The sequence below is a fragment of the Bacillus rossius genome, chromosome 5 (assembly GCF_032445375.1).
Source record: "Bacillus rossius redtenbacheri isolate Brsri chromosome 5, Brsri_v3, whole genome shotgun sequence".
Taxonomy (NCBI): domain Eukaryota; kingdom Metazoa; phylum Arthropoda; class Insecta; order Phasmatodea; family Bacillidae; genus Bacillus; species Bacillus rossius.
This window is the reverse complement of record NC_086333.1, coordinates 6,951,760-7,023,848: the sequence shown is the minus strand read 5'-3', so window position 1 is coordinate 7,023,848 and position 72,089 is coordinate 6,951,760. Positions and strand designations below refer to the sequence as shown.

General features: G+C 43.2%; 1 long non-coding RNA gene across 1 annotated transcript; it reads left to right on the top strand.

The window, feature by feature from the left end:
- Positions 1 to 41,365: 41,365 nt before the first annotated feature.
- Positions 41,366 to 70,367, top strand: LOC134531568 (uncharacterized). The gene is made up of 2 exons (XR_010075034.1): positions 41,366 to 41,529; positions 48,208 to 70,367. It is a non-coding gene; the product is annotated as an uncharacterized LOC134531568 (long non-coding RNA).
- The last annotated feature ends 1,722 nt before the right edge of the window (positions 70,368 to 72,089 follow it).

Genomic DNA, 72,089 nt, shown 5'->3' with positions numbered 1-72,089 from the left:
TATTGTGGTAGTCATGCATTTTGTTTATCCTATACTTTTCCAAATATTTATTTGAAAATTAAATATATATTTTTTTCAATACTGGTATGCTTCCAATTTTGTTGTTTGAGATTGGTGTAGTGGGTTTAAAATAAGAGTGGTGAAAATTAAGTAGTTAAGATACCTTAAAGTTGACAGAGAGAAATTGGAGGTGTGCTACATTTAAAATGAAACACAAAAAAATGACTTGCATGAACATGGAAGTGTTAATAGTTCATATATAAAAAAAAAAATTAAAAGTTGTTCTACTCAGGGCCGGTTTTATGACCTCCGGCTAAAGTTCCGGCTAAAATTTAACCGCAGGCTAGCTCCTATTTCGGTTTTATGACTCCCTGTTAACGTCTACCTTCCAGCTAAAGTTCCGGCTAACCTAGCGGGTGGATGAACCGACCGCTAGCTGCTTAACCGGAGGCTAAGCAACAGAAAATAAAATGGCGATGTATCAGGCGAGGTTAGTTGTTGATAGTGATGATGACTATTTGAGGAATTCTATTGAATATTTACAGGATGCAATGGAATAATTTATTACTAAATGTAAAATGCTTCGCCGTATTCGTCAAAGTTTTATTAAAAATTACATGGCATGAAAGTGTTGTCACGCTTTTCTATTTTCGTCGAGTCGTGTATTATTATTTGACTTTAATTGATCACGAAGTACATAAATGTATGCTATGTATATAAACTTAAATGTTCCTGCTTAAGAATATGTGTAAATAAGTGAATTTTATAATTGCAAAACGAGGGTTATTATTACCTATAAAATGCGTGTTTTCGTGGAAGTTGTATCTGTGAATTTTTATTCGTAATACAGTGGACATATGCCGGGAATGAAATGCACTTCATACGACTTCAGACGTGGTTCTAATTCAATGAATACAATTGAATGTGAAAATAAATGTTACCCAATTATCCCTTCCCTATCTTACAAACCATTAGGTACTTATTATCTACCTGCCACGCAAGTGCAAAACGAAAACAGCACTGGAATTATTCTGTTTACCGTATCCAAGTTTATCCCTTCATCCTATCGGCATGACCCTTTATATGTTGGTCTTGTTTTACATTATACTTGCTGTTTTAATTTAGAATGTTGAAAAATCCTGTACATAACACAAAATACCTAACATATCACGATGCAAACAAATTATGTCAGGTCTTGTAAAAATATATTTAATTTGTATACATTTTACAATCATAATTATTTCCCCAGTGAATATATCTAGGATCTCAAAAACAGCAAGCATCCTATACCACAAACTAATTCCATCAGAATCGGATTAATTTGGATATGTGATACGAAACTATTAGTACAAAAATGAAACCTACACCAGTGAAATGAAAATCGACAAGTATTTTCCCGAAACGGGGTCTATATTATTTGATTATGAAATAAATTTATGAAAGAAATAAGTGTTCTCTAGCAAAAATGTCATCCCTATTTATTTGTTGGTATAGAATTACTTCGTTAGTTTTGGCTTAATATATAACCTAACAAAATCATGTGTTTCAATACAAGAGTAAAGTTGAAAACACACGGTTTTGAATCGTAAATTGTAATTTTATGGTTTAATACAAAGCAGGTTTGACGTCAAAGTAATTTTTTGTTAATTTAATTATATCTGTTGCAAGATAAAGTTCGCGGCATATTTCTTTACTGCAGCTGTAAACATTCCGAATCACAATACAAACAAACAGCTGACTAACATTCTACCAGAAAAAATAACTATCTTGTAACAAAAGTTACCAAATTCTGTTTTATTTCATTACCAACACAACCATTATTACACCACACGCTTCGTCAGGTTCCGGTTAGCCAACCGCAGGCTAAGTATGGGTCATAATACACCCCTCGTTCGTTAACCGGAGGCTAGCCTTACCTTGAGGCTAGCTAACCTGAGGATTTAGCCGGAGGTCATAATATCGGCCCTCAGAAGTGTATGCAGAATTTTGTTATGAGGGAGGAAGGGGGATGGGGAGGAGGAAAGTGGTATAGAAGCACTTAGGGCCGGTTTTATGACCTCCGGCTAAAGTTCCGGCTAAAATTTAACCGCAGGCTAGCTCTTATTTCGGTTTTATGACTACCTGTTAACGTCTACCTTCAGTTAAAGTTCCGGCTAACCTAGTGGGTGGATGAACCGGCCGCTAGCTGCTTAACCGGAGGCTAAGCAACAGAAAATAAAATGGCGATGTATCAGGCGAGGTTAGTTGTTGTTAGTGATGATGACTATTTGAGGAATTCTATTGAATATTTGCAGGATGCGATGGAATAATTTATTACTAAATGTAAAATGCTTCGCTTTCGTCAAAGTTTAATTAAAACTTACATGGCATGAAAGTGTTGTCACGCTTTTCTATTCTCGTCGATTCGTGTATTATTATTTGAATTTAATTGATCACGAAGTACATAAACGTATGCTATGTATATAAACTTAAATGTTCCTGCTTAAGAATATGTGTAAATAAGTGAATTTTAAAATTGCAAAACGAGGGTTATTATTACCGGTAGGTACCTATAAATTGCGTGTTTTCGTGGAAGTTGTATCTGTGAATTTTTATTCGTAATACAGTGGACATGTGCCGGGAATGAAATGCACTTCATACGACTTCAGACGTGGTTCTAATTCAATGAATACAATTGAATGTGAAAATAAATGTTACCCAATTATCCCTTCCCTATCTTACAAACCATTAGGTACTTATTATCTACCTGCCACGCAAGTGCAAAACAAAAACAGCACTGGAATTATTCTGTTTACCGTATCCAAGTTTATCCCTTGATCCTATCGACATGACCCTTTATATGTTGGTCTTGTTTTACATTATACTTGCTGTTTTAATTTAGAATGTTGAAAAATCCTGTACACAACACAAAATACCTAACATATCACGATGCAAACAAATTATGTCAGGTCTTGTAAAAATATATTTAATTTGTATACATTTTACAATCATAATTATTTCCCCAGTGAATATATCTAGGATCTCAAAAACAGCAAGCATCCTATACCACAAACTAATTCCATCAGAATCGGATTAATTTGGATATGTGATACGAAACTATTAGTACAAAAATGAAACCTACACCAGTGAAATGAAAATCGACAAGTATTTTCCCGAAACGGGGTCTATATTATTTGATTATGAAATAAATTTATGAAAGAAATAAGTGTTCTCTAGCAAAAATGTCATCCCTATTTATTTGTTGGTATAGAATTACTTCGTTAGTTTTGGCTTAATATATAACCTAACAAAATCATGTGTTTCAATACAAGAGTAAAGTTGAAAACACACGGTTTTGAATCGTAAATTGTAATTTTATGGTTTAATACAAAGCAGGTTTGACGTCAAAGTAATTTTTTGTTAATTTAATTATATCTGTTGCAAGATAAAGTTCGCGGCATATTTCTTTACTGCAGCTGTAAACATTCCGAATCACAATACAAACAAACAGCTGACTAACATTCTACCAGAAAAAATAACTATCTTGTAACAAAAGTTACCAAATTCTGTTTTATTTCATTACCAACACAACCATTATTACACCACACGCTTCGTCAGGTTCCGGTTAGCCAACCGCAGGCTAAGTATGGGTCATAATACACCCCTCGTTCGTTAACCGGAGGCTAGCCTTACCTTGAGGCTAGCTAACCTGAGGATTTAGCCGGAGGTCATAATATCGGCCCTCAGAAGTGTATGCAGAATTTTGTTATGAGGGAGGAAGGGGGATGGGGAGGAGGAAAGTGGTATAGAAGCACTTAGGGCCGGTTTTATGACCTCCGGCTAAAGTTCCGGCTAAAATTTAACCGCAGGCTAGCTCTTATTTCGGTTTTATGACTACCTGTTAACGTCTACCTTCAGTTAAAGTTCCGGCTAACCTAGTGGGTGGATGAACCGGCCGCTAGCTGCTTAACCGGAGGCTAAGCAACAGAAAATAAAATGGCGATGTATCAGGCGAGGTTAGTTGTTGTTAGTGATGATGACTATTTGAGGAATTCTATTGAATATTTGCAGGATGCGATGGAATAATTTATTACTAAATGTAAAATGCTTCGCTTTCGTCACAGTTTAATTAAAACTTACATGGCATGAAAGTGTTGTCACGCTTTTCTATTCTCGTCGATTCGTGTATTATTATTTGAATTTAATTGATCACGAAGTACATAAACGTATGCTATGTATATAAACTTAAATGTTCCTGCTTAAGAATATGTGTAAATAAGTGAATTTTAAAATTGCAAAACGAGGGTTATTATTACCGGTAGGTACCTATAAATTGCGTGTTTTCGTGGAAGTTGTATCTGTGAATTTTTATTCGTAATACAGTGGACATGTGCCGGGAATGAAATGCACTTCATACGACTTCAGACGTGGTTCAAATTCAATGAATACAATTGAATGTGAAAATAAATGTTACCCAATTATCCCTTCCCTATCTTACAAACCATTAGGTACTTATTATCTACCTGCCACGCAAGTGCAAAACAAAAACAGCACTGGAATTATTCTGTTTACCGTATCCAAGTTTATCCCTTGATCCTATCGACATGACCCTTTATATGTTGGTCTTGTTTTACATTATACTTGCTGTTTTAATTTAGAATGTTGAAAAATCCTGTACACAACACAAAATACCTAACATATCACGATGCAAACAAATTATGTCAGGTCTTGTAAAAATATATTTCTTTCGTATACATTTTACAATCATAATTATTTCCCCAGTGAATATATCTAGGATTTCTCGACCTACTAAATTAAAACAGCAAGCATCCTATACCACTAACTAATTCCATCAGAATCGGATTAATTTGGATACGTGATACGAAACTATTAGTACAAAAATGAAACCTACACCAGTGAAATGAAAATCAACAAGTATTTTCCTGAAACGGGGTCTATATTATTTGATTATGAAATAAATTTATGAAAGAAATAAGTGTTCTCTAGCCAAAATGTCATCCCTATTTATTTGTTGGTATAGAATTACTTCGTTAGTTTTGGCTTAATATATAACCTAACAAAATCATGAGTTCCAATACAAGAGTAAAGTTGAAAACACACGGTTTTGAATCGTAAATTGTAATTTTATGGTTTAATACAAAGCAGGTTTGACGTCAAAGTAGTTTTTGGTTAATTAAATTATATCTGTTGCAAGATAAAGTTCGCGGCATATTTCTTTACTGCAGCTGTAAACATTCCGAATCACAATACAAACAAACAGCTGACTAACATTCTACCAGAAAAAATAACAGTCTTGCAACAAAAGTTACCAAATTCTGTTTTATTTCATTACCAACACACCCATTATTACACCACACGCTGCGTCAGGTTACGGTTAGCCAAACGCAGGCTAAGTATGGGTTGACGTCGTCTGGCCGACGACCACCCCAGAGCCCGACCTGCACCCGCCAGTATACGCTCCCGCTAACGGAACACACCCCTGGCCATGGCCCACCCGAGTCAGGCGAGCCGAACAGCAATTAAAGGCAAAACCGTGGAAACCTGAGTAGACAAGAGAAGAACCGTACCCATTCCTCCTGAAACATTAAATTAGGATTTTAGCGACAATAAAATCTCTTCCAGACATACCCGTTTGGAGTCTAGCGTAATGAGGTCTAGCCTGGCGCGAGAGAGGCCGAGCCTCCCTCGGACGCCATGCCAGTTCGGCAGTTCAGCGCAGCTCACGGACCGGGGCGGACCTACGTCCCACGGAGAGGCAACATCCTTTGTCTACATTGAAAGTAACGTCCGGTAAATATAGTCACTAATTAACAAAACCCCTTTTATTACTTAACCTCTCCGTGAGTACCCGGTCCCTTTTTTCGGTCCAGGACCTAATCCGGCCGCATCAACTTAAGGACACCCCGCACCACACTTGGTCAGCGGGGCTGCTCTTCAGCATACGGCATGGGCCGTCTCCCGCAACGTACAGAACTTTATTTAAGGTCACGCGCACGGCGCTGACCACAAACCCGCAAGGGAACTTGGACAAACTTAATTGCGGTGCGTGTTTCACCACAGTGGGCACAACACCCGCGCCGAGACATTTGCATACGGGATTGGCCGTCTCCAATCGCCCGCCCCCTTAATTCAGTGTATTTTGTATCCCGTATTTTGTACTGCTAACTTACGTTACCCGAGTAACGAGTGCCACGTAACGTGTGCGCGCACCTTAATCCAGTGTATTTTTGTATTCTGTGTTTTGTATTGCTAACTTACGTTACCCGAGTAACGAGTGCCACGTAACTTGTGCGCACACCCTTAATTCAGTGTATTTTTGTATCCCGTATTTTGTATTGCTAACTTACGTTACCCGAGTAACGAGTGCCACGTAACCTGTACGCGCCCCCTTAATTCAGTGTATTTTGTGTCCCGCCTTTGTGTTACGAAATTACGTTACCTGCGTACCCAGTGAGACGTCTGAGACATAACAGCATCCGAGGCCACGTAACGCGGAACACAAACAATACGGCGCCACGGAATAACAAGTAAACCCCCCCCCCCCCCCCCCCGGGGACCTCTGAAGAGTGTTGTATTGTGTACGACTCGCTCCTCTGAATAAAAGGTACGACACCGCCACCTCAACTCCACGTCTCTTATTTAAAATCATCTCACGCAACACCGCCGCCGGCCCTAGTGGGCCACGCAGGGGCACATACATCCACGACCCCAAATTCACGACTAGAAACGAGCTAGTCTGGCGCCCACCCGGACAACACAGATCAAGAACCGCCTTTTCCCACTAGGAGCCACACCGGGACTCGAGCCCGAGACCCCGGACGACGGCATTTGGCGCCCGCTGCGTGGGGCAGAAAATAACGTGAAAAAAAATTTTTTTTTCCCCCTTCTGGAAATTTTCGAAATAAATTCACCAACAGGCGACAGCGGAGACACGAAACGGCCATTTTGGACACAGGAAGGTTCGAAGGCCAGACAGACCGGCGCGACGAGGCGAGCGGACAAAGGACACTCCAACCACCCCCACCCCCGCACATCATCACGGCGAGGCGAGCAACGGAGCGACGTCACCACCCCCACTCCGCGCGGACCGTTTTCGCCTCCTCTTTGTGCGGCTGTCCGGGCCCCTACCCCCACCTCGTCACCCCGCTTCACGCTCTCCGCTTCGGGCAACCATCCTGATACCCCCACTCCGCGCGGACCGTTTTCGCCTCCTCTTTGTGCGGCTGTCCGGGCACCTGCCCGCCGCCGATCTCAAACCCGCGCGCTACAACACGCGCCCAGACTACAAACAGCCCGTCACAGACGGCGAACTTGAACGTACAACATACAGCTCAACATGCAGGCACCACCTACAGACCTCGTGTGCACGCGTTGCCTATTACCAAGGGAAATAGACCTATTGACGGGATCACTGCCGTGGTACAGGACATGCCAATGCGCGAACACCCGGGACAACGTCACCGAGCAGACCTGGGGCAAGCCCTGGAGCGAGACGTTACTCGGCGAGCCGCACACCCAATTACCGTGGTCATGGGCACCGCTCAAGACGGAGGCACAAGCTAACGTCACACTGGGAGGCATACTACCGACTATGGGCCTCACGAGTGCCCGGACCAATCTGGCACCCAAATACATCCCACCACCAAGCGCAATCACCGGACCAAACACAGGGATGCATACACGCAACCCGTGCTACACAGGGAAGTTAGCACTACCCGAGTTCAGCGGAATAGGGCACGAAGTACCCAGAGACTTCCTAACACACTAAGAGGTCAGACTGGCACGGTCCGGAATACCGACCGATGAATGGTCGGGGCGAGCGAGCGAACAGCTGAAGGGGACCGCCCGCCAATGGTGGAACATCTGGGGACGCTTCGGCATGCCCTGGGAGGAGTTTGCCACGTCTTTCAACCGCCGATTTGACACGGAACACGCACTGGTCCAATGCACGACACAGTTCTATGGCGAACGCCAACGCGACGGCGAACCCGTCGAGCAGTTTCTGGCCAAGAAAATGCAGCTGTTCAATCGAGTAGCACCTGGCGCCGCGCCAGCCACCGCGCTCGCAACCATTACCACCATCCTACACAATGAACTGCAACCGTTCATGCGGTGTTACCGCGCAGAGGAAGTCGAGGACTACGTCCGACAAGCCATAGACACGGAACGGAACATCCGGGGACTGCGGCACTACGACCCCCCGAACACCGACCGGGACCTGGCCAGACGCCCAATGGGTCAGAGAATAGCCAGCGTCCAGAACCGGGAAGCAGGGGGCTACACACCCGACCGGCCGCGACGAGCCATCGAGGACGCACCACCACCTGGTAGGCCCGATGGGACATCGACGCAACAGGAACCCCCACTACCGCGATGCCAGTTGGGCTGCCCCGCAGGTACCCGCCACTGGCATGTCGACTGCCCACGCCGGCAAACACCACCCGTCACTAACACGTCGGGAAATGCCCACCCGGGGGCACGGCGGTAAAACCCGCGCCTCCGAGCAACCCGAGCCAACCCACACCCGCCGCGGAAACAGCCACACCGCAGCTAAACCAGCTAGTCCGTCCCCGCGACGGCCTACTCCACATCCCCGTGGAAGTCAACGGGCGACCCACGGCGGCCCTGGTAGACACGGGCGCGAGCCACGTGTTCGTGGCCCCCCACCTGGTACCCCCCGGCGCGCTGCAGCCCCACCAAGCCGAGTTACGGTTAGCAACCAGCACGCAACCGGGAAGGACAGTGGGGCAAGCCGAACTCGAGGTACGCATTCGGTACGACATCACCACGGTAACCGCCCTAGTGGTAGAGGACTTACACGAAGGGATAGTACTAGGCCAACCATGGTTAGCGAGACAAGATGCGGTGATCGAAATGAAACCCAGACGAGTTTACATTGGCACCCGCGAGCGGCTCACGGTGTACGCCATAGGCACTACCCCCGAGAGTCAGGGGGAGAAAGTAACCTTAGACCAGTTCCGCCACAACGTCCCCCACGAGTACCGAGCAGCAGTGGAACGCGTGTTGGCAGAAAGGCAGGACGTCTTCGCGGTAGCCGACCCACTGAAGCGCACCACCATCACCGAACACCACATCCCGACCACCCACGTCAACCCAGTACACGAGGCCCCGAGAAGCTACGGGTTCCGGGAGCAGAGGGCCATCCGGGAGCAAGTGGCGGACATGCTTCGCGACGGGGTAGTCGAACCTTCCAACAGTCATTACAATGCTTGCGTCGTATTAGCCCCAAAGAAAGACGGTTCGCTACGCTTCTGCGTCGACTTTCGGCCGCTAAACGCGATCACGATTAGCTCACCCCCACCTCAAATCAGCGTCGACGCCGCCGTAGCCGGACTCGGCCGCGCGAAAGTCTTCAGTACGCTCGACCTGAAGGCTGGGTATTGGCAAGTGCCCATACGGGCGGAAGACAGGGGGAAAACCGCGTTCACGATACCAGACGGGCGGAAGTTTCAATTTCGCGCCATGCCTTTTGGGCTAAAGTGCGCACCGGCCACGTTCCAGGGAATGATGACCCGAGTGTTGGAGGGGTACCTGGGCCGGTTTGCGATCGCGTACCTCGACGACGTGATCGTCTTCTCCGAGACGTGGGAGGACCATGCCAGACACCTGGCGCTGGTCCTAGAACGCTTGGCCACACACCATCTCACGGCCGCACACCACAAGTGTCATATCGGGACCCAGGAGATTGAATTCCTGGGCCACCTAGTAAGCGCGGCTGGCAACCGACCCCAACCCGTTCACTTGCGCAAGATCGCTGAAGCGGCACCACCGCGGACGAGGAAGCAACTCCAACGGTTTATCGGCCTGGTGAACTGGCTCAGAGGGTACATCCCCGACTTCTCCCGTACCATCGCACCACTGACCGACCTCCTGTCACCACGGGCACGGTACCATTGGGGCGAACCCGCGCAATGCGCCTTTGAAGAAATAAAAGCCGCCTTCACTCGCTGTCACACCCTCACACGAGTAGACCCCAAACGCCGCCTCTACCTTCAGACCGACGCCAGCGCACTCGGTGTGGGCGCGGTGCTTTTCCACACGGACCCGAACGGGGTCCGCGAGGTCATCGACTACGCTAGCGCAAAGCTCGGACCGGCCGAACGCCGGTATCACAGCAACGAGCAAGAGTGCCTAGCCGTAGTCTGGGCCATGAAAAAGTACCGGCCCCACCTGGAGGGGAAGTGCTTCACACTGAGGACGGACAACAGCTGCCTCACCTGGCTGCGTACGATGCAGGGACGGAAAGGCAAACTCATACGATGGGCGCTATTCCTCCAGTCGTTCGACTTCGACGTCGAGCACGTTCCTGGCATGGAGAACCAGCTCCCCGACTTACTGTCGCGGGAACCCGTCGACCGAACAGAGCTGATGGACGAGGACGACTGGGAGGAGATCCTACCCCCGGACACACCACACGGACACGCATCGCACGACTCGGCATGCGCGCGCATCACGGCCGACACGGACGGGGACGAAGACCCACCCAACACCGTGGCCGACGTCCAAGACCGGGTACGTCGAGCACAGGAAACGTCAATAGACGTGGCAAGACGCCGCCAGCAAGCGACCGCCGGACACGAGACGTGGCGCGTGCAAGACGGCCTGATTCAGACTCACACACCCGGACACCAGGAAGACTGGAGGACCTACGTCCCGACGGAAGCCCGAGAAGCGGTCCTTCGGTTCTTCCACGACCACGACCTCGCTGGACACCCGGGGACCGATCAGACACGACGAGAAGTCACCCGGCACTACCACTGGCCCCGCGTCACATACGACGTACGTACGTACGTGCGCGAATGCGAGGTCTTTCAGGCGAGGAAAGCGAGGCGGCGTGACGGCGAGGAGCAACAACGACCCAGGGAACCCACCACCGCCTTCCAAACGATAGCCTTAGACGTAATGGGCCCCTACCCCCGCACGCCGCGCGGCAAACGCTTCCTCCTCGTCGTGACGGAGCTCTTCACGCGGTGGATGGAGGCGTATCCATGCGGGAACGTGCGCACACCTACCATCATCAGCCTGCTGACCAGGGAGTTCCTGTCACGTTGGGGATACCCCTAGTCGGTGTTGACGGACAACGCCAGTCAGTTCCTGGGGCGACATTGGAAGGGCTGGTGCGACGAACACCAGATCAAGCACCACACGACGCCCGCCTACCACCCGAGAGCGAACCCGACAGAGCGCCGGAACCAGGAACTGAAGGCACAGCTCCGGATCCGGCTGGGGGCGGACCACACGCAGTGGGACCTGCACGTGGCTGACGCCCTCTTCTGTGTACGACGCCGCACCAACGCCGCAACCGGCCGCACACCGGCCGAAATGATACAGGGCCACAACCTGCCCTTACCGGGAGAATGGGCCACACACGGCACTCCACACCCCGACGAGACAACGGAGGAACATGACCAACGACGGGTGACTCTGCACGACGAGGCAAGACGTAGGCAGGAGAGGTACGCCAACCAGATCACCCCAACCACAGATCATCCTCCACCCGCCGTGCAGGTCGGCGATCAGGTGTTCGCGCGACTACACCCACTTTCAGCCGCACCCAGCAACTATTGCGCGGGACTGGCCCCGCACTGGGGCGGGCCATACACGGTACGGCGACGACTAGGCAGGACGACGTACTTAGTCCGCACGGAGGGACGGCGCCTGAAGAAGGTGCACAGGGACGACATCCGGCTCACCGCCCTACCTGGGGAGAGGAACCCAGACGGAGACGCAGGACCCCCCACTCCGGACGAGAACGGACGCCGTACGCCGGAGAGCGACGTAGTCTAGGAAGAGGACGACTCGCCAGAAGCGACCCCCGCTAGGAGCCGACCCGAACCGCGCCCATACCGCACCCTGGTGTTCACGAACACCACGTCCAACAGGCCCCGCGACGAACCCGCGGACACGCCCGGGACATCACCCGCAGAGGCCGCGTCAGACGACGAGGCGAGGCCACAACCACGGCGGTGGCGGCGCCCGCCCACGTACCTCGACGATTATGCACTTAGCACGGCCACGGGGGACACCGGGGGCGACCCCGCCCACGACTTGCCAGACGAATCCGGAAGAGGTCCACGAGGACGCACCGGAGACGGCAGTGGTACCCTGGGAGGGGAGCGTGGTGTACGAGAGCCCCCCACCGCAATACTACCCACGGGGCGAGGACGAAGAGGCCGTGGAGATCGCCGAGCTGTCGCACAGCATAGGTCAATCCGATGCATGCAACGACGACGGGCCAACGCCGATCGTCACGCAACCCGGAGAGACCGACTCGGAGATCGCCGCCTCAGAATCAGCCGCCATACCCGAACGGGAACGGACTCCATACCAGGCCACGAACTGTCAACCGCCGCCGAAGGAGGACCTCCGCGGACCGGGACATCGACTGGGGACAAGCGAACCCGCCAGCGAGCCCGCGGAACGACCCCGACGGGTCCACAGACCTCCAGTTCGCCTGGCCGACTACGACCTGGGAACAGGGCGCAGAGCCTGTCAGCCGCAAGGCCACCTTGACGAGTCGACCCCCGGATGTTCGGCGTGGGACGACCCGGGACAGGTGCTCGGGCCCTACCAACTGCGGCCACCGCGAGCGCCACCCGGGTGGAGCTGTTGCCGGAGCTAGGAGGCGCCACGACGACGCCCCCGGCACGCCTGCCACGACGGACACCCGGGGCGGCGCGCACGCTGGCCCAGTCGGCCACGATCACCAGGTCCAGTGCGCTGACCCTATCAGCCGCTGACCCTATCAGCCGCTGACCCCGCCCAGGAGCCACGACGCCGCCCCCGGCACGCCTGCCACGACGGCAACCGGGGCGGCGCGCACGTTGGCCCAGTCGGCCACGTTCACCAGGTCCAGTGCGCTGACCCTATCAGCCGCTGACCCCACCCAGGAGCCACGATGCCGCCCCCGGCACGCCTGCCACGACGGCAACCAGGGCGGCGCGCACGTTGGCCCAGTCGGCCACGTTCACCAGGTCCAATGCGCTGACCCTATCAGCCGCTGACCCCGCACAGCCGCCACGACGCCGCCCCCGGCACGCCTGCCACGACGGCAACCGGGGCGGCGCGCATGTTGGCCCAGTCGGCCACGTTCACCAGGTCCAGTGCGCTGACCCTATCAGCCGCTGACCCCGCACAGACGCCGCGACGCCGCCCCCGGCACACCTGCCACGACGGCAACCGGGGCGGCGCGCACGCTGGCCCAGTCGGCTACGATCACCAGGTCCAGTACGCGGAGCCAACCAGCTGCTGAGCCGCGAACCATGCCGGGATGGAGCGGCCGGAGCTAGGGGTGGCCCCATGTTAGCGGGACCATAAGCGGTGCAAGGTCGGGCTTCACAGGGGGGGGGGGGGCGTTTGACGTCGTCTGGCCGACGACCACCCCAGAGCCCGACCTGCACCCGCCAGTATACGCTCCCGCTAACGGAACACACCCCTGGCCATGGCCCACCCGAGTCAGGCGAGCCGAACAGCAATTAAAGGCAAAACCGTGGAAACCTGAGTAGACAAGAGAAGAACTGTACCCATTCCTCCTGAAACATTAAATTAGGATTTTAGCGACAATAAAATCTCTTCCAGACACACCCGTTTGGAGTCTAGCGTAATGACGTCACGCCTGGCGCGAGAGAGGCCGAGCCTCCCTCGGACGCCATGCCAGTTCGGCAGTTCAGCGCAGCTCACGGACCGGGGCGGACCTACGTCCCACGGAGAGGCAACATCCTTTGTCTACATTGAAAGTAACGTCCGGTAAATATAGTCACTAATTAACAAAACCCCTTTTATTACTTAACCTCTCCGTGAGTACCCGGTCCCTTTTTTCGGTCCAGGACCTAATCCGGCCGCATCAACTTAAAGACACCCCGCACCACACTTGGTCAGCGGGGCTGCTCTTCAGCATACGGCACGGGCCGTCTCCCGCAACGTACAGAACTTTATTTAAGGTCACGCGCACGGCGCTGACCACAAACCTGCAAGGGAACTTGGACAAACTTAATTGCGGTGCGTGTTTCACCACAGTGGGCACAACACCCGTGCCGAGACATTTGCATACGGGATTGGCCGTCTCCAATCGCCCGCCCCCTTAATTCAGTGTATTTTGTATCCCGTATTTTGTACTGCTAACTTACGTTACCCGAGTAACGAGTGCCACGTAACGTGTGCGCGCCCCCTTAATCCAGTGTATTTTTGTATCCTGCTTTTTGTATTGCTAACTTACATTACCCGAGTAACGAGTGCCACGTAACTTGTGCGCACCCCCTTAATTCAGTGTATTTTTGTATCCCGTATTTTGTATTGCTAACTTACGTTACCCGAGTAACGAGTGCCACGTAACCTGTACGCACCCCCTTAATTCAGTGAATTTTGTGTCCCGCCTTTGTGTTACGAAATTACGTTACCTGCGTACCCAGTGAGACGTCTGAGACATAACAGCATCCGAGGCCACGTAACGCGGAACACAAACAATACGGCGCCACGGAATAACAAGTAAGCCCCCCCCCCCCCCGGGGACCTCTGTAGAGTGTTGTATTGTGTACGACTCGCTCCTCTGAATAAAAGGTACGACACCGCCACCTCAATTCCACGTCTCTTATTTAAAATCATCTCACGCAACACCGCCGCCGGCCCTAGTGGGCCACCCAGGGGCACATACATCCACGACCCCAAATTCACGACTAGAAACGAGCTAGTCTGGCACCCACCCGGACAACACAGATCAAGAACCGCCTTTTCCCACTAGGAGCCACACCGGGACTCGAGCCCGAGACCCCGGACGACGGCATTGTCATAACACACCCCTCGTTCGTTAACCGGAGGCTAGCCTTACCTGGAGGCTAGCTAACCTGAGGATTTAGCCGGAGGTCATAATATCGGCCCTTAGCCTGCTGTTGGCTTTATTTTTTTTTGGGTTGGCGGGGGGGGGGGGGGATATAGATTTTTCTTTTAGGATTTTGGGGGAGGCATATATTCCTCTTGCCCCTGCATATACCCCTGGTAGGTTCATTATTAAAACAAGACCTCTTACAATCCTTGTGTTTTCATAAGATAGCCAAGAAACCTAAGAGTTTTTTTATGCATATTTGTTATAATGGCCATCAGTCACAATCAGTTACATATTAATTTACTGTATTATTCTTTTATTTAAGTTAAATTTTACTTAATATAGTTAAATAAGCTGTTCAAAGGCTTCATCACATATTTTAAGAAACATTTGATTTGATCTCTAAATACTAGCTCAAAAATTGCTTCTGGTTAAACTTTTATAAAAATTGCTTATTTTAATATTCACACACATCTAAGCACAGATTTAATGGTTATTGGTTATTCTGATGATAAATAGAAATATAAGAACAGTGAATGATGATAACAATTTGACGCCACTCCCGCTGCCTGTTTTTAGCTTTTATTTAATTATTAATGTTGTAAAATATCTCAGGGGTTTTACGGGGGTTCGGCCTCGTGGCTGCAGACAGGAGCGCGTCTCGGAGTTTGAAAAAACGTTCAGAAATTACCTGGGCTGTTTAGGCCACCCAGGACGCCTCGTAAATGAATGGAAAACGGTTTACAGGACACTGCACTTTATTCAGTATCAATACACTCATACGCCCCGAGACTGGCCGCGTCCGTTGTCGGACCGCTAAGACACGCGTATCTCTAAACGTGACGGTTCGCGCGACCAAGATAGATTGCAAAGTTATATTGACAAGCTGAAACTGTGGCTTCACGTCCCTATGTATGGTTTAGCATGTAAATGAATGGTTAATGCCACAACTTAGGCTGGCACGTAAATACGTAGAAAAGACCCTATGTTCAGGATAGTTTGCAGTCTAACCTGCTACGAAAATTAACGTCTCTGAAATTACGTGGGCACGCCGACTGAAGACGTACACGTAAAAGTTCCTTACACATAAAAGTTAGTCACTTAAATACACGTTACACTTTGCACTAAAAAAACGGAGAAAGTTACAAGACGAAAGTTAGTCAGTGCTATTCTCTACACTTATTACTGAGGATCTACGACGATAACGATTAATTGGCTCATTAGCCGAAAACTGCGTACCACTACTACGCGATCCTTAAACTGGACATGGATTACGTATGAAAAGTAAAGTTCCCTGGTGGGAAGAATTTAAATTAAGTAAGAGCCGCACGAAATATCGTGCGACTAGGTTGGGGTCGGCGCCGAGTTAATTAAAAGGTTTCCGAAAACTTAAACTATTGCTGAAATGTTGAAGAGATGTTAGAGTTGATGACCCGACGTTCGCGGAGCGCCCGACCCCTTCGAGCTCCAAACAGTAACTGAGCGCGAGACCGCCCTGCGGCCTCGCGCCTAACCACGTGAAACGCGGGAAAACCGACCCGGCCAGTTTTGGACTTAAAGACAAGTTACAATAAATATATGCTTATAAAACAATTAGACATAATTCCCCTTACATGAATCCTCTTTTAAATTGTTATTAATTTTGTTGTTTTAATTTGACAAATAATTATATATAATTAGTTAGGCGCATTGCCACACCCGGCCGGGCGCTGACGTCGCTTTGGTGTTCGTCGCGGCGCACTTTCACACACTCGGCGGACATCACGCTCGGGCGTGTTCAGCGCACTTAAGAGTAAGTGTTGTTGTGACATAACGGCCTGTACGAGCCAGAGGGAGCACCGGCAGTCGGCGTCAAATTCATAAGATGCAGAGTGTTGACTGGGGAGGTGCAAGGAATGGAGCTGTACCAAACTTTATCGCAAGATGAATCATACTAAGTCAATATTTGTTCCTGAATTATCTAGCTAAATGCAATGTGTGTCATTTAATTTGTTTGTACTTGTCTCAGTCTCAATAAACATACCTACATTGATTCTAAACTTACAATAATAAAAAAATAGTTTAAAATATTTTTTTTTATATTCGTCCACATGAAACAAAGTCTATACTGTATACAAATGGGCTCACTGGCAACAACAAGCAGTTGTACCTGCTGGAACTTGCATTGATAGTCAGCTAGTCTAATGAAATTCTTCCATGTTATATCTTGTTTACACAAAAAAAAAGTAAAGAATGGTTATATACAAGCACTGTGAAATCTTTGACTGGAAAAACCTTGATAATACTTTTAGTCAGCATACTTTATAGAATGTGTACTTTGTTATTAGCACCTCCTTTATTATAACTCTGCCTCTATGATACCTAGTGTAACCTGTACAATTCATACTGGTAATGATCAATAGTACAATTTAAAAATAATAAAAAAAAACGATCAGTTGAGCAGCATTCAAGAAAGATAGCTGGCAGCTGATAAACAACATTCAAGAAAGACAGCTGGCAGCTGATGAGAAGCATTGGGAATATGTGCTTCTGAAATGGCAACCAGCAATTTGATTAAAAAGGCATCAAAGAACTTAAAGAAAAGTTAAAAGGCATGCTGGAGGCATGTGCTAAAATTGCCAATTATGAGAAAATATTGTGTTAAGAAGTCATTTTTTGTATACAAGATTCCTTACAGACATGTGCATTGGTTTTTTTTTATTCGACAGGCTATTAATAGTTAATATAAATAATTGTTTAATTATAACCATCCATGGAAAAAAATTGAGATATTAAATAATACACTCTTTATAAATATTTTTCGTTTAAAACCAAAACAAAGTCTGAAATTGCAAAATTTTAAATTTAACTTGTAAACATGAAGCAGCACACAAGCAATTTCCCATGTGTGAGATTTACTTGAAATAACAACCTATCATTAAATGATTCATAGTATCTATTTTTTTACACACAAAAAAAAAACAATGGTTCAAAAAACCCACTGCCAACTCTCTCAGGACAATGAGATCATCTGCTGAAACCAGAAAACAAAAAGTTAACATGTGTTTAGTGTAATATACAAGTTATACTCAAAAGTAACATGGAAATGAGTGAACACTTATTTTCACAATTTCTTTAATAAATGCAACAAACTTGATAACAAAGTACTTATTAGATTGCATAGCTCGTTTCTTCATGTTTCATCATTTTCTAAGGTTTTCCAACTGCTATGAGGGTGCAATCAGGCAATTCGAAGGGATTTTGATGATTTCTTAACAATCTTCTCTGCCTTCTCCTCCAGTTCGATGGCTAGCAGAAAGGCAGCAAAGGCCATTGTGTAGAACCTGAAATATTTTCAAACATTAACTAAATTAGTGTAATATAGTTTGGTAGGCTACTAATTGTTAACAAGAGGGCCTGATTAATAAAAATAATTTTTAAGATGATATTATTAAACTAATATTCCTCGATGTAACGCATAACTGCATTCATTTTTCTTTAATTTCTAAAAACAATTTTAACTTTTCGACTTCTTTTTCAACAATTCTCCATGAGTGTTATAATTCTTCAAGCAGTTAAACTAGAAATATGCCATTTTAATAGCTTGTTAGGTTAGGTAAATCAAAAAATTTAGACATGAGAATGATTGGTTGGCTTAAGTAAGCTACATTAAAAATACTGTGTGATTTTGTGAACTGTTTCTTAAGTTATGTTACCAACAAAAATAATAGGTATAAACTGTAGTGTGGTTGGTTATGTTAGAGTTAGCTGTGTTACAATATATAATTCTTAAAAACTGTTAAAACGAGTTCACAGTATATTAAATATAACTACCATAACCTAATAAAACTGTCTACACTACTTTCAAGTATTTGTAGTTAACCTAATCAAACCAGCCATTCCCACCATTAAGTTTGTTAGATGAATTAAAAATAACAAAAAAATTGTGTGGATCTGTGTGAATGGTTAGTTAAGTTAGGTTAGTTACATTAATTGCACTACAAAATATGTGTGGATGGTTGGTTAGGTGAGGTAAGCTTAATTTTCTATTAGTAAAACAATGTTACAGTATTGATAGCCTATTTTAATTATTGGAATTAATGTCTGAAACCTAATAAATAATTTTAAAAAAACATATGGACAAATAGCTTTTCACCATATTTACCTCATTATACAATATTTAAAATGTAGCTAACCTAACCAACTGTAGACATGAATAGGTTTGCAGTATTTGAAGTGTAGCTAACCACACATAACCAACAATTTAAACAGTAAACAACTTGAAATATCTCAACAGAAATAAGTATCAAGGTTAATAATAGGAACTCAAAATTACCGTTTTCATAAACTTATTTTTATAATAAAGCCTCGCCTCCCCTACATAAAAGCTCGAAATGTTATTTAATAGAATCATCCTGTTTAAGGAGGGGAATTCATAAATAAATTATTCATCAAGTTATTTGTTTTATGATCAGCCCCACTTGTTAACAATTACCAATGTTAACACACTTAGGTAATAGAGCCAATATGTAAATGAATGAGCACAAATGAAAAATGTCTTGCACAATTGAACACACAAGGAGGCCGGAAATAGCTTTCTGAAACTAAATAGAGAAATATACAATTTACTGTCTGAAGTCTACAAGCGCACAGATTAAACAAAAATGCATGTTGAGCAAATACCCAAACACAAAATATACATAAGCAGCCTATTTGAACTATTTATAGCTATGTTGAGTTCATAATGTGCGTATAAATAATATCGCTCTTTAGGTTAGGATTAATTTGATAAGCTATGACAGCATTTATTAATATTCTTCTTACCTACTTTGATCGTATTTAAACCACTTCATAATAATTCCACACAAACTATGCATTGAAAACAATGACTTCATGGTACAATTAATAAACAGAAATAGCATGTTAAGAATAATGTTCGCGTGTTAAATATACACACGCTAACCTAAAACAATTGTTTACGTTTAACTTCATCGCTTTACATTGTACTCGACTATATTAAAAATAATAATGTGCGATTATAGTGACGTTTTTAGGACGGGAGGACATTATTTTTATGAGTAATTATATCACTTACCTCACATTCGCTTCGTATCACCACTTGAAATGCTCGTGATATATAACGTAGCTCCGGTGCGATAAATATCACTTGAAAAGTGTGCTCGTAATCAAAGTTTGCGATATATACCGCCACAACGTCATCAATATTCGAAGTTTAACGAAACAGGTTGTGTTCGTAATCACGTTGCTGGTTCCTGCGATATTCTTCGCAAACCTTCGTTATTTATCGCAACTTATAACGCAAAGTGTGTGCTCGTAATCAGCCCGCAGGCCGACACTCGCACAGGCATATCATCGTGTGGTCGTGTTGGTGAACGAGAAAAGAAAATACATAGGTTAGTACACTTCTGGCCGCCTTAGGGACCGAACTATTGCGTTCCAATATAGTTCGGTCAAAGTTAGGCTAAACCAGTGTTGCTGTAGCGAGCCACCAGGCTGTTGTCTTCTACACCTGAAAATCGAAAGTGAAATTAGAAAATGAAGGTCGTCCTATTCTATTATTGTTCGAGCAGAGAGATGCCCTCGTCCAGTTTTTTTATTATTATTATTTTTTAATTTTTTTATTATTTTATTATTATTATATATATTTTATTTTATTATTTTATATGTTTTTTTTTTAATTAAATCTAAATTTAAAACTACTATACAAGCCCCCAGAGCCCTGCCCTGACAGGTATGCATGCCTCTCGGCCTGGATCCCCAGCGAAGGCTGGGGTAGCTCCCTCTACCAGTTCACCTGCATGATTCTGCCTTGACAAGGTGCTACGACATGTGTGTGGATTGTCGCGTGTGTTGTAGTGGTGTGACTGTAAAATGTTACGTACCCCGGGGAAGGGAAAAAATTAATTAGGTGATGATAGATTTACAGAACTAGCTTTGTTAATTCAAAATCCCATGCCTTCCGAAATGCGGCCGGCACTGGAGGTGAAGCCTGCCAGGCGGGTCTCGCCCTTCAGACATAGGGAATCAGCCCTAACACAGCAGGGAGGGAACTCCCGGGAGCCGCTATACCTGCACCTGCGACTTGTGTCTAGCCGCTGACAACTGTGCCGCATCTTCGGCTTAGTTCGGGAATTCACGCCGCTGCTCGTGAGTGTGACAGTGCATGAACGACACAACAACAACAACTATTTCTGCGCTCACACTTTCAGTTACTGTGTTCAAATAAACTGCCTTTAACTTATAAGATGTCATTCTTAAAATTAGCAAGAAGTAATTTAAAGAATTATTCAGTAGGTTAGCTACATTATAAATACTTTAAAACATTGTGGATGGTTGGTTATATTAGGTAAGTATAGCTACATTAAAAATTCTGTAAAATCATTTTATGGTTGCTTAGCAAATAACTTTATAATATGTAGCTATCCAGCACTAGGAAACAGTTTACATGATTTCACAGTATCTTTAATGTAGCTATCCTAACCAAATCAACCGTCCACAATGTTTTAAAGTATTTATAATGTAGCTAACCTAACCTAATTGTCCATCCTTCCGCGCCATCTTTTTTCGTCAGGAGTGTCGGGTGTGCCGGGCATACCCGAGGCTAGCCGAAGATGCGGCACAGTTGTCAGCGGCTAGACACAAGTCACCTGCCTGCTTAAGACCATTTTGAATTAGCTAGGAGAGAGAAATGCAGAGAATGTAAGAAAATTAATTGGCTATTATTAAATGGTGAGCTAGAAGTGCATTTTATTATTATGATTCAAAATTCCATGTCTTTCCGAAAACTACCAGGTGGATCGCACCCTACAGGCATAAGGAGTCAGCCTTAACATCACAGACAGTGAACCCAAGGGGGCAATTTTTTTTTCCTAACCTAACTAAAACTAAGTGTATTTTGTTTGGGAGGGGTCTGGGTTAAGGAAGACTCTAGATTCGTCCCAGGCCGAAGCCATTACGCCTAATCATGCTGGGTTTAAGCCATGCAGAAAGGGAAGCATGCATCGTGTGCTTTGCTCGGGGATTGGCCAGCCATGGCCGCAATTGGCGCCATGACTAACTCCCCTATCTTAATTCTAGACTAATTACTAGATAAGTTGGGCCCAGGTAAAACCTCCATAGACAGAGGGAAAACCCTGGGCACTTTCATGCGGGATGCAAAAATATATCATGCATTATTAGCAAGCAGGTTGAGTATAGGAAAAGAAGGATGGTCCTGGAAGAAGGGTTGGGCAGATAGAAAAATTCTACTAAGCAATTTGGGAGCTTGGACCTTTTGTCCGCATTTAATTTGGTTGGTACTGGTCTTTAGGGGCAACATGTTGTTGTTCCCACCAAGCTGCCAGTCAGCTCGCGTACCTAAACTAAAGGAAGAATGTAGTGTAATTGTAGTGTATGCACGATGTTGTTAATTGCATTAATTATCGCGAGTATTGGCACTGAGTCGTGCTCCGGAACAGACACAGCTCATATCGCCAGTCGCCAGCAAGGGCAGTCGGCAGTTAGAGAAACTATCTGATCCGTCATTGCAAGACCCTAGTCACAACATCTACGCTAGGGAAGCAACGAATAATTAATTTAAATTGTGTTACCCGCAAGTTGATGAGTCGGGACACATTCTGGAGAGGACATAGCTTCAGGTCGCCTGTCGCCAGTAAAAGGCTGTCGGCAGTTAGAGAAATTGCCCACTCCTTCATCGCGGGTCCCTAACAACAACTCCTACGCGTTATTTCTAACGGTGTTGTACGGGCTGTGTGAGAGATTGTTGTAAGTGTTTGAGCTGCCAGCAGGCCTGGGCATTGTGCCCAGCGGCATGGCCACCCATTAAAGTATAGCCACACTCGGCGCTGGACCGAATTTTCTGAACAGTCCGCAACCATTTGGTCAGGGTCCGGACTCTGGGCTGTGATTGGCCGAAGGGTCCGGCCAATCACAGCGCACTATGGCGGTCGGTGCGCAAGTACCATTTTCGGTCGTTTAAATTTAATTATTTCATCTGGATCATATTGTCCTAGTGGTGAAACAAGTGGATTTTCATGTGTTGCACATTTGTCATAAAATGTCTGTGTGGTTCGGACGTAAAAAACATTCAATGTTTCAGTGTTCGTTTCCCGATGGAGAGCCTCGACTGGGCAGTATCGGGGAGCGTCTGTAGCGATGGGAATGCATCTGTTCTGTATTCGCTGTAGTTTTGCAAGGTGTGATTTAGCTGCTATAGCCCACACAGGGGCTGCATATGTAATTATTGGGCGGATGAGGGCGTTATAGAGCAGCAGTCCGTTTTTAACTGTGCCTCCGAGGCGCCTACTAATTACTGGGTACAATGCACACATTCTGCCATGTGCCTGTCCCTTCTTCGAATCTATGTGAATCCTGTATAGTAGTTGGCGGTCCATTTGAACACCTAAGTATTTAGCAACGTCTTTGTGGGGAATTTGGTCGCCGAACAGGTTTAATTCAGGCCTGCGATCGTGTGGTGGTAGATTTTTACGCGTGAAAATTACAGTTTCAGACTTTGTAGTGTTTATTTTTATGCGCCATTTTGTGTACCAGTCTTGCATGGAGCTGAGTGCGGTTTGTAGTCTGTTTGTGGCTAATTTCAGGTTATGTGATCGGCTGTATATGACTGTGTCGTCTGCATAGCAGCCTAGTTTTACGAGGCGGTGTGCGGGTTTTGGCATGTCGCTAACGTATATATTGAATTAAACAGGGCCTAAAATGCTGCCTTGTGGTACGCCTGCATTAATAGGTTTTATGTCTGATTTAGAGCTTTCTGTGGTCACTCTAAATGTTCTGTTGGCCAAGTATGATGTAATTAACTTGATGTAGTAGTCAGGGAAACCTGTTTCGTACATTTTATAGATGAGGCCTGCGTGGGATACTCGATCGAAGGCTTTTTCTACATCCAGGAATGTAGCTACTACATAATCCCGCACATTAAATGCGCTAGTTATTTCTTCCGTTAGGCGGACTAGCTGTTGTACAGTTGAGTGTGCACTACGAAACCAAATTACTCATTGGGCAGAATGTTGTTTTCTCGTATGTGTGTTTTAAGTCGGTTGAGTAATATACATTCTGCTACTTTAGAGAGTGTATTTAGTAGGCTAATTGGCCTGTAGTTTTGCGGTAAGGATTTATCTTTCTCTGGCTTGTGAAATACTATAACATTTGCCTCTTTCCATTGTGTCGGAAAGTAGTGTAGTGTTAGCATTGCATTTATGCATGCAGCTAAGTAATCGAGTGTTTCGTCGGGAAGTTGTTTTAGGACGATAGCCTGTATACTATCATTGCCCAGAGCTTTCCTAGGTCGCATGCGTTTAATTACCCGCTTGACCTCTTGCGCGAGTGTAGGGACTGGTTCTGCCACTACAGGTTGTTGTAGTTTTAGGCGCAGTTCCCTGTAAATGTGGGCTGTAAATTGCCTGTCGCACGGCTGATTGTGTGGCTGAAACGCAGTTTCAAGTGTGTTCGCAAAGGCCTCAGCCTTATCACGGGGTTGGAAGGCAATACCAGTGTCTGTTTGTAGTGGTGGTATTTTATCTGTTTTATTTAGGAGATGTCTGGTCATAGTCCAGGCGCTATTGTCCTGGATTTTGAGCCTAGATATTTTTGCGTCCCATGTGCTCGCTCGCCAAAGGGCAATTTCGTCTGATATTACTATTCGTAATTCATTTATTCGGCGCTTGGTTTGGGCCGTTCTACGTCGTGTGTATTCGCGGCGCCATCGACTTTTTTGTGTGATTAATTGGCCTATGTATGCTGGCAGCTCGTCATGCATTAACCTAATCTCCTTTTCTGGAGTGCACCTGGTTACTCCGGTTTGAATTTTTGTTGTTAATTCAGTGATTGCTGCCTCTAGACTTTCACTGTCTGTTATGTTTATTTCGGCCGCGTCCGGTAGGTTATTTCGGAGATAATTTTGAAAACCCCCCCAGTCGGCTTTTTTATAATCTTTGATTTTACGAGGCGTGTTTGACTCTGTTATTGCGTCATCAAATACAATGTGTACCGGAAAGTGATCGGAAGACATTTCATGTACAACTTGAAGTTCAAATCCGGAATTTACTCTTTTATTAAGTGCAATATCTAAAATGTCAGGTCGTGTGTTTTGTCTACCAGAATCATGAGTGGGCTCTGAAGGAGCGTAGACATGATAGTTTCTATTTAATTGTTGCATGTAGAGTAGCCTACCATTCGTTGTTTGGTACCTACAGTTCCACTCTATATGTATTGCATTTATATCGCCGATAGCTAAAAACGAAGGGCCTACATCAAATAATAAATCTAGGTCTGCTACTTCTAGTGATTTGCCTGGTCGCGCGTAAATAGATGTTAATTTAATTTGCTGCCTGTTTATTACCAGATTTATTCCTACTGCTTCTAAATTTGGAAAGGGAGGAAGCTGGCATTCTGAGTGTTTTATACTCTTATGCACCGCTAAGGCCACGCCTCCTCCTCTATTATTTTGCCTATCGCATCTGTATGTGACGTAATTTAAAATTGTGAATCGATCGGATTGTTGCAAGTGTGTTTCATTTATTGCCGCAATATTTATTTTATATTTGTCGAGGTGATGAATAAATTCGTTCATTTTATTTTTAATTCCATTTGCATTCCAGAAAAGGATTTTGTGTAAGTTGGTGTTACTGGTCGATTGTGTTGTGTCGTGTGCCTGATTATTTGCTGCCATTATGGCTAGCAATAATTACTTGGACGAAGCCCATGGTGGCTCTGATCTTTTCTCTAAGCTCTGTGCCTGGGTTGCACCATATTGCCATGAGTTGGCACATGGGCACGATGGTCGCGGCCAGAATGGGATCGGCCTTAAAGGTCTCTGACTGTTCCAGGACCTGGAGGAACTGGGACATGTCTGGCGCAGGTGCAGGTGCGCTGTGTGGCGCTGCCTGGGCCTCAATCGCTGGGCCAGAGGCCGCGTCGACTGCCATTGTTTCGGCAAATGGTGGGGCGGGGGGAGCTTGCGTCTTGGCCCGCAGGGTAGGTTTAGGTGAGGGGGCAGGTGCCGCGGATGTGGCCAACTGCCTGTCTCTCTCTGCGTGCTTCGCGGGGGAAGAACCACCGCCATTTTTGTGGCCGCTATGGTGCTTCTTGAAGTGGAGCTTTGGTTGTCCCCGATTTTGGCGGCGCGGTCGGTAGTCATTTGCGATGGCCAGGTAGTCGATCTCATTGTATGAAGGCTCCTGCGCAATCGGAGCATACCGGTTTTGCATCGCAGGAGCTATGTATTGGCCGAAGTAGTGCGGCTCCGGGTACCTGGGCGGGCCGCATGGGTTGGGCCTCGGTGGTCCCTGTTGGCCTGACGGGCCTGGATGCTGGCCAGAGGGGCCTGGATGTTGGGGCTCGACCTGCCTCTCACTGTACAACATCTGTTGACAACTGACTCGGGCTGACTGCCCGTCAAAACGTCTCTCAAACAAATTTACGAACTCCTCCCACTCTATCACGTAGCTCCCCGTGTCCGTCCACCACGTCCGCGCCCCACCCCGTAGCTGTCCACACACTTTGTCCACCCAGTTGTCCTTTGACACATGTCGCAGCCTGGCTTTGCACACCCTGACGAATGGCCTAGGATTCTCGTGTGGTTCTCCGACGTTGAGTTCTGTACAAGGCGCATGGCAACTGGCAGTTGTCCGTAGTTGTCCGCACGCGTCATACTGTCCCCTTGCGCCGCCTGCGAAATGTCCGTGATTGCCTCGAGACCGTCTCCCTTAACCCCCATTCCCCACGGACACCGACACGTCTCCTCTGTCTCCCCTCACATGTCACTCATCGATGGATACAGTAAATCACACCACGCACATGTCTTTCCCGTGTTCCCTGCCGCCGATAACATGTTCTCCTTTTCGCGGTTGTTATCTCCGTGTTCCAAAGCCACCCGAAACTTTCCCGCCCGGCTGAAGTTACGCGGTATCTCCGCCGCCTTATCGCTCAACCGATCCCGGCGTGAGACGCGCCGTAATACAAGCCGACTCGTTATCTTGCGCTCCGCGCCGCTCCATCGCGCCGACTTCCGCTGCACCTGCGCGCCTATCTTCCTGTCCCGTGGCGTACGTGACTTGCACTTTCACTGTCTTTACCGGACTTACCCAAATTTGAAAAAATTTGAAAATTTGTGATAGGCCACCAAGTTGGGCGACACTTGTCGTCGCCTGGTCGACTAGCCCCTGAAATGATAGTATTTTGCCGGCTACTCAGTGTTCGGTAGAGGGGGGTTTGGGCCACGTGGCCAAGGGACTTAGTCACCAGAATAACAATTGACACACTCGAAGACAGTTTCCAGATTCTTTATACACGGTAAATCTAACCCTTTACAGGGGGCTGCCACATTTCCGCCTGTGACTGTTTCTGTAGAGCGAAGCCCGGTTCCGCGCACTTATACTGTACTGGAAAAATACGTGATGTCCCGCTCGTAACGAGCATTACCCGCGCCACTAAGACTTGAACTCGCTATGACTCGCGCAATAAGATGACTGTCTGACCGGACAACACAGTGTCTGGGAGGGCCCGTAAATTACTGTACACGCAATGGCGAATATCCAGTCCACAAAAGTAATCCGCGACTCGCAAACCTCCAGAGAAACACGCACGCGAGAAGAATGACAAACTGCAAACCGCGACTGTATGACGAGGTGACACATACGCCTGAATGACAATACGACTGTAAGAAGTGAAATTCCTTCTCCTTGGCAAGGCCTGAACTACAGCAAGACACCACGCCCGTTCCGCTCTCACCGTCTTGGAGCGATGCCGCAAACACGTCCGCTGTCTCCTGCGCCCAGCTGCCGACAGCCTACTTCCCCGCCTGGCGCGCCAGAGCGCCCGCGTCCCTCCCCTCTCCGCGAGCACGCGGAACACGCTCATTGGTTACAGACGGAAGCCACAGCCGTGGCGCCCGGTGAACAAGTAAAAACTTATACATAACTTATACATAACACTTCAAATAATAAAATAAACTATTTACAGTAAAGAATGTTAAAGAATATTTACAGTAATTATCACGTCCGGTTCTTATGTATTTACATTAAATTTCCACACGAATCTCTCTTCCCTCCCCTGCCCTAGCTGCACAGCACTATCGTCGCACACGCAACACAGGGCAGGTGAAGGCGTTGGCGTGGCATAACGGGCTGTGAGAGCTGGGTCGACACTTGGGTCGACGTCATGTTATTTATTGCGAGCTGATGGTGACAAGCCATCAGCACCTTATGCATAATTCAAAAACAGGCTAATTGAAGAGTTTATAATTATTGTAATTTGGTTTATTATCCTGCAAAGGCGGGCCTATTACACGTTATTTCTTTTTAATTAAAAATTCTGATTCACTCTGCTTTACACAGCATTAATGGAGCAGAAGGTACAGCCATCCACCTGTAGCATTTAATTTATCAAAACAGCCATGATTATTTTTGTAAATTTTTGACACTCGAGGTTAGTATCTTTTGAATAACGTCAAAAGTCACTGCTTATTGCAACAGTAAAATAATTATTTGTGTTGAAAATTTTTTTTTTCTCTCTCTTCGTTCTTGGGAAAGAGATTATAGTGAACAATAATGTATTTTATAGTGATTTTCAAAGCAGTTTTGCATGTTATGGTCTATTTTTAAAAATACTTTAACGAAAGCATATCACATTGTTTAACTGAGCAACAACTTAACATTTACCCACTTTAATGAGCTCATTCACTGATACCAGAATCAGAGGCTTTCCACATTTTGGACTTGGTTGTACATGATGGATTCAACATAAATACTTATCGCAGTATGATTGTAGCTAGTCAGATTGAATTACTAGTTATTGTTCTGTATCACGTATCCAAGTTTATCCATTCATCCTGATGGCATAATCCTATAAATATTAATCCTATGGTACATGATGCTTGATGTTTTATTTTAGTACATGGAAAGTACTGCATATATTTTATTTATTTATTTATTTATTCATGCACTCCATTTAGTCCCAAATTAGGGACATGGAGCAAGTTAAATACAATTTAATACAATAGAAGATAAATATAAATCAACAATACAAATCATAATGCCGTCGTTCGGGTTCTCGTGTTCGAGGCTCGGCAGTGTTCCTAGCGGGAAGGCTGTTTTCTTGCGGGGAAATGTCTCCATGAGGGCGCCAGGCTAACTCGGTGGTTAGCCACGAGGTGGGTCGTGAGGTACGAAGGCCCCTGCGTGGCCCACTAGGAACGGCGGCGGTGGTCGTGAAGTTAGGGGTCCATAATGCCTGCTGTACCACTGGCCCTACACAGCATATGATGCTGATCCCTAACTGGATTGGGGAGGATCACCAATAACGTACACTGTTTTGCATAGTCGTTTACATGTCGCGCACGGGGTGTGCGGAGTGGACGTTTAATTACGCTGGCATTTACACTTGCAAATTACATTCACACGATGACCCTACATAAAGTACACTGTCATTATACACTGGGCGTTCTGACGCGCCGTCACTAAAGTTACGTCCTCACGCCAGTCGAGGTTGAGGGAGAGAGTTTAATTGGAGTCAGCCAATCCCGTAATTTGTGAACGGCGACGCGCGGACCCACCTGTGTGGACTGTGGCTTGCTATTAAATTAATTAAAGTCTTCGATTAGATGTGGCCAGTGCCTGTGCACTCGGCAGTTAATTGAAAGTCTGGTATTGCGGGAGTCGGCCCATGCCATATATTGCACTGCCCCGCGTAATGCATTGTGCGGGGCGTGTTATGTTTACGCGGCTGGGATAGGCCCTACACCGGAAATAATTAGGCGAACACTGGGATTAATTAAAAAATGTTTCGAAGTTTGACTATAGTTACCATAAGGAAGTTCAGTGAAGACAAAGGATGATGGCTCCCCGTGGGACGCGCGTCTGTCCCGGTCCGCGAGTCGCTCTCTCCTGGCGTCTGGCCTTGGCGTGAGGGGAGGGGTGAGCTCCCAGTCGCGCCAGAGTTTCTAAAGTTCCGTTATTCGTAAAAAAATATATTAATAACAAAATGTAAGTGGCTCTAAATACACACAATAAACCTTAATAATTAACTCAATATATTGACGTCGACCCAAGTGTCTCCTCGGCTCCTTTAGGCCGTTATGCCTCGTCAACATCTTCCCTTGTTTCCCCAGTGAACATAGGTGAAGTGCGACGGCCAGGGACGCACCCGCGTGCGCCCTAGCATGCCAGTGAGCCTTTTTGTGCAAAAGATAATTCTGTGTTTGTATATTTTTCCCAAATGGTCACGGGCCTCAACAAGTATGTAAATAATATAATCGTAATTTGTTAATTCTGTAAATTTGCTTTTGATTAATGTTTCGTTTAGTTGTGTATATATTCTGTATATTCTCAAGTGTGCTAATATGTAATTGCAGCCTGGCGCGCCGCGGGACGGGACCTCTCCCACGCCGGCCGATTTCTCCTCCCCTCCCCCACAGCTCCTGAGCTCCAGCCCGCTGGCGGGCGGGTAAGGGCAGTCGTGTTCAGGGCTCGAACCGAGACAGTCGTGTACGCCGCTCCGCGATGCTCGCGAAGCGCATACCTTGAGCTCGTGGCCAGACTTACATTTCTAGTTTACAGTTTTTCGCGGCAGCCAAGCTGCCTCCGCGAGTCATTCGCCGTCTTACTGAATTTACGAGTTTTTCGAGTGACGTTACCAGGCGAGAGTTCCAGAACGCGGGCGTGCAATTACGGGTCTCAGAACCTTCGTCGTCTCACGAAACGTTACGTAACGGGCCGCGCATGTATTGCGCTTCTTCATGGAGTAACCTTAAACGGGGTCAGTATTATGTTGGAAAATTCCCAATCCGTGTCAGGACGACTTAACGGACAGTACGGTTTTACGGGAGTCTGGGTCGCCGCGGAAGGGGCGCTTGTTCCGCGACGGTTCCGCCAGGCTGCGGCAGGCTCTAAAACGTCAATAAAAGAGGCTCGTGAAATCGTGAACGCCGAGTTATCCTTGGAACAACCTACCACTATATCTCCTCACCTAACTCTCCCTCCAGGTCCCGCAGTTCCCGGTCCCGGCCACGTTGGCCTGGACCCACACCTCACCGACGAGAGCAGTACGGGCATAACTGGACAGTCACGTAAACAGGTAATCGGGGACCTCAAGTCGAGGGACGTCATTTGGCACCCAACTAGTGTGGCCGTAAGCACACGCAAACGTACGCAAGCGCACGCAAGCGCACAGGTGCAGGACAGAACGGAAGCAGGTGCAGCCACGCGGCGTGGGAGCGGCGCGAACTCGAGACGTCGTGCTGGCGCGCCGACGGGAGATAACGCAGCGTGAGAGCGACGCGAACTCGAGACGTCGGCGCAAGATAACGTGACGTGGGAGCGGTGTGAACCGGAGACGGCGGGCGTCGCGACAAGGATCGTTGGCGCGACAGATAACGCGTCGTGGGAGCGCCACGAACCTGAGATCGCGACGCAGCAAGGATCTTCGGTGCAAGATAACGCAGCGAGAAGACACGGACTGTATTACCGATCAGCTACACACTCCTGATAAGCATGGACGATTTCCAGGAAGCGTACGACATATGGGCGGAAGCGGATTTTCCAGAGCCCAGCGAGAGCTGCGAGCACTTCGCAGATTATGTGTGCGGATTTTGCTTTGAATACCGGGCGTATGGTAGGACAATGTGCGGTGTGGATTCATGCCCCGGCGGGACATCGGATGGGCGGATCTGCGGGACGTGCGGGAGTCTGTGGCACAGGGAGTGTTCACAACTGGTCGCGCGAGAAGTGGAATGGATGTCCGGCTTTACATGTGACCAGTGCCGAGCGAAACTGTGTGTGGATGTTGCCGCAAGTGTCTCGACCACGAAGATCAAGTGGTCACACTGGGCGGAAGCCGACACGATGCAGGAGTCGGCGATACTCCCGATGCCACTGCAACCGACGCCGCCGCCGACGCTGCCTCCAACACCGCCCCCGCCCAATGGGGTGGAAAAGCCGAGCAGAAGGACATCGCTGCAGACGGAGGAAGCCGCACCATTCCAGCCCCTGTGGTACGACTGGCACGTGACGTCCGGGTGGATACGGCAAGCCGACTCAGAAACGCCGCCCCTGACGCCGCCGCCCCCAACTGCCGTAGGGGTTCACGAGGGGCCTACACGGTACAAACCGGCCGTGCTGCCACAACTGCTCAGCACGCACGTCAATGAGGGCGTGCCACGATCGCTCTGCATGCACAATGAAGGTGTGTCACAACCGCTCGCCACGCAAATCAAGGGCGTGCAACAACTGCACGATACCAAGGGCGTGCCAAGACCGCAGCCACGCGGACCACCTCGGAAGCGACAACAGTTGCTGATGCGCTCGTCGCTGAAGGTGCCACGCCCCTTCCGTCTGTCACGAGGGCGACCTTGGACGCGACGCCGCAGCCTGCTGCTGCGTGCACCGCAGAAGGTGCCACGCCCATTCAGTCTGTCACGTGGGCCACCTTGGATGCGATGCCGCCGCCTGCTGCCGCGCTCGCCGCTGAAGGTGCCACACCCATTCCGCTTGTCACGCGGTCCACCTTGGACGTGACGCCACCGCCTACTGCTGTGCTCGCCGCTAAAGGTGCCACGCCCCTTCCGCCTGTCACGAGGGCCACCTTGAACGCGACGCCGCCGCCTGCTGCCGTGCGCGCCGCTGAAGGTGCCATGCCCATTCCGTCTGTCACGTGGGCCACCTTGGGCGCGACGCCGCCGCCTGCTGCCGCGCTTTCCGCTGAAGGTACCACGTCCCTTCCGTCTGTCACGCGGACCACCTTGGACGCGACGCCGCCACCTGCTGCCGCGCACGTCGCTGAAGGTGCCACGCCCCTTCCGTCTGTCACGAGGGCCACCTTGGAAGCGACGCCGGTTGCGGCCGCACTCGCCGCTGAAGGTGCCACACCCATTCCGTCTGTCACGAGGGCCACCTTGGACGCGAAGACGCCGCCTGCTGCCGCGCACGCCGCTGAAGGTGCAACGCCCCTTCCGCCTGTCACGCAGGCCACCTTGGACGCGACGTCACCGCCTGTTGCCGCGCGCGCCGCTTAAGGTGCCTCGCCCATTCCGGATGTCACGAGGGCCATTTTGGACGCGACACCGCCACCTGCTGCCACGCGCGCCGATAAAGGTGCCACGCCCCTTCCGTTTGTCACGCGAACCACCCTGGATGCGACGCCGCCGCCTGCTGCCGCTCGTGCCGCTGAAGGTGCCACGCCCTTTCTTCCTGTCACGCGGGCCACCTTGGATGCGATGCCGCCGCCTGCTGTCACGCGCGCTGCCGAGGGTGCCACGCCCCTTCCGTCTGTCACGAGGGCCACCTTGGACACGACGCCGCCGCCTGCTGCCGCGTGCGCCGCAGAAGGTGCCACGCCCATTCCGTCTGTCACGAGGGCCACCTTGGATGCGATGCAGCCGCCTGCTGCCACGCGCGCCGCTGAAAGTGCCACGCCCCTTCCGCCTGTCACGCGGGCCATCTTGGATGCGATACCGCCGCCTGCTGCCGCGGATGCCGCTGAAGGTGCCACGCCCCTTCCGTCTGTCACGAGGGCCACCTTTGTAAGTGATGACGGTTGCGGCCGCACTCTCCGCTGAAGGTGCCACGCCCTTTCCGTCTGTCACGCGGGCCACCTTAGATGCGATACCGCTGCCTGCTGCCGTGGTCGCCGCTGAAGGTGCCACGCCCATTCCGTCTGTCACGAGGGCCACCTTGGATGCGACGCCGCCGCCTGCTGCCGTGCTCACCGTTGAAGGTGCCACGCCCCTTCCGTCTGTCACGCGGACCACCTTGGACGCGACGCCGCCACCTGCTGCTGCGCTCGCCGCTGAAGGTGCCACGCGCCTTCCGTCTGTAACGCGGGCCACCTTGGTCGCGATGCCGCCGCCTGCTGCCGCGCGCCGCAGAAGGTGCCACGCCCATTGTGTCTGTCACGAGGGCCACCTTGGACGCGATGCCGCCGCCTGCTGCTGCGCTCGCCGCTGAAGGTGCCACGCCCCTTCCGTCTGTCACGCGGACCACCTTGGACGCGACGCCGCCGCCTGCTGCCGCGCTTGTCGCTGAAGGTACCACGTCCCTTCCGTCTGTCACGCGGACCACCTTGGACGCGATGCCGCAGCCTGCTGCCGCGCACGTCGCTGAAGGTGCCACGCCCCTTCCGTCTGTCACGAGGGCCACCTTTGTAAGTGATGACGGTTGCGGCCGCGCTCTCCGCTGAAGGTGCCACGCCCTTTCCGTCTGTCACGCGGACCACCTTGGACACGACGCCGCCTCCTGCTACCTCGCGCGCCGCTGAAGGTGCTACGCCCTTTCTGCCTGTCACGCGGGCCACCTTGGATGCGACGCCGCCGCCTGCTGTCGCGCGCACCGTGAGGGTGCCACGCCCATTCCGTCTGTCACGAGGGCCACTTTGGACACGACGCCGCCTCCTGCTGCTGTGTGCGCCGCTGAAGGTGCCACGCCCATTCTGTCTGTCACGAGGGCCACCTTGGACGCGACGCCGCCGCCTGCTGCCGCGCTCTCCGCTGAAGGTGCCACGCCCCTTCCGTCTGTCACGCGGGCCACCTTGGACGCGATGCCGCCGCCTGCTGCCGCGCTCGCCGCTGAAGGTACCACGTCCCTTCCGTTTGTCACAAGGGCTACCTTGGACACGACACCGCCTCCTGCTGCCACGCGCGCCGCTGAAGGTGCAACGCCCCTTCCGTCTGTCACGAGGGCTACGTTGGACACGACGCCGCAGCCTGCTGCCGCGTGCGCTGCTGAAGGTGCCACGCCCATTCCGTCTGTCACGAGAGCCACCTTGGACGCGACGCCACCTCCTGTTGCCGCGTGCACCGCTGAAGGTGCCACGCCCATTCCGTCTGTCACGAGTACCACCTTGGACGCGACGCCGCCACCTGCTGCCGCGCGCCGCTGAAGGTGCCACGCCCATTCCACCTGTCATGCGGGCCACCTTGGAAGCGACGCCGGTTGCTGCCGCACTCGCCGCCTAAGGTGCCACGCCCCTTCCACCTGTCACGTGGGCCACCTTGGACGCGATGCCGCCGCCTGACGCCGAAGGCGCTGCGACGCTGTCGCCGCCGCCCACCTCTGCCGGCACCATGGCGCCAGGTACGGGCTGCACCGACACCACGAGGGCGCCGGACACAGCAGATCAGTGCTCCAGTGCCACGGCCCAGTTTTTCGTCCATGTGAGTAAATGAGAGGCATTGACGGACATAACGGCCTCGTCGGAGGGGGGCCTTTGACTTCGACCCAAGTGTCTCCTCGGCTCCTTCAGGCTGTTATGCCTCGTCAACATCCTCCCTTGTTTCCCCAGTGAACATAGGTGAAGTGCGACGGCCAGGGACACACCTGCGTGCGCCCTAGCGTGCTAGTGTGCCTTTTTGTGCAATAGATAATTCTGTGTTTGTATATTTTCCCCAAATGGTCACGGGCCTCAACAAGTATGTAAATAACGTAATCGTAATTTGTTAATTCTGTAAATTTGCTTTTGATTTATGTTTCGTTTAGTTGTGTAAATATTCTGTGTATTCTCAATTGTGCTAGTATGTAATTGCAGCCTGGCGCGCCGCGGGGCGGGACCTCTCCCACGCCGGCCGATTTCTCCTCCCCTCCCCCGCAGCCCGCGGCCTCCGGCCCGCTGGCGGACGGGGAAGGGCAGTCGTGTTCAGGGCTCGAACCGAGACAGTCGTGTACGCCGCTCCGCGCTGCTCTCGATGCGCGTACCTTGAGCTCGTGGCCAGTCTTACATTTATAGTTCACGGTTTGTCGTGGCAGCCAAGCTGCCTCCGCGAGTCATTCGCCGTCTAACTGAATTTACGAGTTTTTCGAGTGACGTTACCAGCCGAGAGTTCCAGAACGCGGGCGTGCAATTACGGGTCTCAGAACCTTCGTCGTCTCACGAAACGTTACGTAACGGGCCGCGCATGTATTGTGCTTCTTCACGGAGTAACCTTAAACGGGGTCAGTATTACGTTGGAAAATTCCCAATCTGTGTCAGGACGTCTTAACGGACAGTATGGTTTTACGGGAGTCTGGGTCGCCACGGGAGGGGTGCTTGTTCCGCGACGGTTCCGCCAGGCTGCGGCAGGCTCTAAAACGTCTATAAAAGAGGCTCGTGAAATCGTGAACGCCGAGTTATCCTTGGAACAACCTACCACTATCCCTCCTCACCTAACTCTCCCTCCAGGTCCCGCAGTTCCCGGTCCTGGCCACGTTGGCCTGGACCCACACCTCACCGACGAGAGCAGTACGGGCATAACTGGACAGTCACGTAAAAAGGGAATCGGGGACCTCAAGCCAAGGGACGTCAATATATATATATATATATATATATATATATATATATATAATAAATTAGATGTAACAAGTTTATATGAAATAAGTTTGAATCATCAGAGTCACACTGGAGACTGTTCGTCACTTGATGACTGCTCCAGTGGCGAATGATAAATGATAATTTGGGGCGGTTTTAATTAAGTCACATACTACGCTATTGAAATCAGGCTGAAGGCCGCAAGGGAAGCACTCACAGCTGTTTTACTAAAAAAAGACACGTGAGTGACCCGGGCACTCCTACGTCGCACTTGTGTTGCACGGGGATGTTAATTTAAAGAAGCATTTTCTTTAATGTGTATTGAATTTACCATGTACGGGACTCGGTTTGTCTTGCCGATTAAGTCAAGGGCGTTGATTATACCTATGTTCCGTGGCGCTCGCCTGACTCGGGTAGGCCATGGCTAGGGGCGCGTTCCGTTAGCCGGGCTGGATACAGGCGGTTGCAGTTCGGGCTTTAGGGTGGCCTTCGGTCGGACAACGTCAATACAATCATATTACAAATGGTTCTAATAATAAAAATTAACGGTATATAAACCTATATCATTTATAAAATAAATAAATAATAAAGTATACACAAACACACAGTAGGGCTATAATACAATCAACATCAAGCTATAATTATGCAGATATCAGATTAAATTTTATAAATATTAATAATGGTTATCCAAATATTCAATAATAGTATAAAAAGTGACGCCGTCCCCGCTGCCTGATTTGAAATTACGTTAATTAAAAAGGTTTTAAAGAATTTTGATCTCAAGGGCGGGGTTCCTGGCCTCGTGGCTGCAGGCAGGGACGCGTCGGCAAAGGGCTCCCCGTGCTGTTATGGCTTCCCAGCACGCCGTATTAGAGAAAACACACACGTACGTTTAAAAGATTTATTACGTCGCACAAGTTACACTTCTCTACGTCACATATGGCACTCTCACACGACAGGCTGCATCATCGTCGACCTCCACTCAGCCTACACCACCCTCAATTGGCGGGACTCTTTACGGTCGCTTGGTAATCCGGCGGCTAGTACTTTAAGAGGGGTACCCGGCGAGTTGCGAGACGAATGCTCGGGTGAGCGGCAAGCCCGTTTCTGCACACGTGAAAGTTTGTGCGGGACGTAACATGAAGTACGCTAACGTATGGTTATACAAGGTCACTTAACAAAGAAATAATACACTAGAGTCACTAAGGGCTAGTCCTGAGTTCGGGCAAATTTCAAGTGTCACACTCAGGTGGTCACACAAAGGCGGCTAATCCACGTGGTGGCGAGGGCCACGTTATGCTGGGAACGGGCGCGGCGGAATCCGGCGGGATATCTCGTGCGCGACCGTTGCACGTCCCAGGTGATGAATCGTTATTAAATTCTGATTTTGCTTTCGGCACTGTGCCGCCCCGCGTGGGCTACGAACTAGTTCCCCGAGGGTTTTTTAAATAGCGTGAGGCGCAGGCGCCACGACGGGCCGCCTAAACAATTACACTTACGTAGCACTGGAAAGATTTGCTGGCGAGTCACACATTTTAACGAAAGACCGCACGAAATATCGTACGGCCGGTTCGGGCCGACCGGGGAGCTGTTGAAAAGGTTTGAAGATAGTTACCTATTGCTGTTAACGTGGAGATGGCGCGAAAGATGAGTGCTCCCAGTGCGCGGGGCTGCCGGCCCAGGTGAGAGCTAGATCGCTACTGACTAACCTCCCTGGACACCTTGGCCAGGGAGGGGGAAAATTCCGTGGGGAAACTACGGAGCGCGGGAAGATGATTCAGGCCAGTTTTGTGAACGATATTGGTTTACAAAATGATTAGTTAATTAACAATAATTATTGGCTATTTTAAAAGTTTTAGTTTTTGTTTGTTTTATCAAATGCATGTACACAGACTACCTAGTTGCGCAGTGCCACACCCGGCCGGGCGCTTTGCACACGTAGGAGGCCGTGACTGACGTCACGTCATTCGAGGCACTGCACTACGTTGCACGCACGGGCGTGTTCGTGGCACGGCACTGATCAGGTGTTGAGGACACATAACGGCCTGTGCTCTCAGAGGGAGCACCGACGGCGGCGTCAAAAGTTTGGGTATGGAAAAATTCCTTTAATTTTTTTAAAAATAACATACTGTTCTGAAAACAGAAAATTTGAATATATTTGGGCAATTTATTAAATAATTTAACAGCTATACACTAAATGCCTTTTTGAGAAGCCGACAGTGACGAAAATTTAACATAATATTATTTTTTGATTTGTGCTATACTCACGAATTTGACAATTTAATTCAAACTTATCCTTATGATTTGATACGTAAACCAAAATATCTCAAATATACTGAGATTGTAAAGAAAGAATTTTTAGATATGTAAATATAGGTCTACAAGATTCTAATTTCTTTTTATAACACATGATCTATATTGCTTTTTTCTGTAATATAAAAACCTTATGGCTATCAACATATTTTCCCCAATACATAAGACCAAACTTCATTAAAGAATGAAAATAAGCAAAATAGACCATCCTTAAAGTAGCCTGTGATACTAATGAAGACAAGTATCTCAATGAAAAAATTGCTGAAGTTAGTTTTTTAGAAATGATAGAAATATGCGCTTTCCAGTTTAACCTTGTATCTTAAGATAAGCCAAAAAATGTAGTTAGTCTTACATTATTAACATTCGCATAATTACCATAATTTACTGCGATATGTTAATTTATCTGATTATTATTATTACCTAATGAAACCTCCAAATAATTTGTTTTATCATAATTCAAAGTCAATTTATTTATAGCAAACCACTCTTTAAGTTGAAAGAGTATTCTGTCTCCATTTAGCAGTAACTGTGCCGTCGCCCAGGTTCTCGTGTTCGAGACTCGGCGGTGTTCCTAGCGGGAAGGCTGTTTTCTTGCGGGGAAACATGTCTGGGAGGGCGCCAGGCTAACGCGGTGGTTAGCCACGAAGTGGGTCGTGAGGTCCGAAAGCACCTGCGTGGCCTACTAGGAACGGCGGTGGTGGTGATGATGTTAGGGGTCTCTAATGCCTGCTGTACCACTGGCCCTACACAGCATAGGACGCTGATCCCTAACTGGATTGGTGAGGTTCAGAAATAACGTACACGGCTTTGCACTGTCGTTTACACGTCGCGCATGGAGTGTGCAGAGTGGAAGTTTAATTACGTTGGCAGATTACACTTGCAATTACATTCACACGATCTCCTTACATAAAGTACAATGTCAATTATACACTAGGCGCTCTGACGCGCCATCATTAAAGTTACGTCCTCATGCCAGTCGAGGTTAAGGGAGAGAGCTTGATTAGAGTCGGCCAAACCCGTAATTTGTGAATGGCGATGCGCGGGCCCACCTGTGTGGACTGCGGCTCGCTATTAAATTAAGTAAAGTCTACAATTAGATGTAGCCAGTGCCTGTGCACTCGGCGATTAATTAAAAGTCTGGTATGGCAGGAGTCGGGCCATGCCGTATATTGCACGGCTCCGCGTAATGCGTTGTGCGGGGCGTGTTAAGTTTACGCGGCTGGGATAGGCCCTACACCGGAAAAAGACCGGGCGCACACTGGGAGTAATTAAAAAAAGGTTTCGGAGTTTGACTATAGTTACCAGATGGAAGTTCAGTGAAGACAAAGAGATGATGGCTCCCCATGGGACGTGCGTCCGTCCCGGTCCGCGAGTCGCGCTGTACTGGCGTCTGGCCCTGGCGCGAGGGGAGGGGTGAGCTCCCTCTCGCGCCAGTGTTTCTAAAGTTCCGTTATTCGTAAAAAATTATATTAATAACAAAATGTAAGTGGCTCTAATTTCACTCAATAAGACTTAATGATTAACTTAATATATATGTATATATATATATATGTTTTAGAAATGACATGTAATAAGTTTGTATAAAATAAGTTTGAATTATCAGAGTCACACTGGAGACTGTTCGTTGCTTGATAACTGCTCCAGTGGGGAATGATAAATGCTAATTTGGGGCGGTTTAGTTAAGTCACATATTATACTATTGAAATCAGGCTGAAGGCTGCAAGGGGAGCACTCACAGCTGTTTTAGTAAAAAACCACATGTGAGTGGCCTGGGCACTCCTACGTCGCACTTGTGTTTCACGGTGTTGTTAATTCATAGTGGCGTATTCATTAAAGTGTAGTGAATTTACTGTGTACATGTTAAGGTTTGTCTTGCCGATTAAGTTAAGGGCATTGATAATACCTAAGTTCCGTGGTGCTCGCCTGACTCGGGTGGGCCATAGCTAGGGGCACGTTCCATTAACGGGAACCGGATACTGGCGGTTGCAGGTCGGGCTTTAGGGTGGCCTTCGGCCGGACGATGTCAACTGATTATAAGAATTCATTTTAATTAAGATACCAGTATCATTAGCAAAAAGGATAGGGGTAGTTCCAGGTCCAAGACTATAACAACCTATTGATATAACAGTTAATAATGATCTTAAGTTGAATAAACAAGATAATTTAAATTGTGTTCAACTTACAATCATGATTAATTTTTTTATAACAAGTTTGTGTCATGTCCAGGATCTTTCGACATACCTACTTATTAAATTAAAACAGAACACATTGTATAGCATAGAATAAATATTTACAGGATCATGCCTTTAGGATCACGGGATAAACTTGGATAATATGTGATATGGAACTTTTACTGAATTACTTATTAAGTTACACTTTTATATAAAATATGTTGTTGTATTAGTAAAATGCTAATAGTGATGTGTTCGGGGACTTAATACAGGTCCACTCACCTCAATAATTCAGCTATCTGTGCCGAAACTTATTTTAAATTGTATCTCTTTAAAAAGAAACTTGAAATGTTATTTTTAAAAAAAAATGTTTAGTTGCCACAAAAAAAAATAAATTATTTAAATTCAATTAATGCGGGATCATAAACGGGACAAACTTGACCAGAAATACCATATTTCCTTACCTGGAAGTTGCTTCAAGTAATAATAACTAAATCTTCCCACAATTTATGAATATTCTACAACAATGGATAGACTACAAATCTTTTTACCCAAATGTTGTCAGTTGTTTACTATCCAAATCTATGCGTGGTGAACTTAAAAAAAAAAAAAAAAAAAAATCGAAGATGCACGACTCCACCCGAATAGAATGTTGTCCCATGTCAGTGAATCTTAAGGTTTGTTTGACTCGAGGTATCTCTTGCTCCTCGGGAGTTGAAAGAGTTGAGAGCAAGTTGACCTGAGGGCAAAATGAGTTAACTTTTAATACACGAAGAAAACGCGATTTGTTGTAAAACAATGATGGCGGAAAATATAGCAGACATCTTGAGAAATTTGTTTGGAAATGGAAGATTCATCTGAAGATGAAGTTGATTTACCATATATTGGACTACAAAATTATGAGAGAGCTTGATAAAGGTAAAAAAAAATATATATAATTATTGCTTTTTGACTTTAAACCGCCTGTGGTATGCATAAGCTAACCTGTACTAGGAAACTATTGCAAATCTTTTGATTGTTAAATAAAGGACGCCGAATAAGTTATATTGTAATGTTTTTCCGCTTCAATGTCGTCATCTATTAAAATATTACCGTCATCACCAAATGTAGCTTGATAACATATTGACTCCATCGTCAAAGTCGCGCCATAACAACCAGCAGACGACTTGCCCTCGCAACTCTTCCTCGAGAGGAGGAGCATCGAGAGCATGACCTGAGTGACCTGAGAGCAACTTGCCCCCGCGAGTAAAACGACCATCCGCCTAACTGCTTCCGGAAAAGGGCGCCCCGAGAGATGACAGGTCAAAAAGAGACCTCGAGTCAAACAAACCTTTAGGTTAACCGTTTAGGTGTTTCAAGCTTGTTCTCCATTTTATTTGAACCGTCAACCTTCGGATCAGCAATTAGCCACTCTAACCACAAGACTAAGAGGCTAATCTATGATATAATTTCACTTTCCAAACTGTTTTTGATTCTTTCTTGCCGTGCTGTTGTTTTGGTCCCTTGTTTGGATATAAGTAATTTTGTCTTATCATATGCCCCGTGCGTTTACGCCTGTTTTTGTTTGATGTCATCCACGTATTTTGTACTATCTATTAACTCCCTTACCATTTACTTGTATATTTATTCTATTCTGACTTCTGATGTGTTTCCTTTGCAAAGGTATGTTTTGGGGCTCAAAAGCTTGTCTTCATCTCGTTTTGTAGATAATTGCTTGCCATGCCTGTTCCCAGTTGTTATCATCAATATATTGTGTTTGTGCAAGTCGTCTGAATAATTTTTTGCCCTTTCCTTTTGGACTTCAGGTGAAGGATCTTTGGCCCGTTTTTAAAAACCACGTGTCTAGCTTCATTTGAATGGTATGTGTAGATTCGTGATGTTACGTTTCAAACGGTAGTAAGTTAGTTTTGTTTCCATTTGTTTTGTTTCTTACTGTCTATTTCATGCAATTTAAAACCCACTCCTTTTTTGGTTTTCATATTGTTTGTTATGAGTTGATTATCTTTTTTGAAATGAATCTCCCCAGACGAAGTTAAACTGCAAATCAACAAACGAAAAGAATTTATTTATTACTAAGTTTATTGAAGACTGTTCTGTTAAAGTACGTAATTCTTTTGCAATTGACTATAGTTAACCCTAGAAAGCTAAACTGATCAAAAGTTACATTAAAGCTAAACTATCGTAAAATCTATGAATGGTAAAAAAAATTACAACATAAACTTTTGAATACAAGTACAGACTTTATTGAAAACATTGTGTTAAAATACATAATTTAAAACATGTTTCTGCCAGATTTGCAATTTTACAAGTCCTCAACACAGTTGACACAACACTTTCCGCAATGCTCTGCGCAGATTGGTTTCCTGCAGTAGCAGCAGTAGATTGTCATCCTCTTGACGGATGGGCAAATTCCGCAAATTGTTCGTGGAAGGTTTTGAGGGAGGTCATGGGCCCTTCCTGGAACTGAAATTTTCAGGATATATGCAATTGATTGCCGGAGTTTGCGGGTCAAAGTTGGGTACTGTAATCGCTGTTGAAGCCATGGCTCTACAAGGCTGTGGTGGATTTGTATAGCAAATTTCCTTCTTGATACTGGTTTCTGACCTCTTTTCACAACATTAGTGATGTAAACAACATATGCATTTACTAGGATAATGTTCATCATGCCATAGAACACGCACAAAGGCCATCGTCTGGTCTTGCGGCTACAGGACATATGATGACACATCTGGTCCAAGGAGTCAACTGCTCCTTTACTGGCATTGTAGGTCTCTATGATTTGAGGTTTTTTGGAGACTTTATTGATGACAGGCTTTTCGTGGCAAGTAGATAGTAACAAAACAGTTTTGGAATTTTTTACTTTGTAAGAAACCATGGTTTTTGGGCCATCGAAACAAAACATACTTGTCCCTATGGCTCTGCCCTTAGGGTCTTTCATTTCAGGTGGAATTTCTCGCTTGTCTCTTCTTAGTGTACCTACAAGCGTAAGTTTGCATGGGTTTCCTAAAAGTGAGGTTGCTAGTGGAACAGATGTGAACCATTTGTCAACTGTTATGTTGCGATTGGATCCATGACAAGTTGTTGACAGCTTTTTCACAAAAAACTCAGCTTGAGGCAAACCTTCTGTGTCTAAAGTTTTACCTGTGTAAGGAAGGGCATCAACCATATATTTTGTGGCAGTATCACACATAACAACTATCTTCAGCCCATATTTATCTGGTTTGTTCGGAATGTACATTCTGAAACTACATCGCCCACGAAATGCAAGTAACTGTTCGTCAATAGTCAAGAAAGAACTAGGCTTGTAAGAACTTTGACACGCAGCAACAAATAAGTCCCAAACTTTCCTCACAGGAGCAAAACTGTCAGTTTTTATCCTATCGGCTCGAGTTGCAGAATCATCAAACCGCAAGCATTCTAACAAAAAATCAAATCGGTCACAGCTCATGGTTGCATGATATCTCTCACCACTGATTTCTGGGTTGAACATCTCGTTTGATGGTAAATGATTGTCCTTTTGGGCTGCTGAAAGAATTAGTAACCCTAATAGAGCAGAACTCACTATTGTTCATTGCTCCAACAGTTTTAGTTTGTGCAGTATAGTTAGCACTCTTTTCTTGAATTTTCATGTTTGTGGAATAAACAATTTGATTTTTAGTTTCATCAGTGAAAAAAAGCCTGAAAACTTCCACAGGTATTAGTTTATCTTTAGCAATACCAGTGCATCCGGGTGAAATATGAATGACATTCCTCGCTACCGAGGCTCTATTGTGAACAGCTGTTGGCTTGTTAGTCCAACTGTGTCCATATTTACCCCTCAGGCTAGTTTTATTGAAAACCACTAAATGTGGATCACCTGTAGGTCCGGGTGTAGCATCAGCATGTTGCGGGGTAGTTGTGCCACTGGTGGATGGTTGTGATGCTGCAGAATCTCTTGAAGATTGCAGGGTAGTTGTGCCACTAGTGGATGGTTGCGATGATGCATAATGCCCTGAAGGTTTCGGGGTAGATTCGCTACCAGAAGCTGTTTGCGTTGCTGCAAGTCAGTGAGACACAATGGGATTTACTTGACAAGTCTTTTTCTTTCTCACTGGCGGTGACAGTTGTTCTTCCGAACTTGACAGATCTTGCTCTGAATCAGGGCGATAATGTGGGTCTGCATCGGAATCATCTGTACTTACAACGTCATCATATTCCACATGATCCATTTCATTATCTGAACCAGGAGCGCAGTCAGAGTCATCACTATCGTTATCTTAAAGATATTTAAAAATGTCTTTGTCAGTGCACTTTTTACTCATTTTTATAACATAGTTATTACTAACGCCCGTAATTAGAACACAGTATTATCACTTTTCAGTCGATAATAAACCACTAAAAGTAAAATGAGTAAATTATAAAATCCAAACGTAAAAGCTAAAATATAGTAAAATATACAAGTGATTGTCAGCCGCACTGAACTGACAACAGGCAGCGAAGTGAGACGAACGCTAACTAATGAGGTCGGCCAAGTGAGGCACGGAACTGGACGGACGAGTCCATTTACGCCGATTAAGGGGTGCAAGGTACATGAAAACAAAACATGCTCGTGAAATCTACAATAGTTTAGCTTTCTAGGGTTAAGAGAATGACTCCACTTAGTAAATAGTTATTCTAGTTGAACCCTATATTTATTTTCAGTTTTGTCATCAGTTTCGTCTTGTCAACCTCTGTTTAACAAATTTTTGATCATCCATTCCGCTATCGTCCAAGTTGCCAATAAAGTATATTTGCATGCACTTATCTTTGTTGATTTATGTATGAATGAATGAATGGTATTAATAGAACATTTTTGGCATGAAGCACTTTCTTTTTTTTTCTCCTGGAGATCTCTGAGTAAGTTTAACATCAGTCATCAATTTCATAACAATATTTCTTCCAACTTGACTTCCGAAAATCACTGAACATGTTTTGTTTTTTTGATTGTCAATGTCTTGCAATGAAAGGATTTACCCGTGCACTTGCAAGTAACTTCTTTCATTGTTCTCTTAGGCATACTGACAAATCCTGTTCAACATTAATTTATCTTGTTACATTAAAAGTTGGCCCTGCAAAACAATCCAGAAAAATAACAAGACACTTGAAAACTTACTGTTGTATGTAGTGACTTAAAGATTGTTTTGAAATTATGTTTTTTGATAAAGTTTTTATTTAAAACAAAATTTTTAAACTTGTTTTGTTAATATTTTTTTCTTAAATCATAACACAAATCACAGTTATGTTCTCTTATCAAAAGTTTGTTAATTGGAAAAGTTTCTTGTTTCTAAAAAAAAGTTTTTATTCTTATCTGATTACTTTCTGATAAAATCTACTGTACAAACCAATAAAGTTCCAGCTGAATGTCATAGTTTCATGTTGCTCTATATAAAAAAAAATTAAGTCCCTTGGTTAAGGTTACTTAACCAGGTACGTATTCCTGTGGAATTTATCCCGTGTGGGTGACGACGGTCACCCTAGTTCGATGCCGACGCCTAGGGTTGAATATCTAATTAATATTGTTCGAAAAATACACAAAAATAAAGTTTGCAACTCAGCCTGGCCCTGACCAGCAGGTGTTATATTGTCACAGAAAATTTCATGTCAATACTTCGTGAGTTGTTGACAATGCAACCACACGCGGCACAAATTGAGCAACAACTGCCTTGCACCACGCAGTTGGAAACACAGAAGGGAGGCAACCCCATGGGCCAACTGACCAATCAGGAGATATCGCCGTTCTTATTTTGCTATACAAGACCTGTGTAATCATTCGACCGCCGCAATTTTTTTATTGCCATGTGTTTGTGAATGCCTAATTAATGTAAATGGTCGATTAGGTCAGGTCAGTTACATTATAAATACTTTGAAACTTTGCGTACATTAAAAATAATATGAATTAATTTCAATGGTTCTTTAGTTTTAATGTATTTATAATGTAACTGACCTGACCTAACAAACCGGGACAAAGGATGAACAGTAACAACTCACGTAAAATTTTTTTGTTACTCATTACTTGCACAATAATATCCAAATAACAAATAAGACTTTAAAATTAGAAACGTTAAAAACTCACTTAAGTTGGAGGCGGTAATTAAACACCATTTTAAACAATAAATGAACTAAATAATCACATATTGGTTCATTTGAATTCTGGCCTATCACGAACAATCACGTGACATCATTATCCAATAAAAAAAAATAGATACTCGTAAACAAGAAACAATGGGGAATGCCACATGAATGCACTGGTATTGTGATGAAATTTAAAAATTCGATATCTCCTAAAGTATTTGGAATTTCTTACCTCCGCTGCTTTTAATGAAAAGAGGAAGTTGAAGAGCATATAATAAAGGTATTTTCGGATTTTTAACATTTTTTTTCACAAATACCGCTCAACTACATATTTACCTAGGGAAATTCATGTCACCCCACATCATGGTTCCTCCTGATTGGCTAGCTGAAAAAGCACCCCGCAAACCTTCTGGGCTATTGCTGTGCAGTCATGCGTCCTAGTGATAGGTTTTCCAGTAACGCATTTCTTAGATAAAAAAAAAATACTTCAGGGTGTCAGTGTGTTCCATTACTGTCGTCCTTTCTTTCAAACCATCTAGAATTTTGTAGAATGTTGCAATCTTTCTGCCCTGAGTATGATATTGTAAAAACGTAAATAATAGACGGGTCATTCTAGGAAAAAGGGAGTTTTTGAAGTGCTAATTTTTTTTTTTTTTATCGATTTAAGTTTTTGATTATTCTGATACACTTATTAACTTAATCTGAATCAATGTATGCCACTGGTTAATATATTTTTTCCTTTAAGGTAAGTGCACCGGTACTCGTCACTGCTCCAATGGTCGTCACTAGCAACTTCAAATGTAAATAATAGAGAAGTAGCTCAATATATCGCCAACTTAAATATTGACAAAAATTTGGTCGACGTTCTAGCTGAAATTACCACAATAGTTTTCGGAACAAACACTATTTTCAATCAAAAAAAGTCAGTGCATCAAAAGTTCGTGTCGTATTGCGTACGCGTACAGTATGACGTCGCGTAAATAATAATAAAGCAGTGAAGATAAATAGGGGAATTCCTATACTAAAACACTAAGGATGTACGTGCACATTTTTACTTCTAATTCTGTAATTTTTCATGTTTATTCGTGATGTTTTGTGCTGAATGTGTTAGTTAAATGTTCTTGAAGAGGTGAAAGTTTTATTTAAAAAAATTCGTTTTCTTTGTATGATTTAGTTAGGGTGACGAAAACTGGATCAACGAGCACTGGTACATCTAATATTTTATTTAAAGTTGTGCTAAGTTACACCCTAGAGTTCTTAAATAATATTGGTTCTTTATTGTTGATAGACAAAGTACATTATTATGATCAGATCCAGTAGTCGTCACCTATGACGACTTCCGATGCATGTGTATGACGACTTCTGGGTCGGAAATTACTTTACTTTATTGATTGCAGAAATTGTGTAGGCATTGTTGTTTACTTTAATTTAGGGGTTATTCGATATATATTTTGACATTAATAAGTAAATTAAACATTGTAATGTGTCTCGTTCTTCTAATTACAGGGCAAAATGCCAAAATGGAAAATACTGTTGTATGAAGAGTCAGCCATGGAAGCTGCTCTTAAAGATGCAGCGAATGGTATGAGTATAAAACGAGCAGAGGAAAAAAAAAATATGTGCCAAGAAACACATTGTCCGATAAACACAAAGGCAAATCGCCCTTGGGTAGGAAGATGGGCCCTGATTCATTTTTAAAGTTTACTTCTGATACCGCATAACATGCCATGTTATGTTGCAGCAATGAATCGAGTCGTATTGCGTACGCGTACAGTATGACGTCTTGTAAATAATAATAAATAGAATATAAACAATTAACAATATTTGATAACTAAACAGTTTTTGTTAACCAAGAAACAATTAAATCTCATTAGAGCGGCTTTATTATATCGCTTTTAAGATAGGAACAAAAAAAATGTGAAAATACGCAATAGTGAAAAACAAAAACATACATATTTCTAATTTGTAAAAAAATACTTTGTTACGTTGTTTCTGTTCCAATCTCAAACTTTGTCTACACACATAATACCTTTAATAAACAGTAAAAAAACTTAGACGAGGAATTTCCAAATTATACTTTACTTAATAAACAAACATCGTTCTTTGTAACGTAAATTCATCGAATATGCGCACGCATGCGTAAAATATACGAGAAATGCGAGTAACAAAATGCATTCGTGTGTAACGTTTCCTTACTCGTTACTAGACGGCGCACCCGTTACTCAGTAACGAATACATACGGTTTGCTACAGCTCTATATATTTTCATGTTAGTTGTGCTGTCCCTCTTTGTTCCGTGAGTGCTGTAAGTAAATTCAAAATTTAATGAGGATTATTCATTATATTACTAAACGATCTTTATGAATTGCCATTTTGATGTTTAAAATATAGAACCAAATAAAATTTGAAGCCCAAATAGTACAATACTATCATTCTGGATCCATGAATTAAAACTAATGCAGCCGAAATCGCACATGACGACTACTGGCACAAACATGTGACGAACACTGGCAAACACGAAAATTTGCATGACGACTACTGGCTCGAAATCACACTTTTTTCAAAATTATAAATCTACAAAAATAATTTGTTTTTATCGAAGAGTGTTGGATAGCATTGTAGAGTAAAGTTTGAGGTCAAACATGTAGGGGCAGTAATACACCTACGAGGTTATGTACACAATTTTTTTTTTTCTAAAACTCTTCTTAGCATGATGACTACTGGTACATTTACCTTACTTATAGATTTTTTTAATGTTTTGTAAAATACTGTTAACGGAGGATACAGCTATGTAACGGAGGAGAAATTGCATGCAAGAACAGCATAATATTATGCAAATCAATAGAGATTTTAATATGTAATGTAATTCTTTAAATGACATTTGTACATATATATATATATATAAACTTCAAAATTGGACTTTATTAATATCCTAAAGCCTTCTCCAACCTGGTCATTGATAAAAAAAAAATCAGTTAATTAAATTTTAAAAACTACGTACAGCGAAACTCAATAACAGTAGACAATCTTAATGAATAATGAGCAAAACATGACAGTTCAAAGCCCGCAACTAATTCTAGCCTATTTGTGGGAATTCTGATGTTATATTTTGAAACAAGTATTGCCCACGTTGGTTTATAGTTGGGCAGGGGCAGTCCAACACTTTCAGTATGTCTCTGGAATCAATTACATAAGTCTCATCTTCAGTTGGAAAAATGAACTTATCACCACAAGATCTCTTTAGAAATTTGACAGAGAATTCATCTGTTTGTTGAACTGCCAGTACAAAAGCGACATACTGGCGTGAAATTTTTATCCAGTGTACTGTTACCACTACATAGTCATCAACTTTTGCTGATGCACACGGTACGAGGGTCACACTATCTGGTTCAGAGGCTGATGAAGCACTTGAATCAGTGTAGACATCCTGAAAACATAGTTTACCTGGTGTAGAACCTGATATAAATGATGTTAAGGAAAGGGAAAGTGTAGGTATATTTTTAAATAGTTTGCATAAGTAACAGAGATTTAGTGCTACCTTGAGACAGAATATCAAGCTTCATATAAATTAATTTGGTAAAAAACTGAAAGTGAGAATATTTGTGATTAAATTAGGCAGTATAGAGTGCAACAATAAAGGATACAAAGCTGAATGGTGCCAAGCCCATAGTGAGGACACGAATTTGTTCGTGCACACTGCAGACAACTCAGACGATTCATTTGTAAAGTACAGAATCCATTATTCCAAATTACTTTATGGACCTGCATTGTTCCCTTGAAAGCTGGAATACATTTGGGTAAATGTTCATTTTCAATATCCTTAATTTCGCTTTCTCTTACATTTAGGATCTTGATGCCAGAAATCTCCTTCTGTAACACTTCATACAATTTCTGAAAATTGGGAATATCTGTACCTGTGGCTACAAGCCTGTCTGCAGTTCTTTTAACACATCCTCCAATGCCATCTGGTGCACCGTTGCCATGGCCAGCTTCAGAAAAATGCCAGTGAATGGCTCCTCTCATATTTAGAGCAGGAGCGAGAAATTTTCTTATTAGCTGGAACATTTTACGGTTTTTGTATTGCGTAGTTGGTCCATCACTGACAAAATGGACCACCTCAGGGTTACAAACCTGTTTTTTTGAGTTCATCGATGACAGGGAGCAAGTGTGCACATATTGCTGGGGGATTGTGGCGTAAACTTTCCGATAAAGTACAGAAAGATAATGGTTGCACTTTCTGAGTTTCCTTTTGCAAAATATATGCCACAACAGTGTGTAACGAAATTTGAGGTTTTGACCCTCCAAAATGTGCTGCCTGGATTTCGCTTGCATATTTGCAATTGAAATTCTCGGAAAAATCTATGTGAATCAAAAGTTCATTAGAGGTAAGATTCTTCTTCAAATGATCTAGTACATGATATTGATGTTTCATGTTGGCTGTGTGCTGCAAGAATTTGCATAAAGACTCTTCAAATGCAACAGCCAGATCTCTTTTTTTGCATTCAATATCTTCTTTTACTGTTTTGATTGAAGTTTTCTCCTGTCCTTTCACAGAAATGTGATACATTTTTGTAATGTTGTGTCTTCTGTTCCATCGTACTCTTTAAAATTTTTAATTTTTTTCTTACACTGGTGGCACTTCCTTTCAAGACAAGCTTCACTCTGATTTTCGCAGGTAACTGTTTGTATAATTTCTTGTGAGGAACTTTGTGTAATCATTTTCAAAGATTTCAATTTTTGTATGAGCAGAGAAAAGTTTTCATGAACAGAACATGTATCTCTTTCTTTTACACAAGGAGGCACAATCCAAAATGGCTTATATTTACAAAATAAGGCATATGAAAGTTTATTTGGATGTGTTTTACTGAACCGTTGGTACAAATTTTTCATTGTGTCATTCAGAAGCCTTTTTTGTTTCTTTATTTCCATCTTTTTAATGGTATCCCTTTTCCCTGGTGTTAACCTGCTATTTTCATATTTTTCTAAAAAAGCTTTGACACACTTTTTGTTTCTTGAAATGCGCTCCTCACATAGCCTCCTCATAGCCTTTCCAGATGTCAGCATCTTTATTTTATGAATAAATCTGTATTTCCTTACTATTGCTCCAGAAATTTTCCCCAGAAACTCACATTTCTTCTTCCGTTGCTGCTCATTTTTGTAGCTGGTCTTTGTTTGATTTTGAATAACTTCTCCGAAAATTAATTTTCTTCGAATAAGATGTGTCACTGACGTTTTGCCTAAAAGTTTTGTAACTGTTCTCCTTGGTGTCTCTTCCATATCTTCATTATATTTTTTTTGTAATCTGTGTTTTTGCTGTCTATAATTAGCAAGTTGCCTATTCCTGTCCTTTAATTTATTTTCTAACACTGCAATTTTTTCCTTCATTTCCTGTCTGTTTTCTTCTCCTTACTTTCTTTCCACTTTCTTTTCGCTTATCATCAACTGTAAGAGGTCTACTTCTACGGTTATTAGTACTTCCGGAAGTACTCGGAATGCCAGGACTAAGAGGTTATGCGTTTAAATTTTCAAGCATCTGATTTATATCTTTTACAGATGCTCTATATTTTCTAGTTTTTTCTCGCCATTTTTTTCTCAGGTTCCTTTTGGCACGATCACACATTTTTTAAGAGTTTTAATTTTTCCGTCTTCTACACGTTTCTTGAATCTTTCACGTTCCTTTCTCTTAGATTCCTCTTATAGATTTGTATCGTTCTTAATTTTCTCTCTGTATTTTCGCATTCTTTCTTTAGCTGTCATCTTGTTGGTTTTGCCCATTATGAACTGTAATAAACAAAAAGACCATACAATTTAAGAGTCTGTAACAAATTTGTAAAAATGTAATAATAACACTATTTTTTTGTTTAAATATCCCAACACTATATGTTTAAGGAATTTGTAAGCAAGTTACCAGATAAACATCTTTTTATAGTCCAAGGAAGTAATACTTTTTAAGCCAGACTATAAATTAAATGTGACCTAAACCAGACCAAAGATTTTAAAAGTATACCTCAATTACACAAATGGTATCATCTGTTTCACAAACAGTATCCTCCGTTACACCACAAGGATACATGAACGGAGGATACCATATTGCACTAAAAGGCAAAACACATGCTTTACTTTGAGGTTATGCCTGTTGGCTATTAGTAAGGTTAAACATATTGATATGTCACAATTAATTAGGATTTAAGTGATGTACTGGTAATTGAAATTACCTTTTTAGATGATGAACAGATGATACATCTGGTGTATAACCTTTCAATGAAATATTTCTTCACACTTATAAAACTGTTGATTCAGCACACATTTATCCACTAAAAAATTGTAATCAAAGATGGCCTCCTCCCAGCTGTTCCAAAGAGGAAACAAAGCACATATTGCTTACATGTGAGGTTCTGTAGAACTTTTATTTTAATATAATGCAGAATACACTAAAGCTCGTGACAAAGTTTAGAGTAACATTACAGGTTTTATAAAGGGAAAATTGAAAAAAAACTATACATTGAAGAAACAAGAACACATTTTATTTGTTTTACTAGGATTGTTAAACTTATTGTCATTATTTTTTATATCGGAGATAATATAAAAGAAAATGTTTAAATGAAGATGTGACATGTAATGGAGGTATACATGTATCCTCCGCTCACTAAAAAAAAAGTGTTTAAAACAGATTTGACGTTAAAAATTTATAGAACGGAAGGGTTTTAGTTCCTGTGATTTAGAATCAATTAATTGTGTATGTATTGTTTCTTCTTAGTACTGCTGTTTTAGTGACATTAAATGTTCCCTTTTTGCAAGAATGACCCAGACACAGTTTTAACTGACTAAACAAATTAGAGTGAAAGAATAATAAAAAATATTACATTCAGCTTTATGTACAAGCTAACCCAAACTAATAATATTTGTTATATTACATTCTAAATACTTTAAATGCCAATGCAAAATGAAATAACTATGACTAAAAATTGTGAATTACCAAATAAAATTTATTATGCTAATTAATAGAGGGCAGTTGTTGTGCTCTGTCACAATTTCTTCTCCCTTTGTATTTTTTACCATGCTCACGTAAGATCTTTCCAGTTTACATACAGGCATATTCAGTCACTTGGTATCTTTCCTTTTTTTATTTCAGAATATATTGGCTTATATCTTTATAGACATTCAAAGCCTGATGTTGTTAACACTGGTACCTATTTTCTTTAGTCTTCATAGTTCTTACGTGACAAAAGTTTTGCCTGAAAATTGGTGAACTTACTTGATTAATGGTGTGCCTAAAGCTCTGTTACAAACGTATTTAATGCCAATCATTAAAGGGAATTGTTATTGCCTATCCTGATAAGCATATACTTATTACTATAAGTTATACTGAACATATCGTCGGCTTAGAGGTAGTACTGACCAAGTCCAGATTTATTGAGTAAATATGATTTAAAAATTGAACGGCACTCCAAAAATCAGGTTTGTGTTACAGATTTGTAAACATTCGTGTATTATGTTTGTAACACTATGTGGAAGAATGTCCAGTTATGTAGAGAAGAAAAAAATAATTTACAAAATATTTATAATAGTTTTATTACTTAAAGTTGGGACTTGGTCATTTTTACCAATCAATGAAAGTGATATGACACAAAGATAAGATACACTAGAACTTTGAAATACCTTGTACTACAAAATAATAAAATAGCAGTTTACAACTAAGAGTCATAAAACAAGTATCGCCAAATTTTTTTATCTGCATTAGGATTAAAGAAAGCCTATTGTTGCACATAAAAGAAATTGTTTGACATTTCGCACACTTTTTAAAATTGCAATGTTGATTTTAAATAAAAAAAAGTACACAACCCCATAGAGGGTAAAAAATTGAACAGAATGTCAATTATTTTCTAATCTTCTTAATAGCTCTATCATTGAATTAATCAGATTCACTGTCTGATAACACATCCGGTTCAGGATTTCTACATTTCAGCTTCTCACAAGTTGGCAAAGCATGATAAAAATGATGATAGTCTTGTGGAATTACCTTTTGCGACACATAATTTCAACAAATCCTTCTTTTTTTCCAAAGAAATGGGAATGTTCTTAGTGTACAGTTGCTTGAGGTCCTTAGGCATCTTGGTAGGTCTTCCTTTGCCATACACTTTCAGCTCCTTGTATTCACTACTGTAACTGTAGCTGAAGAGGATGGATCCCTTTCTGTCTTTTTCATACCTTAATCATTTTATTTTCAGCCAGTGCACTGCATGGTTCATTGTGTCACGTGTTGTATTGTGCATTATCTTCTTTGCTAAATCTTTAGATCTTTAAAATCTTCAAACCTCAGTTCTTCAGTTGTATACTGCGCACTGCTTTTATTTTTATTTCTTTTTGATCTAGCTAGCTGGAAAATGTTAAGCCAGTCTTGCTTGAGGTACACTGGGACTTTTTTTGCACGACTCCATAGCACTGTGTTTGGAATCCACTTCCATGTGTGAATGACCCTTTTCCATGATTTGTGTTCAATAACATTGAAATGAAAATTTTGTACCACAAATAACAACAGGGCAGCTATAAACTGATTCCTGTTCTCCCCGCTACAGGTATTCGAAAACAGTGAAAATTCTTCTATTTTGGCCGGTAAGGTTTCAAACCATCTGAGTAGAGCTGTTCCAATTTCTGAACTACCTCTCTGACCGTTGACCTCTGTCCATGCAGAGCAATATCCTTTGTTGGGTGGAGAGGCTTCGTAGACAGTCAAATTGTATGCTGAAAGTTTTCTACTGTAGTAAATGGGCGATACCTCGGAACGGTATCTGGAGGACACTTTCTAAATCGAACAAACAACTCATAAAAGCAGAATCAATAATACATCTCACTTTATCCTTAGCTTTACATGACATCTCTTCGTCTTGCCTCTTTTGGACTCTCCTTCGAAGTGTTGTTTCTCATCACCAGTTGCTGTTTCATAGTTTGTGCAAATTAAGCAGTGGTCTTTTTTGGGCTTGAAAAAAGACAGGTTTTATTCACTGCAAAATACATGCAGATACACCCCTGCAGAAGGAACAGATTCAATATTTTGTTCATTGCATTCCTTTTTGAACAATTCATACACTTTACTTATCGATAACTTGGAATCAAGATACTTTCTTTTATCTTTGAAAGATTTGTGCAATGGGAGTGCATGACTTGATGTAGGCTTTTGGACATACGCCATTGTTTAGCACATGTATGTCTGCAAAAAAAACACAAATGACAAAAAACACAGTAGCACCTGTGTTTCCGTACCATGTGCGTCTCTGCCTGAGGACGGGAGCAGATAGCAGTTCCCGAAATTTCTGTTTTAGAAAACTGTTGTGTTTGTTTCGTCTTTTCGTTTGGTCGTGTTTTTGTCTCGTTTTGACTGTTGTGCTGAATTTTTTGGGTTCAATATTTTTTGTGCTGTCATCATTTGTGGGGGTTTTATCGTTTCTCTTTTTGTTTTTTTGGAAAACTATTGTGTTTGTTTCGTCTTTTCGTTTTGCTGTGTTTTTGTCTCGTTTCAACTGTTGTGTTGAATTTTTTTGGGTTCGGAATTTTTGTGCTGTCATCATTTGTGGTTTTTTTTTCGTTCTGTTAGTCCATTTTTCTTTGTTATTTCCTTGTTTGTTGACCATATTCCTGTTGTGGAATATTGTGTGGCGTTAAATCCTGACAACAGCAATTTTTGCTTAATTTGTGTTTTTTGTCATTTGTGGGTTTTTTTTTTTTGTAGTTTTCTTCTGCAGACATACATGTGCTAAGCAATGGCGTATGTCCAAAAGCCTACATCAAGTCATACTTTCTTTTGGTTGTTTTTCTGCAGTAATGACTTTCTTGAGTTGGAAACCTCTCTATGTGGTCCTTTATCTTCAGAACAGAATCGAGTGGTGTTCTGTTTGGTGGCACTTTCTTCCCTCTTCTATCCTCTTCCATGAAATTTACTGTCTCTGATGCTTTACATATTGCAGTGTCTACTGGACCATGACTGATACTCAGTGTTTTTAAGAAAAATTTTTACATACTCTAATCTTCTCCTGATCTTTCAAAAAGAAGTAGCATATATCATTGTACGGCATGTTTTTTCTCTGAAATCTTCATCGAATCTGGTTGTGCATTTGTACATGCATTGTGTGCAATCAACTGGTTTGGGTACTTTTGGTAACTGTATGCGCCTACTATTGGATTTGTATGGCAGTCCTTTACTGCGGAGTCTCTTATTTGTGTTCCTTTTCCACTGAGAGGAATTTGGTTTTTTCCACCTACTTTTCCTTGTGGACCCTTTGCCAGGGGTATTTTCTGTATTGTTTGTAGCTTGCAGTACTTCAGTGTGGTCATTTTGCTGTGCTGTATTTACATGAACTTACACATCACTTTATTTGTCCCGTATCGACAGATTTCTATTAACTTGATTTGGCTGGTAATCTGGATCTGCGTCGCTGTCGTCAAATTCTGGAGAATCTTGGTCATCATATGACATTTTTCTTTCAGAATTTCTGGAGTCCTGCAACAGCATTAAGTTCAATATAATATTAAGATATCAATTGTAATTACTTATTGAAAATTGTGAATTAGGTCAGTTCGAAACAAAATTATAATAAATTATTTACTCATAAAATTATTTCAAATATTTGTCCCTAGATTCAACCACTCTGCAATTATTACAAGGATAAAGGATACTATAACATAACATTGTCCTAGTAGGACAGTAGAAAATCATATGACATAATATGGTATACAGAATACTTATTGCCCCAATATTGCTTGGATTTTTATTACCATGTTTACATTTAATAAAGTGAAATATTATAAAAAAAAATTTGTTATTTAATTGCAGCCAACAATATTTCAGTTAAATTATATTTACCACATTCACAGCCAAAGTACTGAAATGAATTATAATATCCAAACTTTGCATATAAATGGTATCATACTCAGTTGGGATTGTAAACTAGATTCAATATTGATTACATCATGGTAACATAGTAAATATTTAAATAATAATTAGGGTATTTTTAAAATAAATAGCAAACACTAACCTCGTGAAATGAGTGTGCAGTTTCATTTATGAGATGGTCAGGTGTCGGATCTATCTCGTACATTTATAGCAGTTCCAAATTGCCATTTTCTGGTATTTTCAATGCCTTTCTATTCAAGTCAGTTTCGCCATCTGGCCTATTTTCAAATAATGCTGCACCATTTCTTGATTCCTGGATATACAACATGCACATTGTAGGCTAACTTCAAGTACCTTTAAAAGTATCACCAAATTATACATTGTTTAACATTATGAATGTCTGATCATGCTTACCATATTTCCATCTCGGTCTTCATTTGCATCATTACAAGACAAATTATTACAATTTGTAACAAGACTGACAATATACTTCCCATGGCTCAACATTTTGTTTTCATTCTGTCATAGTCAAGTTAATAGAATTACTTATACACCACAAACAAGACGTTTAACACATTTTTATAACAGTCATTCACAAAACCATAGACTAATTGATACTAGATGTCCACATAGTGCTAACTTGCAAGCTTACTAGAGCATTGTTGCCAAAATCTGTTGCAAAAAAATTCATTTACCAACAAGTGACATTAATTTAAGTCAATATGTAGGAAAATTATTATTTTCATTTCAGAAATTTAGTATATTATTTGTCTAGTGGTAAGAATTACCACATGTAACTTAGCCATTCTGAAAATGTGAAATGCAAATTGACAAAGTTGGACTTTAACACTTTTACATATCGCAATCAGATCAACAAGAGTGGCAAAATTGATTAAGTCCCATTTAGTCATTTTTACCTTTGTACCACCTTATATTCTGGACTTAATAATTTTCCAGAAGTTCTATATCTCAATAACTTGCAATGACAGGACTGGGACACTTTTACTACTGAAGGATATGGCTATAATGAATTGTTTACAAGTAAAATGGCCATTTTCAAGAAAAGTGGACTTGGGCAGTTTTACCTCTAAGCCAACGATATATGCTATTGATTTTAATCCCTATCCCTAAATGCAGCATTCAAGATGGTTGGGTTATGTCTTGAGTATTACATCACACAATCTAGTACTAAAAACGTATGGTGCTTGAATTCATGACTAATACTATAAAAGTATTTTAATTTACCTCCGCCAGCACTATAACAAAAAGATGGCGGTCTAATGAAATTTAAACATAACTAGTACTATCAAAACAAGAACTTAAGAAACTTGGCACATCATGTTTTTAAACATAATTTTCTTTAATATTTTTATGAATGTGCCACCAGTAATAAAGATGGCGGCCTACAGATGATACATATGATGATATGTAATGAAAATATAAAACATACAATGATAATTTTTTAATTTAGGCGCCAATGACTATAAAAATAAGGATAGCGTCTTTTCAAATTTGACTTGCCTCTGCATAACCACTACTACAGGGTCCGGCAAAAAGACCTCCCATATTTCAAAAGGCAGATACAAACAAATGAAGAAAGATACAGAAAAAATACTTTTAATTGTGAACAACAAATACTATGCCATTTCAAATTACTTGATTTTAAACATTATGTCAGATAAATGGCGTCCTCCATTTTTGACACATTGACGAAGCCTTTCCTGGAAGTTGTCCATAGTTCGTGTCATTTCCGGTGGAATGGCAGCCACTTCCTGGGTGATTGCCTCCTTAAGTGCTTGCAGGGTTGTGGGACGATGTTTATAAACTTGTGCCTTTTAATGTCCCCAAAGAAAAAAAGTCACAAGGTGATAAATCAGGCGATCTTGGGGACCAGGTGATGTCTCCTTGCAAAGAGAGAAGACTTCCAGAAAACAACTCTCTCAAAATTGCTAGAGATCGCCGCGAAGTGTGAGCTGTGGTGCCATCTTAGAGACCAACTGGTTTAACTTAGGTTGGAGGAAGGTCTCAATCATGTGACAGTAGCGATTCGAATTAACCGTTACCGTAAGCCCATCTTCAAAAAAATACGGACCCCACACACCGAATTCTGCAACGGCGCACCAAACTGTCACACGAGGGCTGTGAAGTGGTCATTGGTAAAGTTCCTGTGGGTTTTCTGTTGCCCAGTAGTGGAAATTTTGTTTATTTACAGTACCTGACAAGTGGAAGTGGGCCTCATCAGATGAAATCAACACAGCACCAGGGGGAATGTTCTGAAGAATGTCCTCACACTCAGCTCTACGAGTTTCAAAATCTCTCTCACTTAATTCTTGGGAAACCATTATTTTTTATGGGTGCATGTGAAGATCTCTGTGCAGGATTCTTCCTACACTCCGATCAGACAATCCTAGGACAGCTGCCTGTTTAAGTGCTGAACGCTTTGGAGATTGCTGGATGGATGCTCTCACACGTGCCACATTTTCCGGCGTTGTAACAGTCCGAGGTCGGCCAGGCGATTTTCTTTTCAGTGCAGAATCTGTTGCTCTAAAGTTTGATACCCAAACGTGAATAGTTTTTCTATCCGGAACAGAATCATGTCGGCCAAGTTCGAACCGAATGCGAAATGCTCGATGAGTATTAATCACAGAACTTCCGTAATGAATAAGCTCCTCCACAACAAACGCATGATGTTCACCACGCCACGCCATTGCGCCTACTGACAATGGCACGTTTACCGCTATCGATCGATATCCCCTCCATGGACCTATCCCCACCACAACTCACACAGCGCCCTCTCCAAATACGGGAGGTCTTTTTGCCGGATCCTGTATGGTGTATCCTGTATGGTGTGTTCTTAAGTATTTTTGAATTTGGTGCCAGTAAAGATGACGGCCTACAGCAGACAATGGTATTTTTTTAATTTAGGCGCCAATGACTATAAAAATAAGGATAGCGCCTTTTCAAATTTGGCATGCCTCTGCATAACCACTACTATATAATGGTGTGTTCTTAAGTATTTTTGAATTTGGTGCCAGTAAAGATGGCGGCCTACAGCAGACTGTGGTATTTTTATTGCAGAAAATTCATCAACGAAGCAAAAAACGCAGACTACTTGAGTACCCTGACCAGCAAAAGACTTAAATTATCTTTCACACTTGATGCCAACTATGGACCTGAGGCCGAAGAACTATAAGATGCCGAATCATTGCAACAGAGATGCTGTGACTTTATTGGTTTCTTACTAGTTACTGCAGAGGAACAAGACAAGTGTGTGAAGGATAAATGCTCACAAAGAGATTGTCAGTTGTGGCATGATACAAGACACACTCAACTAACAGCGAGCAATTTTGGAGTTGTGTGCAAACTAAAAGACACAACACCCTGCATAATTAGTTAAGAAATTGCTGAACCACCAGCTATGGAGTATGGATTTCTCAATTATTGTCTTTTCATTAAATGGTTTGAAAAGGACACTAGCTTAACTGTGGCTATGTGTGGTTTATTTGTAGAACTGTTTTAAATGACTGCATTATAAGAAACTGGAAATTATTCGTGTATTGCTTGTAAATTTTAATGCCAAACTAGTGAAACAAATCACACCAATGATCACATAGGGTAACCATGTTCTAAATCTGTATGTACTATTTCTTTTTATTTTAGGACCAATCCTGTCATGCAATTTTTTTGGTGGTTTCAAACACAGTTACAAAATATTTTAAATGCCTATCTAGTTTTGATGCATCAATAAAGTGTATTCCAATAGGCAAGATTCAATTTAATAAGGCAAATAATTTAATTGATGGTTATTAATGCATGATACAATCTAATAATTTCAGTTTATTATATGTGCAGTTTATTTGATAGTAAATTCTCTTCGTTTTTCTAACTTATTGTCCACAATCATACTATGATTGGAGTACAGTCAAGTGGCCTAACTTTGGTCCACTTAACAGGATTTTGATTGTCCCAAGATTGTGAAATAAAGTGGGCTAAATCTGTGTAATCATTTTGTCCATATATTGGAAAGGAACCAATTTTTGGATACGTATCCTGTGTTAGATGAATTTAAATATTTAAAATGTTAATTTTTCTGGTGGAGGAAAGTTAACCAAGTCAGTGGTGTAACTTTGCACCATATTTTTATTTTGCTATTATTTATCATGAAAAAGGTGGCTATTGCTGGAGCGTATAACTTTACTCCACAAAGTAGATATTAATCTACACATATAGCTTACCATTTGTGCCAAGTATCAAGTATTTTGTCAAGTTTTACCATTATTTTTGTTCAACAGTGATAATACAAAGAGTGAAAATGTGTTGTCTAGATCTGTTTATTAATAGAAAGAAATTTTGTAGTGTTAAATGAAGATGTTAAAATAAAACCTTCACACATAATGTGTTACAATATCTCTATTTGTCAAATTCTGCTATTTTATAACATCTGCCATGACAATTGGTGATTGCATACTGTACAGTACATGCAACATGTTGCAACAGCATTTCATATTTTTAAAACCACGTTTGACAATAGGAGAGGTTCATTAATTTTAAAATGTCCTCGGCCACTGACAGGTTCAATGTTACAAGGGGGTATCTTACAAATAACATCACAAGGTCTGTAAAAATTTTTATCTTTTATGATTTGGCCAGCGCCAGTATCCACCAGATGTTGCCATGCATTTGACTTTGTACAAAAGTTCATTTTCTTCTTCAGCGGCTAGCATGTTCACAGGTACTATCTCCCATCAACACAGTAGGGCTAGCATGTTCACAGGTACTATCTCCCATCAACACAGTAGGGCTAGCATGTTCACAGGTACTATCTTCCATCAACACAGTAGGCTAGCATGTGTTTTGCTATCAATAAAAGCCGACTATTCTCTACATATGTAACACGTGTTTCACCATTCTCCCGTTTACAATATGTACTCATTCCCAGATCTTCTACTGTCTCTCTTCCACCACGACCAACTTCACCTTCTCACTTCCTCATGCAACACATCTTCCTCTCTTTGGGCAATGTTACCACATTTGACACTGTTACAAATTAAGTTTGTTTTTAGGCCTCACTTCCCTACCACTTCTTGTCCGCACTGGTGACTTCTCTTGTTTCTGATTATGTCTCTTTCCTGCGTCTGGCCACCATTTCCATCCTTCCTCTTCCTCCTCAATGTCCTCCGCCTCTTCTATCCTCTTTTTGAGTTCTGTTTTGTCTCGTTGCATGATGACCAATTTCTCTTGTTATCTTGTTCCTCTGGATTCTTGTCCCAGACTCCCTCCATGTTCTGCCGTTGTCTCTGGGCTGACTCTCCATTCCAATCTTACCCCTCTCCTTGGTGTGTTGTTGATCTCCTTCCCCTGACCCTGCTTTGTGGATGACTTTGAGTTGGTGCCTGTTTCTTCTCAGTATTCTTCAACCTACCGAGACGAGATATGAACGTGGAATACAACCTTCTGAACATACTGTGCCATACCTCTGTATGTCTGTAATCCATACTGTGTCCTGAGAATAGATTGGACTACGTTCTTGAACTCTATGTGATTTGTCGAAATTTCTCTTTTGATGCTGTTTTGCTTTTTGATGAATGGTTTGGAAGTCTTCCCTTCTAACTGTTTTCGGGCACAATTTCTATTGCAACACTGGTAGGGTGTCTCGGAGTGATCGTCCCATGAGAAGTTGTGCCGGACTATAATGAAGGCCTGAGAGTGGTGTGTTCCTGTATGCCAGTAGACCTAGATGCGGGTCTGCCGACCGCTTGATGACAATTTTTCAGATTCTTGACCGCTGCTTCTACTTCCCCATTACTTTGTAGATACCGTGGGCTGCTGGTAACATGTGTAAAGCCATACTCTGTTGCAAAATCTTTAAAAGCTTGCGACACGTACTGGGGCCCATTATCTGACCTTACTTCTCGCGGGATTCCTTGACGTGAAAAAGCAGCTTTGCATCTTGTTATCATGGCTTCAGATGTAATGGTTGGCATTTCAAATATTTCTGGGTATCTGGAGTAGTAATCAACAATAATAAGGTAATGCTTTCCGTTCCTCTCCGCTAGGTCCGTACCGACCACTTCCCATGGCGCTTGTGGTAAAGGCGACGGTATCAGGGGTTCCGATCTGTTTGGTTTTTCTCTTATGCATGGTACACAGTATAAAGGCAATATTTACGCTTTACAGAAAGTAAATATTTAATTTCCTTTAATATTTATTTAGTTTCTTTATATTTCATTTCTTATGTTTATTTGGACTCTATGAACAACCCAGACTGTAAATTTCTTTCGTTATCATTTGTCTATGTATTACTCAATGTTTATTTTATTTTTAAATGTTGTCAAAGTTAGCATAGCAGTAATATTTTGAATTAACGATTAATTTAAAGATGAACACGTCAGAAATGGTCAGGAAATTTATGATCTTTTGTTTTCAAAAACAAACTAAAGAAAATCATTTATTAGTGATGGAAAAATATTCTTTTAGAACGAACAGAGACTTGATTGAGACAGCTGCTAAAACGCAACACATTTAGAAATTAATATATAATTTAATACATTTATTCAAAGATTGGAAGAAACAGCTACTGCTATTATTAGTTGAGTTTGTAAGAGAAGAACAATATTTACTCTACAGAAGATTATACTCAAATACCAAGATTTAAAATAATTATTTCTAAGAAGAGACGAAGAAAGAAGAAAGAAGAATCCTGTCAAAATGAGAAGTCACAGTTCGAGCCCAGGAAGGATGAACGTCGCACAGTCCAGTCCTGTTGCAGCCCATATCTGGAAGGACGGAGGTGTTACGGCGCGTATTCCTGCCGCACGCTAGAGGACGGAGGAGCTACACAACTACCGCAGTCCTTGACGTGTTGAACCAAGGAGTCTCTGAGAGCCTATACGTCTCGTGGGTATCCTGCATCAAGGTTTGGTCCCTTACCCCATCAACCGAAGACTCGCTGTATAGAAGTTCCTGAACTAATTTTAGTTTAAGCGAAACGGACATTGTTTTGACCGATCTAGACTCTGTAATATTATAATGGATATTCCCCTGTAAAGAAAACATTCTTAATCCCGTGATCCCGATCATGATAGTATGACTCAGTATAGATGGAATTTGGTAGTGTAATAATGTGTTATTATCTTTTGCTGACAAGTACTGCTTGAACGTACCCAGTGGTCCACGCTATACTGTACTGATTTTAGTTAAGAATTGATAACTTACTAATTTTACCTTTCATTTTAATGTGTGACTTGAATTGTACGAAATACTTTAAATTACACTTAAATATTTAACATTTGATTGTAAATAAAAAACAACTCACTCAAGTGTTAATAGAATTGTTGGATGCTTGAAGTTGATAGTCATATCAAATTTCATCTGTAGCTTAGAATAAGGTAGATTAAGGTAATCTTCATTTTAAGTGTTGTTTTGTATATGTCAAAGTGTATTGTCACTGTCATAACACGCACTACACATGAATATAGACAGTACATCTGGATTTTGATTACACTTTATTCCAAGGTCTAAAGTTACGATATTATTTAACGTACCTTCGAAACACCCTACCTTGAATTTTACACACAAGTATCTTAACACAATTAATTCTTGATACTGAGAGAGTTCGGCTAGAATTGAGGAAATTATTAAATAAATTAGATAATTTCATTTTAGACACTAGCTGGCTCCACAACAGCTGGCGACGAGTGCTTTAATATCACTTGTAATCCCAGGCCACCACACTGTAGCTTTGGCTCTCTCGATACACTTCTTTATCCCCAGTTGTCCGACATGGATCCTGTTCAATATTTCCCTGCGTAACTTGCCAGGTATCACCATGGTAACTCCTTTCATCAATATGTCTTTCACCATAGACAATTCCCCCTGCACAGCCCAATATGCCCGACAGTTCAGGGCCATGTCTGTGGGTTTGCGAGGCCATCCATTTCGAACCAGTTTTATCAGTTCTTGGCATGTTGAGTCCGATGCCTGCGCTTGATGTACCTCCTCCGTTCTGGTGTCCGATGCCGGAAACGATGTCATAAATTGGGACTCCCATTTCTCAACCTCCTCACCCGGTGCTACAAGGGGAGCTCGGGACAATGTATCTGGGACGTAGAACCTTTCTCCTGCTACGTACTGTATGGTATATGAATAACGCATCAACCTCATCCTATACCTCTGCAACCTTGGGGGCAGTTCGTCGATGTTTTTCTTCCCCAATATCAAGACAAATGGCTGATGATCTGTCTGGAGGAGAATATGTTTACCAAGGATGTAGATGTAGAATGTGTCACATGCCCAGGTTAACGCGAGTGCTTTTTCGATCTGCGAATGTTTTTGTTCCGTCCCCGACAGGTCTCTTGATGCGTAGGCGTAGGCTACTGGTCGCCACTCATTATTCTCGTCCGGTTGTTCTAACACCGCTCCAATCCCATGTGATGATGCGTCCGCCCCAACTCGGCAATCTTTATTAGGGTCATAGTGTAAAAGTAGTGGTGCTGAGCACAGAAGTTATTTCAGCTGATGGAAGGATGATTCTTGTGGTGGTCCCCATACAAACATATTGTCCTGTCTTAATAATTCACGGAGTGGTTCAATTCACGGAGTGGTTCTGTCACCTGAGCTAAATTCGGGACAAACTTTCCCACGTAATTAACCATTCCCAACAAACGTCTCACTTCAGCAACCGACTGGGGGGGTTGGCATTTCCTGAACTGCCCTAATCTTTTCAGGGTCTGCCTCTATGCCGTTGTCTGATACTACGTGACCCAAAAATTTGACTCTTCTGACAGCAAATTGGCACTTGTCATTCAGGGTGATTCCCGCTGCCTTGATCTACTGTAAAACTCTGTCCAGGTTTTAAAAAATGTGCTTGTTCATTCTCCCCAAATACCATGACATCATCCATGTAACATATGACCCCCGGAGTATACCCCAAGATGCGAGACATTTCTCAGTGGTAAAATTCTGGGGCACTAGTAATACAGAATGGCAGTCTATTAAAACAATCTCTTCCGAAAGGCGTGATGAACGTTGTGAGAAGTCTAGACTCCTTGTCCAAGGGCACTTGCCAATATCCGGAATGAGCATCCAACTTCGAGAATACTGTTGCCTTATGGAGCTATGCTAGGGATTCATCTACCGAGGGGATCATCATGTGTTCTGTTTGGACCCCCCTCATTAAGCTCTGTAAAGTCAACACACAGTCTAATTGGTCCGTTAGGCTTTGGGACCAGCACCACTCCCGCGCACCAATCTGTGGGGCAGTCAACTGGTGATATAACCCCCAATTTTACCATCCTGCGTATTTCTTGTTCCAGTTTTGGTTTTAACGGAATAGGAACCCTTCTGGGGCAAGCTATGCTTACTGGTGTTATATCCTTTTTCAGTTTTATTGTATATGGTGTTTTCATCTGTCCTAAACCTGTAAATAACGATGGGTATCTCTCTCTTGGATCGAAGGGTTCCTTGTATCCTACGTCCGTCACCCACTTAAGAATTCCCAGTGCCTCCACCGCAGGACGTCCCAGAAGTGGTTCTTTCATTCCTTTAACAACATAGACTTCCTAATGGGTTATTTTCCCTTCCCATGACAATTCAGTTTTAAATTTCCCTACCATATCTAGATGAGTAGCCTACTACATGGACCCAATAACTTCATGTTTTTATTGCCCCTTTCCAATACCTATCCTGTCTTTTCTGTGAAAGTGACAAAGTTATCTTCTAACACTGTGACATCTGCCCCAATATCTATTTTGAAAGTGACTTCGACTTCTCCCATTCTGATCCTTGCCCTCTACGGTGGACTTGCTGCTGTCCTGGTATCAACACTTGCCAAAAACAGACCCGTTCCATGTATCTCCTCCTGGATTTCCGATACCTGCCGATTCCTATCTTTAGGTGCCCGACATACTCTTGCGAAATGGCCTATCCGGCCGTACGCTCTACTTTCCTTTATTCTCGGTCACCTCTCTACATGGCCTTTTTCAAAAGGACCTCCACCCCGAAAACATTCTTTCCGACTAGTCGAGGTATTTTAACTGTGCGTTGTATTTTTAGGGTCCTGTTTACTGTTTTGGCTGTGGTTTTCATATCCCGCTTTTAGCCTAACTCTATCAATGTTCTCTCCTTCTGTTTGTTCCACACCTGCTTTGTATGACTTCTTGTTGTTTCCTAACCGCCTCCGTTTGCCTGGCCTTTGTAACCGCACTTTATAAAGTGAGGTTAGCATCCAACTGTAACATCTCCGACAGTTTTTTGTCCGTTAAGCCGACAACAAATCTATCCCGCACCAGTTCTTCCCGCAAGGTCTTATACTCAATGTTCTGCTAATGTGTGTAAAGCTGTAATAAATGTATCGACTGATTCGTTTACCATTTGCGAACGCTGATTAAATCCAGCCCTTTCAAAAATTATGTTCCTTCTTGGAATAAAGTAAGATTCCAGTTTCTTTGTAACAAACTCCTACGACTTTGCATCTTCCTTTGAGAGGTTAAATGAGTTGACAACCTCCTTTGCTTCCTGTCCCATTATATAAATCAATGTACTAACCTGTACATCACCCTCCTTTTCTGCTAATCCGCTCACCAACCTGTATCTCTGAAACCTTTTGAACCAGCTACTCCATTCCTCCGACTTCCTGAATTCAAAACTGCAAGGTGGCGGAACGAAGCTTGTAGTTCCACTTCCCGCCATTATCTCGCACTTTTACTTCTTCCTATCTTGAACACTCTCGCATTCCTTTAACCGATTTATTTCTCCCCCAGTTTTCTGGATCCCACTTCTGACACCATGTTTCGCTATCAATAAAAGCCGACAATTCTGTACATACATATATTGTACCACATGTTTCACCATTCTCCCGTTTACAATATGTCCTCATTCCCCGATCTTCTACTGTCTCTCTTCCACCACTACCAACTTCACCTTCTCACTTCCTCATGCAACACAGCATGTTCACTGGTACAATCTTCAAGTAACATAGTAGGGCCAGCATTTATTGTTGATGACACACACACGTCAACTACGTCCCGACTTTCCGAAGTAAAGTTTCTACTTCTTATACTGATACACTCCTGCCAGGTTCAATAGGTAGTTTAAACTTTCTTTATCGTTGAACCTTATCCATATCAGAGGAATGCACTTCTGATATGAATGATTTGAAACATTCACCTACATTGTCAGTTATCTGCAATGCTTCTTTAGCATATTGCGGCAATTTTTTGATAACCTTATCTTTATCTATGGGATGGATACCAGTTGTTAAAAACCCTTTCACTAGGTTACTTGATGCAGTTGGTTCGCCCATATCTAGTGTAAACTTTAGAAGCTGACAAAAAAGTGATTTTGGAAGGGCAACAAAACGTTTTCCTTCTCTGGTTTGTCTCCAATAATACAGGATTTTCCTCCAATTAGATTTTGGCAATGAAAAATATGCCACATCTAGAGGTTGCAGTAAATGAGTGGAATTGGGAATAAGCATGATGAAAGATATATTGTTTTCAGTACATAACTTTAAGGTTTTCAAAGTCAAGTGTGCTGACATGTTGTCTCCGATTAACACTTTCTTGCCTGAATGTTTCAAAGCAAAAGGAAGGAAGTGGTTCTCAAACCAATCATGGAAGACATCCTGATCAATCCACCCATGAAGTGTTAGATTTAACCTAGTGCCTGGTGGAGCACCCTTCAGCCAGTCACTCCATTTCTGTTTCCCTTTCAGGATAACATAAGGAGGAAGAAATTCTCCTAAGACCATTCCAAAAAACATTGTGGTAAAACAAGACTTTGTGCTATTCAAAATCAGTTCAGGGTGGCGCGACCATCGTCGAAACAGAAGTTTTTTCTTACTAGGCACATAATGGGAACCTGTCTCGTCATAGTTATAAATGTTACAAGGTAGTACATCCTCAATTTCTTTTTCTAAATTCACAAATAATGTTTTACCATGTTTTCACTGACTTGAGCCCGGAATCTTGAGATATTACTTGCGATCCTTTGACCTAACTCAGCTTTGTGACGCTTTAGAAACAGTCTACCCCAATCCATGCCTGGTAAATTGTTTTTAAACTGAGGCACTTCAGTGTTTGTTGAATCTAAGTAACCTTTTATGATAAAGCGCACATCACACATTGATGAATGCATTCCAAATTCACTGCATGTTATAACATGGTTTACAAAACTCTGCTCTTCTATCTCGGTAAACGCCTGAGGCCTGCCTATTGCTTTTTCGTGGCATAGCTTTAACTTGTGAATTATGTTCCTTGGTATACCATACTCTCTTTCTACTTGGCGATGACCAATTTTACCTGCTTTGATATCCTCTAATACCTGCTGTAGAACAGCATCAGTATATGATTTATATGGCCTGGTACCAGGTAACTTCTCTTTCCTCAGCTCAGACATTATACAGTCTTCTGTTAACAAATAATACAGTACAATAAGTAATATTTTGAAATAACCGCATTTACAGTTTCAGTTACTTAGGCCTAAATTAGCATTCTTTGTACCATAAATACAGTAACTTTTTTACAATATTAAAATAGGCTGTGAAAAGATTTTGGTTTGTATCAAAATATTAGGTTTACAATATAATATGTGGTAAATTACACAGTCACATAGGCCTACAAAACATCTCAGAAACACAAATTGTGTGTAACTTTGAGCCGGGGCAAAGTTGCCCTGAAATGTTCTGAATTGAAGGTGAGCATGCATTTGTATTATTAGTAATTTTTTCATTATTTGTTGTTCCACTTTATTTACTTACCATTAAAGTGTTAACTGTGAAACAGATAGTCCTTTTTTAGAGGTGTCTCCTTGACCATCACCCTAAAAACACTGACAACTTTAAAAACACAGTCAAAATCAACTGAAAATCACAGTTGCATTCAAACATATCTCAATATAGATGAGAGGACTTGTCTGCACTACTGCCAAATTGACAGGAAAAGTGAAATTTCAGAAATGTTTACAAAAAAAATTTCTCTCCACAGAATAAAGAGATATTGTTAACTGTCTTTTAAAACAAAAGAAGCTAGTGGAGCAAAGTTACACCCCCTGGCACAAAGTTGTCCTACTTGACTGTAAGTTAAAGCAATCATCATTATTGCAAATAGCCTATCATATCTGAAATGTGCCATAATTTTAAACATTTGTAACATATTTATTACTTTGATAAATGAGTTATAGTTAACTAGGCTGATAAACATATAGACAGATTTGAGTTTTGTTCAAATGATTATGCACATTGTAATTGCTTTATTTTGTACATAGTAAACACTGCAAATGTTGTGACATATACAGTCAAACCTCTATCTATCATTTTTCAGGGGACCAACAAAATAATTCAGTAGATGCGGACATTCAATAGATGTGGACTTCACTCTTAGGTTTTGGAAATAATATTTCAACCTCAAAATTAGTATCAGAAATATATGAGTCGACCAATTCCAATCACCACTTTGTCCTTCATAAGTGATTTCCCAGAAAATAGGAAAAACCTGTATTTGTTCTCTGGAGATGTTACGACTTATGGAATGTTTACTTAGCTGTTTAGATTTAATAGGTGGCATGTACCCATAAAGGAAATAAAAATTAAACAGCTAGTTTTTGAGAAATTTGGATTTAAATGTTGGACAAAGTGGAGTTTGGAAATATCATAGAGACAAAGTGGTATTTGGAACAGTACATGTTGGAGAAAGTGGCTAATGGAAACACGTTTTTTCTTCTCGATATAGTAATGATATTTTATTGCACATTTTTAAACACACAAACAATGAAAAAGCAAGTAACAGTTGTAAATTAAAAAGAAATGTTGAAAAATCTTGCCGCAATATATTTGAAGCTATTATGACAAGGTCGTAAAACAACAACATTAAAACAATACATTCGTAATTAAATTAAAAGAAAACATTTAAACCTTAGCCCCTATTCAAGAAACAAGAATAACAATGAATATTAATGACAGTGTATGCAAATTATCAATTTCACCCAATCAACAATGTTTAATTGAATGCTGCACATGCAGTTCTTCAGATTCTTCCATTTATTCGTCTTCTGCATCACTTTCATGTTCAATTATTGTATGAACACTGTCAACACTTACTGACTGATATAATTGCAAGTAGAAGTTCTGGTTGTTTTCAGATTCTTTCCAATTGCACCCAAAGTGTTTACACAAAAGATTGTTAATGTCCTTCAGCTTACTGCCTTTAATCTGAACACCAGATTCCAGAACCTCGGGTGTTAAATCTGAGAGTGTAACACCACGCTTCAAAACACTTCGCCCTTGTCCTAGGTCTGTTCTATAAAAACACTCCCCTCGAACGAGAATCAATGCTGAGTTCTTGCACGATCTCGTTAAGATAAATCTCTTACACTGGGAAAATCTAAAATGCCATGACTGTGTTGGTTTTATTACACGAGTTACAGCTTCCTTCCAATCAAAAAATTGAAAATGTTCTGTTGGACGAAGCAAAGTACCATGATTACTCAAAATTCTGTAATATTCA